At 32.2% G+C, this 70,607-nt stretch overlaps 7 protein-coding genes across 11 annotated transcripts; 2 read left to right on the forward strand and 5 right to left on the reverse strand.

Annotated features, from left to right (window-relative positions):
* Window positions 1-9,092: 9,092 nt before the first annotated feature.
* LOC112799954 (AP2-like ethylene-responsive transcription factor AIL6) lies at window positions 9,093-14,640 on the forward strand. Its single transcript, XM_025841968.3, has 9 exons — window positions 9,093-9,833; window positions 9,947-10,526; window positions 10,807-10,889; window positions 12,461-12,469; window positions 12,607-12,695; window positions 13,271-13,344; window positions 13,436-13,486; window positions 13,614-13,690; window positions 13,822-14,640. The coding sequence occupies exons 1-9, from the start codon at window positions 9,698-9,700 to the stop codon at window positions 14,286-14,288; spliced, it is 1,566 nt and encodes a 521-aa protein (XP_025697753.1). The 5' UTR covers window positions 9,093-9,697; the 3' UTR covers window positions 14,289-14,640.
* Window positions 14,641-16,696: 2,056 nt separating this feature from the next.
* LOC112799955 (receptor-like cytosolic serine/threonine-protein kinase RBK1) lies at window positions 16,697-21,726 on the reverse strand. Its single transcript, XM_025841969.2, has 8 exons — window positions 21,459-21,726; window positions 20,748-21,239; window positions 18,641-18,898; window positions 18,068-18,219; window positions 17,902-17,981; window positions 17,673-17,811; window positions 17,361-17,510; window positions 16,697-17,151 (listed from the first exon to the last, which is right to left on the reverse strand). Exons 2-8 carry the CDS (start codon window positions 21,211-21,213, stop codon window positions 16,993-16,995), a joined length of 1,404 nt encoding a protein of 467 aa, XP_025697754.1. The 5' UTR covers window positions 21,214-21,239; window positions 21,459-21,726; the 3' UTR covers window positions 16,697-16,992.
* A 12,209-nt stretch (window positions 21,727-33,935) lies between these two features.
* Window positions 33,936-39,324, reverse strand: LOC112799956 (7-deoxyloganetic acid glucosyltransferase-like). Its single transcript, XM_025841970.3, has 3 exons — window positions 38,772-39,324; window positions 36,048-36,483; window positions 33,936-34,596 (listed from the first exon to the last, which is right to left on the reverse strand). The coding sequence occupies exons 1-3, from the start codon at window positions 39,262-39,264 to the stop codon at window positions 34,068-34,070; spliced, it is 1,458 nt and encodes a 485-aa protein (XP_025697755.1). The 5' UTR covers window positions 39,265-39,324; the 3' UTR covers window positions 33,936-34,067.
* On the reverse strand, window positions 39,324-43,590 carry LOC112799957 (7-deoxyloganetic acid glucosyltransferase-like). Its single transcript, XM_025841971.2, has 3 exons — window positions 42,840-43,590; window positions 41,185-41,620; window positions 39,324-40,068 (listed from the first exon to the last, which is right to left on the reverse strand). Exons 1-3 carry the CDS (start codon window positions 43,330-43,332, stop codon window positions 39,540-39,542), a joined length of 1,458 nt encoding a protein of 485 aa, XP_025697756.1. The 5' UTR covers window positions 43,333-43,590; the 3' UTR covers window positions 39,324-39,539.
* Window positions 43,591-46,759: 3,169 nt separating this feature from the next.
* LOC112799958 (7-deoxyloganetic acid glucosyltransferase-like) lies at window positions 46,760-53,312 on the reverse strand. The gene is made up of 3 exons (XM_025841973.2): window positions 52,711-53,312; window positions 47,896-48,325; window positions 46,760-47,423 (listed from the first exon to the last, which is right to left on the reverse strand). The coding sequence occupies exons 1-3, from the start codon at window positions 53,201-53,203 to the stop codon at window positions 46,910-46,912; spliced, it is 1,437 nt and encodes a 478-aa protein (XP_025697758.1). The 5' UTR covers window positions 53,204-53,312; the 3' UTR covers window positions 46,760-46,909.
* A 2,012-nt stretch (window positions 53,313-55,324) lies between these two features.
* Window positions 55,325-59,064, forward strand: LOC112799959 (uncharacterized). Of its 2 annotated transcripts, XM_072196176.1 has the most exons (7): window positions 55,325-55,816; window positions 55,909-56,015; window positions 56,328-56,717; window positions 56,823-57,100; window positions 57,427-57,556; window positions 58,053-58,555; window positions 58,649-59,064. In XM_072196176.1, the coding sequence occupies exons 1-7, from the start codon at window positions 55,501-55,503 to the stop codon at window positions 58,776-58,778; spliced, it is 1,854 nt and encodes a 617-aa protein (XP_072052277.1). In that variant the 5' UTR covers window positions 55,325-55,500; the 3' UTR covers window positions 58,779-59,064. The 2 variants fall into 2 exon arrangements, with proteins under 2 accessions (XP_072052277.1, XP_025697760.1); XM_025841975.3 differs by having other exon boundaries at window positions 56,328-57,100.
* Window positions 57,877-65,156, reverse strand: LOC112799961 (uncharacterized). 4 transcript variants are annotated; one of them, XR_011861770.1, is made up of 3 exons: window positions 63,871-65,141; window positions 62,042-63,714; window positions 57,877-58,998 (listed from the first exon to the last, which is right to left on the reverse strand). XR_011861770.1 is itself a non-coding variant. In XM_025841979.3 (2 exons), the coding sequence occupies exons 1-2, from the start codon at window positions 64,983-64,985 to the stop codon at window positions 62,256-62,258; spliced, it is 2,397 nt and encodes a 798-aa protein (XP_025697764.1). In that variant the 5' UTR covers window positions 64,986-65,147; the 3' UTR covers window positions 61,355-62,255. The 4 variants fall into 4 exon arrangements, 2 of the variants coding, with proteins under 2 accessions (XP_025697764.1, XP_025697763.1); XR_011861769.1 differs by having other exon boundaries at window positions 62,042-65,156; XM_025841979.3 differs by lacking the exon at window positions 57,877-58,998 and having other exon boundaries at window positions 61,355-64,233; window positions 64,567-65,147.
* Window positions 65,157-70,607: the final 5,451 nt, after the last annotated feature.

Below are 70,607 nucleotides of genomic sequence, written 5' to 3' on the forward strand. Positions count from 1 at the left end.
TATTAAATTTAAAATATTTTTTGATACTACTAATTTAATAGAAATGTAATTGACAATCAAAAAATTAGTAATTGTATCTTTTCTTCTTAAAATTTTTTTCAATAAAATTATCTCTCTTCTTTAATTTCTATTCTAAAACATTTTTCTTACATTATTACATTTTGCTGGTGTATATATATATATATATATACTCAAAATTAAAATGTATGTATTTGTTAACCTAAACAAAGTTATATGCTCAAAATAAAAAATTATGTATGTTAATCTAAACAAAGTTAATAAAAATTTATACATCTTTTTTTTTTATTACGGTATTACTTTCATTTAGGTTAACATACATAAATTTTGATTTTGAGCATATAACTTTGTTTAGGTTAACAAATACCTACATTTCAATTTTGAGTATATATATATATATATATATATATATATATATATATATATATATATATATATATTCTAACAAAATGTAATAATGTAAGAAAAATGTTTTAGAATAGAAAAGAATAAAATAGATTTTGACAAGAATTAAAGGAGAGAGATATTTTTATTGAAAAAATTTTTAAGAAGAAAAGATACAATTACTAATTTTTTTATTGTCAATTACATTTCTATTAAAATTAGTAGTATCAAAAAATATTTTAAATTTAATACTATCAAGAAAAAATAAAAAAATTATATAAGGACTAATCTGATTAATTTTTAAAATTTTAGGGATGAAAATGACTTACGTCTGAACTTTCAAGGACTATTTTGATTATAAATAACTTTTTTACATGTAAAGTGCCACATGACATGCCATGTGTCACTGATCTGACACGTGTCACTGACCTGACACGTGGCATGCCAGATATCACTGATATGACATGTCAACCAATCATCTTGTGACACGTGGCATTAGCCCTCCACGTCATCATATGCCACGTGGCACTTTACGTGACACGTCATTATCTAACTGACGGAAGAACTAACGTGACCAATCGTGTATCTTTCGGAGACGATTTTGATTATCTTTATCTTTCGAAGACCAAAATGGAGATTAGGGTATCTTTTAGGGACGATTTTGGCTATTTACTCATTGTATAATAATTCTTTTTTCTGAATTTAAAGTGCTTGCATCATTATTTGTTATTTTCTTTTTTTTTTTCAATCTGCCACGCTTCCAAACAATAGCTTGTCACCATTGCTTTAAATACTTTTACTGTTTTACATGTGTATTGACTTGTTTTTTTTTTGGCGTTGCATTTGTTAAATTTTTTCTATCAAAAATTTTATTTTATATATATATATATATATATATATATATATATATATATATATATATATATATATATATCACAAGAATAATGCTAAATAATTTCCTTACTTAGCCAAACAAATTATTCACACAACTTTAAACTTTTGGTCTAATATTATAATGTTTGATCATTATTAAATTATTGTTATTATTTTTTCAAATTCAAACAACTATATATCTTCATATTGTTGGATCAAGCACTATATATAGGTGTTAGAACTCTTTTGTTCAATGACACAATCAATAACACAAACTCACTAGAAGCATTTCATCATTCTCTGCACAACAGATTCACATCTGCATCACTTCTCTTCAATTCATTCAACCTTTTCTTGATTTTTAGTACTTATATTAACATGATATCAGAGTAAAACACCAATTCAAATATAGATACTAAATAATAGATTAAAACTTCTCATACAGCTGTAATGGCAAATGCTCTTCTATTCCTCATCAACAGTTTTGATTTTTTTCACACATGATCAATGCATTATTGTAATATAATCTTAAACAAAATTTATATATTTTTTTAAAATTTTCTATTTATGACTTTAATAAGTGTGTTTTGGTAATTTCCTTTTTTTAAAATAAGGTTTTGTTTTTTTTTTGTGTCTTAAAAACATAAATTAAGCGTATCATAAAAAGAATATTTTAATAATATTTATGACAATTTTTTTTTATGTTTTCAATACATAAAATAATAATTAATATTATAAATATTTTTTTTATGATATACTTAATCTATGTCTTTAGGACACACAATAACAAAATCCTTTAAAATATTTACTAATTAATGCATCATTTAATGAGTTTGTCTATAAATTAAGTGTTAAATTTATTACATAATCTAAGAACACATACATGGGTAAATAATGTACGGGTAAAGTATTTATATCAATAATGTACTTTTTTTGTGTGTCGTATCAATAATAACCAAGAATTGTTTATTATATTATAATCTGTCTATAACTCTATATATTAATACCATATTTCTATTATAGTTTGGGATTAAGAAAGGGCTAAACCCAATGAAAACTTTAATATAAAAGTTAGCGTAAGCCATTAAGCCAAGTTAAACAATCAATCTATCAAATATATGTCAACTTGGCTTAGGTTCAAATTAAATCATATTGAGGAAAATTCAATGGACCTCAATAAATATATTTGAACCTACTATAATGATTACTAACTATTAATATTTAAGTTTTAATGATATATCAACAACATATAACCAAGTATTCTCGAGTAACTAAGAAACGGAAAAATTATGGATTTGGATTCTATTTTATACTCTCTCTCTGTTATTTTTTCAAATTTATATTATTTTTTTTTAACCAACTCTACTACAAAAAATTAATAGTAATATCTGTGTGTAGACAAATTTATTGTAATATCTATATTAATAGGCACAAACAAGTATGTAGACAAATTTATGTTATTATGATCCACAAAAATATTATGTATATACAAAAAATTAATCACTAAATTATATATTATTTTACTTTTTTTTAATAATATATATTAGTATTTAATATTCTAATATATATTTTATACCGATAATTTATTTTTTATGCATACAGAATACAATTGTACGTATTGTATGCAGTTGTAAATAATCTGAAGTCATTTTTTGTTATTTTTAAATGAAATTTTTTGAACGTTTTAATTTACCTTTCTTTAAACTGAAACTTTGAAACAATTGATGAATTGGCTAATATTTGAAGAAAATATAATTATGATTAGAAAAATCAAATTAAAGGGCAAAGTAAGCTTTATAAGTTGGTGGAAACTCATGTGCAGTCAATTTCACGTGAAGTTTATAACTGAAAGTGTTAGATGATTTGACTAAATTTTTATCTAACGACTCTCAACTATCAACTTCACGTAAAGTCGACTACACCTGAATTTTAACTAAAAAAAATAAAAAGATGATTGGATGGTTGAAAGGGTAGGTGCCGGTCTAATAGGAGTAGAAGGCAGAAGATGATGCGTATTCATCGGCACTGCTTTATGCACTCATGTTTCCCGGCCTCATTCAATCCATAATATTTCTCTCAAAAGTACCCAAATCATTTATTTATAAACTAATCTTGGTTTTATGCTATAGCTATAGCCATTAGGGGCTTCATAATTTTGTATCAAATAATAATTTAATTAAATTACTCCTCATGCTTCCAGTTTTCACGGCCATTGGTCTACCACTGTGTACCTTGCACTTTGCCTTTTCATTTCTCCACACAACCTTTGATGTTGCCATTTCTTCGGAGCCACTTCATGTTCTATCTAGCTAGGGAGCAATCCCAAATTTGTCACAAATTATATTTCTATTTGATAAAAACTTAGGTGAAGTCGACTACGTGAAGTTGATATTTGAGAGTCGTTGGATGATTTGAATGATTTGAGTAAATTTTCATCTAACGGCTCTCAGATATCAATTTCACGTGAAGTCGACTTCACCTGAATTTCCACGTTTCTATTTACCTTTGATATCAAGTTGATTATTCAAGTTATGGATTTCGAAAAAAAAATGTATAAAAAATAAAAATAACTCGTAATACATACCAAGTAAATTAAATGAGAAATTCTTAAATATTTTTAGAATATAAATAATATTTATAATTAAAGTAAAAAATTTAATTTTGATACGTTAATAATATATAAATTATATAATTTTTAATTATATTCATTTTATAACTATTTAATTAAATAATACAATACATAATTAAATACTTATGTAAATTTATCCTCTTTATCATGGCCATGCAAAGAAATTAAATCTCGAAAAAACATATACCATAAAAGACAAGAGTATACTTCAGTTTTCTTTTTCTTAAAAGAAAGAGCTCTTTTACCTATGTTTGCTCTCAAATAAGTATTTACTTTTAAAATTTTATTTGACTATATAATATATAAGTATCCATTTAAAAAATCAAGTAACATGGTCACCATACGCAAAAAAAAAAAAAGCAACATTAATGTTTTATTGTAAAAAGTAACCATATTGAGTAAAAATAAAGAAAATAATTGGAACTAGAAGTCGAAAGAGAATAAGTACGAAAATAAAGTATCAATAAAGATTTTGCCCAACTGATTTAAATGATCTCAATTTAAAGCATTTAAAAATAATTTTTAAATTTTATATACATAATAATTAAACAAAAACATTTGCCTTACACACGTGGTAATTTTGACACATATGGCTCTTATTAGAAAAAAAAAATTAAAATTAAAAAAATATATAAATCTTCTTGGTGGTCCACAACCCCCCAAATTAGTTTATCGTCTCATCGGGTAATCCAATGCTGCCTTTGAACTTTGACTACAACAGTTATTAATTATATACTCCATTATTAACCCACTTGATTAATTTTTGTGTTGTCAATATTAAAGTGAGGTGTGTTATATAGTGTTTATAAATTAGGATTAAGTATGATTTTGGTCTTTAAAGTATATATTAAAAAATTTTTTGTTTTAAATTTTTTTATACAAATTTATTCTTAAAATTTAATTTAATTTTAAAATTGCCCTTATTTTAGGGATTAAAATCGTACAGAAATAGCAATGAAAGCGAAAATTTCTTTCTTCTCCCTTTTTCTTTTTTCTTTTTTCCTTTGCAGGAACATAAATATTGTTTTTTTCTTATTTTTTATTTTATAATTTTTTATTATAGATAATTTGGTCTAAAATTTTAATATTTAAATAAAAATGACGATTTTAAAACTTGGTTTTAAATCTTAGAAAAAATTTTGTATACAAAAAAAATTGAAAACGAAAAAAAATTTTCGACCTATATTTTAAAGGCAAAAATCGTATTTAACTCTATAAATTATAGATTTTAATTTTATAAAAAAAAAGTAGGTTTTACGTATTAATTTGTATGTTTAAACAATTTAATTACAAAATTTATAGACACTATAAAATTGCTTTTAAAGTGATTAATTATGCTCTCATGGAGTATCATTATGGTAAATCAGAAGGAAGGATAATTAAGTTTCTGTGGCTTTTAGGTCATATGATATGATGTAGCCTTCTGTTTTGAATGCTTTATTTTCTTAGCTTTCGTAGGTACTAGGTTTAATAGTTTGATCGAATTGGTAGTTAATATCGCATTTGCAATTAATTTGCTTTCTAGTTTTCATCACTAATCCGATCCTTACTAACTATGAAAAACTTATGGTTAATTAACTATATAAATTTTAGCTTTTTATTTATATTTAGAATTTATTTTATAATTTAAAATATCAGATTTAAGATTTAGAATCTAAAATTTAGAGCTTAAAATTATGCTTTAAAATTTAAGAAAGACCGCACTCTTTATTTTTCTGGTAACACATTAGCATTTGCCATCAATTTAGTAGTGTTTGGTTTTTTTTTTTTAAAGATTAATTTGGATTTTGAGTTTTATAACCATTAATTAAGTTTATTTCTCACAGATTTTGTTTTGGCGTAATTAACAAGATGCCGATGTAATTAAACTGTTAGTTTTATAACCATTAGTGTATTAACAGACACTAATACACCTATTAGTTAATTAATTTGTTTATTAAATGTATATAAAAACAATAAAAATAGAATTAGATAAAATGATCACAAACAAAAGTGAATGTTAATGTGCTTCAGAAAAAATAAAGAGTATGTTTTTTGAATTGTAAACTTAAATTTAAGGCTCTAAAATAAAAATTTAAACTCTCTAAATTCTAAATCCTAATCTAGTAAACTCTAAATCTCAAAATTTTACATTTGAATCATTGATATAAAATATGATAAATAAAGAATTAAAATTTATATAATTAATAAAAAATGCAATACTCCTTAATCAACAAAGAGAATTCAAAAATAACTTTAGACAAAAAATTTGCCAACATCTTGTAACGGTGTCAGAACGAAAGATGCAAAAATAACTGAATTGATTCGTAATTATAAAAATAAAAAAATAAAATTAATTAATTAACTTGACAAAAATTCAGATATAAAATATATATTAATTGTTATCCCTCACATTTGCATGATAACCTCAGTTGAATGTAATGATACTTCTCTTTCTCTATGTGATAAGGTACGTGAAGTTTCTTTCAATGAACAGAGACATGCTTTTAAATTATTGCCTACTTTTTTAACCTTAATTTTTAGTTATTTTGGAGGAAAAATGGTAGGAAGGATCGGTGTAAATTATGATTAATAATAATTGTTTGAGGTGCCTATAAATTGTTTCCAAAGCACTAGCTAGACAATTATTTTAGCTAAAAGTGGCAACTTATGAGTTATTTATATTGTTTTTTAAGAGAGTGGTGACTATAAATTGTTTCCAAAGCACTAAGGTAATAATATTGTAATTATTTTTAAAATTTCCAAAATAAAGAAAGTAAAAATCGTGAATCCTATCGACCCAACATTGATAATCTAGGTCCTTTGATAATAGGAGGTAGATTAGTTGATGATGTAGATGTAAGTTCTATGAGTCAAATATTATATCTCTTAAACATAAAAGATTATTATTTTAACTTGGTTGTTCGATCTTTTCGGGAGTAGCAAGCATATAAATTAAAACAATTAAGCTATCATTAACAATATGAATATATTTGGTAGAGGCAGATTACAATGCAATAATATAATACCCTAGAAAAATCAATTTAATTTGTAGATAAAGAAACTTACATATATATAAGTTTAATTACGTTAAAAATTATTTGAGTCTAATTCGATGTATGTACTTTTGGTTTTATATCAAAAAATAAAAAATAAAAATCATTAGTTAGGGATGGTTAGTATAAATTAGACAATTAGAGAAGAGATGATGAGCGTAATAATTTAGAAATATTTTAGGGAAGTGAATATAAGTTATCTAAATTAAAATATTATTAATTAGGTGATTTAAATTAATGTGTTCAAATCATAAGAATCAATCCTATTGAAACTAGAATCTATTAATAAAAAAAAAATTCTATTGAAACTAGGAAGTAGAATTAGAATAGAGCTAGATTTTTATCCTAAATTTCGTGGGACGAATGAGATTTGAGTCTTTTAATTTTTTATTTATTTTATGTTTAATTGTAAAGGACTCAAAACTTTAGAAGATACAAAAGTTATAATCTCTTTTGACCTAACCTAAATTATTGATTTCGCAATATATATTATATATTCTCTTAAAATTTAGAGAATATATATATATATATATATATATATATATATATATATATATATATATATATATATAGCATGCATTCTTTTAGAGATTGATTGATATTATTATAAAAAATATTATATAAAAATATTTTGACAAAAAAAAGTTTTATAAAAATGTATATTACAATTATTTTTTACATTTCAACATATGTATATACAAAAATAAAATAAGTAACCATATGATTTTGTTTCCCATTTTCTTTTAAGTTGCAAATGAGGTCAAAAACTGTAAGTCAATAGGTTAGGGTGTTAATGAGTTGATCTGGTTCATACTTGAATTGAGAAAAAGGAAACCAAAGGCATCAACTCAATCTCATAAATCTAAGTGTAATTTGTTGATCAATTTAATTCAAAATATAAATGGTCTATTATCGCCCCATTTAGTCTATTATCACACCCTCATCCATCAAAACTCCTTTACAAGACAGCATTAAAATGAAGTACCTTGAAATAATATTAAAGGAACGACAAAATTCAGCTACAGTTGACTTCACGTGAAATTGATATTTAAAGACCGTTAAATAAAAATTTAGTCAAATCAGTTAAATTATCTAACAGCTCTCAGTATCAACTTCACATAAAGTTGACTGCACCTAAATTTCAACCTAAAATAATATTAGATTGATTTAGTAACAATTTATGGAAGCAACTTAAAGGGAATCTTAGAACAATAAAAAAAAGCTGTCAAAATAAACTGTGACTCCAAAGTTTACTCAGATTATTAATAAAAATAAATGAGTTAAGTTGGTAAAATTACGATCTATTTAAAAGTGAGTCAATTTGGCTCGATTCGTATAATTCGTGAATTAAATGAATTCGAGTTAAACGGATACGGATTAATTTGTCTAGCAATTTTTTTATAAATTTATAAAATCTTGTTTTATTAATATTTTTAAAATCTTAAATAATTCATTATGAAATATATCAATGTATGTATGATAATTTTTTTTATTTGTAAGGATCTCAAGTAAAAAAATTGCTAAAATTATATATAATTAGTAATTAAAAAAAAAAGAAAAAATAAGACAAACAAATCAACTCGTTTAATTTAACTGATTAACTCAAACAAATCAAATTGAATTAATATTTTTTTAAATAAATTAAAATATAAACCAACTCATTTTTTTAATTTTAACTCGCCATTCATAACGAGTTCACTAGAACTTGCCTGTCAATTCATGTGAGAATTCTACAATTAAATAAGAAGCAATTAAATATGGTGTAGTAATAATAGTGCTCAATTTTTTTCTTATGGCATTCTAAATGGACTTTCTATTCCAATAAACCCATTAATACAAGGAATCAGTGGACTTAAAATTAAAGGAATAAGAACAAAACAAGATAAGTAGTCAAAGGAACAAGTCGATATTAAGAGAGTTAAGACTTAAGAGTTTGAATTTCGCTTTTGCTTTTGCTTTTGTTATTGCCACTCCCTAACTCCTTCCGCGGGAGCTGCATGTAAGACAAGTGTGTGAAACGCAACACCGTTTTTTTTTTTATTTAATTTTCCAATTTTTTTCTCCCGAACGAAAAGCGGGAGGGCATTATGGTAAAAAAAATGATTTTGGAAACTAACCCTAAGAAACAAATTCTTCAATTTTCCGCCAGCCCGGATGTTTCGCGACCCTGCCTTGAGACAATTTTTCTTCACCGCAGAGCCTAAAGTCGTTTCTCTTGGTTTTATTTTTTTCATTTTTGTTCACATTTTCTTACCCCTCTCTCTCTCTCTTTCTCCGCTCTCTATAACTCACTCACCCCAGTCGCTCAGCTTTTGCGCTGAAACTCTTGCTCTTATATAACTCCACTCAACATCACTCCCTTCTCTTCTTTCCCTTTCTCTCTTACACCCTCAGAACTGAAACCGAAGCTTCATTAATGACCTTGCATGCATTCGTTTCTCACTATCTTCTCCTCCTCTTCTCTCCAATCACCTAAACCACACATTATTGTTTCTACTATTTCCTTATTTAAAATACCAATAATAATACGATAGTGTAACCCGCATGGATAAGTAGCTTTCGTCAAAGAAGTAACGCCTACATACCTTCACAGAAGAACATCATTTCCTTCCTTATACTCTGCACCATCTTTTGCTGCTTTCCGGTTCCTAAAATTCTAAATACATTAAAATCTGTATTACTATAACAAAGTCTTGATCTGTGTGTGGCTTTTACTGAGAAGAAAGAAAGAGTAAGTGAGCAAAACAAACACATCGAAATGGCTCGTGCAACTAACTGGCTATCGTTTTCGCTTTCTCCAATGGAAATGCTAAGGACATCCGAGCCACAGTTTCCCCAATACGACGCCGCTTCAGCCACCACCAACTACTTCGTAGATAACTTCTACGCCAACGGTAATTACTAATTACTAATTAACTAATTAATCACGCCATCATATGCAATTAACCATACACTGAAAGCTAAGCTAACACTTCTGTCTTATTAATCTTTTTTTTTTTTGGTGCAGGTTGGGGGAACCAGGGGAAGGAACAGCAACCGCACGGCATGGTGGAGCAGTCGCTATTTATGACGAGCTACGTGGACTCGTCGCAGAACCTCAGTCACGCGCCGTCGCATGCTGCGGCGACGACTGTGGTGCCGAAGCTGGAGGATTTTCTCGGCGATTCGTCGTCGTCGATGATGCGATACTCCGATAGCCAGACGGAGACGCAGGATTCGTCGCTGACGACGCACATGTACGACCACGGCGGCGCGTACTTCGGCGGCGAGCACCAAGATCTGAAGGCCATTACTGGATTTCAAGCTTTCTCCGGCGCTAACTCGGGGTCTGAGGTGGACGACTCAGCCTCCATCGGTAGGGCGCAGCACGGCGGTGGGAACGAGTTCGGAACTCGCTCCGTTGATTCCTCCGGGAACGAGCTGGCGTTCTCCAACGGCGGCGCTGCCGCTACCGCTACCGGAGCTTTGTCACTAGGCGTAGCGCAGAGTTCGGCGGAGAAGGCCGTCGTAGTATCCGATTCCGATAGTTCGAAGAAGATCGTCGATACATTTGGCCAGCGAACTTCAATTTACAGAGGAGTCACTAGGTAGCAACGATTTTCAGTTTCCATAAATTAAATATTTATTTATTTATTTAATATTACTTATCATTTATTATTATTGTTGTTGAAATGGATGGTTATCTCTTTTTCACTCTGAAAGGATCTTTTGGCGTGTTGGGAATATTGGGAATGTGATTAAGTTATTAACCATAGTGTAAATGAGGTCAAGGGGTCATGAATTTCTAGCATTCCATGTTCGATTATTTTTATTCTAATGTCTGTATTTTTGTACTAATAAACTTTGTCATTTGTATTTTGATTTCAGACACCGATGGACTGGTAGATATGAAGCGCATCTATGGGATAACAGCTGTAGAAGAGAGGGTCAGGCCAGAAAAGGGCGTCAAGGTTGCACTCTCTCTCTCTCTCTATATCTGTCATTTTATTTAATTATTTTTTGAGATAATACTAAGAAGAAAATGAATTTGAAAAATTAGAATATATGTATGCAGTAGTGAAATTTTGATAGGGGGATGATACTGTGCACTGAAAAGTGGGTTGCATGCATTGAAGGGTGCATTAATGGTCGAGAGTGTGGTAGGACACCTGGGTTTCTTTCACAACACAGTCTATTTTATGATTGACTGATGTTGTTATTGTTATGTTATGTGTGGGGGGAGTATAGGAAGTATATTTTTACATTTTTATTACATGTACCAATGATAGCTAGCTCCTACACTACACACATAGAGTAGTAGTAGTAGTAATAGTACTTGTGACTTAACTGTGTTGTTTTGCTTCCTTTCATTTCAATTGATTTGATCCAATGTGCCGCCATTTTGCCCCATGTGATTCGGGTGCCTCTGATTTCCCTGTCTCCTTAGACATCGATACATATTTTCAGAGAAGACTAATAATCTAAATCTCGCTCTCATTCTCTCTCCTCTCTCTTTGTGTACCCTTTTCATGGCTAATATCTATCCATCCATCAAGAGTCATAAATCTTGTTGTTCTGTTCTGGGTAGGGAGAGGAGTGGGGACTTTAACTTTTGCTTTTGCTTTCACACTTGGTGTGCCAGTGAAAGCTGGGTTTGACCACATCACCAATCAGCCACCATATTGAAAATTTTGTACTTTCTTTTTTTTTTTTTACTTGCATTGAGATGGTTGTGGTGGTGGAGTGTTCACTATGCTTAGCTAGCTGAAAGGCTTTCTTTCTTGACAGTGGGTCTGGCATATCTCTGATTAATAATGTCCTCTTCTATCTTAATTGGTTCTGAATTGAACTCACGGGATTTCTTAGATCTTGTGTGTACTAGAGACAAATAACAATTAAATAAATATTGTAAATGAGTCACTTTATTGCAAGATAGATATGCGGAGAGAAAAAGGAAGGCCAGAAAGTGATGATGTCTAATTGTCTATAGTCTCTTTCTAATGTGAAATAGGCAATTCGGTGTTCCTTTTTTTCATTCTATGTGGCCGGGATTTCTGATATGTCTTTGAAAATGTGGGCTATGTACCTAGTGGGATTTTTTAAAATTATGCCAAAAGGGAAAAACTACAAGATTATAAACTAATGATTATTGTTAATAGTTTTCAACTTTTTGGTACAATTAAAATTCGTCTCGTCCTTGTACTTAGAAAAGAGGGTGGGGTACATGGATCTCATGCAATGATGTGGAATTGCATAGTCGTTTTGATCCATCAGTATAGCTACCTAAAATGGTGGTGAAAGAGAGAGAGAGAGAGAGAGAGAGAGAAAAGTAAGTAAAAAAAAAAAGGATGCTTGTGCGCATGCATCGTGGCATTTTGGCAAGCATAGGATCTCTTTTTTTGCTTGGTCCTTCTCTTTTTTGCAAGAATAGTAATTTTTTTGCTGATAATTTTGACTATTACATAATCTAATGTTTTGATATTCTTGGCTTATGTCCTTGCATATGAAACGTGACTTGGTGCATCTCTGGCTGCCACTACAGTCTACTTGGGTAAGAAAAGCTTCCTGTAAAAATTCTACTCGTTCAACCTATATTAAGCTTTTGCACAGTTATATATACATTGTTTTAAGATATGGTAGTTTTTTTTCTGAAACTTATTAGTAAATTATTATCATGGTTATCATCAGGTGGATATGACAAAGAAGAAAAGGCCGCGAGAGCTTATGATTTGGCAGCTTTAAAGTATTGGGGTCCCACTGCTACCACCAACTTCCCTGTAAGGGTCACTTCCTTGTGTATTATGCTTTTGATCCTTTCTTAGTTGCTTTGTGTGCATGAAATGATCCTACGTTTATAGCTGAAAGGAACCTTGCTTGTTGAGATGGGACTAAAGGTTTAGCTATTCTATTAAAGTAATAATGTTTAATTCATATTCATTTATCTGAGTACGTATGAGCATATACATATGCTTCGCATGCTCAATCTTTTTGCTAAAGTGGATCTAAGTAATTGGCTGTTGTCAAAGGAATATGCTTTACTTGCATTGGTAAGTAAAAAGTTGAGGCTAAGGTGCCAAGAAAAGTGCATTTAGGATTTTCTGGTCAATTTGTGAAGGTATAACAACAAAAATAATTAAAAATAAAAAGAAAGCAGAGGAGGCTTGGCCAAGGGACTAATTATATATACAAAACTATATAGAAATATTTTATGCAACTATTTTATGTACGTCAGTTCTATGCATGAGTGGAAATAATATATCTTTAATAAATAATAATTCGGGGTTTACTTGGTAACTTGAACTGGCAAGTTGCAGCATTTGCTTATTAATTATTTCTACCTCTTATTCCATAGGTTTCCAATTACCCAAAGGAACTGGAGGAGATGAAACATGTAACAAAGCAAGAATTCATTGCATCACTGAGAAGGTTTGTCTGCTTTGGCCTGTTGAATTTGAAACACTATATTATAACTATACTTATATGTGGGTACTGAAATACGTGACTATCTTTTTTGCAGGAAAAGTAGTGGCTTTTCCAGGGGAGCTTCCATATACAGAGGTGTGACAAGGTATGGAATTTCAAATGACTCAACATCATCTTTCATTTGATATCATTGTAGAGAATAATACATGTACTCATCTTTTCTCCTATACTTTGGTCCTATATCTTATGCTTATTTCCAATTAATCCTGCAGGCATCACCAACAAGGTAGGTGGCAAGCAAGAATTGGTCGTGTTGCCGGAAACAAAGATCTTTACTTGGGAACATTTGGTAAGTATTTAACCTTCATTTTCCATTGTGTTCCTGTGTTAACAAAGATGATTATTCAAATTGCTGAGTTTCATATACTATATGCTGATCTTATGTTATCACTTAATCCTTTTCTTATTTATGGTTGACAGCAACTGAAGAGGAAGCTGCTGAGGCATATGATATAGCAGCTATAAAGTTCCGAGGTGCAAATGCAGTAACCAACTTTGAGATGAGCAGGTACGATGTTGATGCCATAATGAAGAGCTCTCTTCCTGTTGGCGGCGCGGCGAAACGCTTGAAACTCTCCCTAGAATCAGAGCAGAAGTCTGCTATCAACGCCATCACCACCGGCCAGCAGCAACAACCAGTGTGTGCAAACATGAGTGGCAGCAATATCAACTTCTCATCAACCATACATCAGCCAATTGCTTCCATCCCCTGCCGAATCCCATATGATTCCGCGCCAGCTTATTATCACCACAACCTCTTCCACCATTTCCACCCCACTAACGGTGTAGAAACCGCCGTAACTTCTGCCAATGCCGCCGGACTGACTGCACCACCAGTGGCTGCAGCAGCACCTGAGTTCTTCATATGGCCTCCCCAGTCCTATTGAGTATTAATAATGACCTGATCAAACTAGTAGTTATCTTTCGCTAATTTTAATTTTCTGCTAACAAATCAAGAAGCTATAGTCACTGGCCGCACAATTTAGCTGACCCGGTTCAAAATTCCCCATCTATAATTAACCCTTCAGCTGCTAAGTAAACATAGATAAGAGGTTTAATTTTGTGGTAGTCTTAATTAGTTACAGTAGGAAGGTGGGTTATGTAACTAAATTTACTCAAATTTGAGGAATATTTTGAGTTGTGCATTATTATATGGTTTTGCACAAGAATTCCTGTATAATTCTCCTCTTAACATGCAGCGGTACTGCAGTAGTATCAGTTTGATCGTCCTTGTCTAAATTATTACCAACTTTGTTTAGCCTTTTCTCGTCACTGACTATTCGTTTTATACATTTTTAACATTCCGCAAACATTTTCCCCATGAATTCTTAAAATATAGAAACCAAGATTTACTTAATTAATTATCCTGCGATCAAACCTTGCTACTGTACCTCGAGCAATTTTCTTCAGCGAAAAAAAAAAGGTGGTGGTATTTATCGCACTAAAAACTTAACATTAAATTCGCGGTATAAATCTCGACGGCAGTAGGCTAGCTATATTTGACGTTTCTCAACCTATTAAGAGATGTTATAATGGTTTTTTCTTCGTGAAACTGACCCCTATTGTCATATGTGCTAAAAAAGTCATGCTACTAATAATTGATTGGGTGTCATGTTTCACAAGAAACTAGAAAATCAAAATGAATATGAATATAGAGAAATGTTTTTCAAAAGAAAAAATATAGGGTATCAATATGTTATTTGCCAACTTATTGCTAACAATAATTAATTATTATATTTTAAATATATGTATAAAGATATACATTCATAAAGAAAAAATATAGGGTATTAATATGTTATTTGTCAACTTATTGCTAACAATAATTAATTATTATATTTTAAACATATGTATAAAGATATACATTCATAAAAAATATTTTTATTAGACACATCCACAAAGACACTTCCATTAAACACAGTAATAAACAAAAGTTGGCATAAGTTGACAAAAATGCTGTTGGTAATGTAACCGAATTGTTTTCAAAATTGAGCAATTACCTTAAAATATCTCAAAGATGCATGAGTGGATGTTGGAAGCATCACCCTCCAAAATGATTCGTCAATAGTCTCTCTTCCAAGCAAAGTTAATTCTTTCTTTGTTCTCTCACCGCCATGAGGTCCACCCTTTGAGCTCCATTTGGTGTTTGTGCATGTTCCAGTTCAATGAATTCATTGTCTTCACTAGTTCTGAATAAAATAATAAAACTAGTTTAAGCGTGGATAGATCCAGAAGTCACAGCAAGGGGTGCAAAAACTGATGCAATTAATTTATTCATAACGAGACGTATATATGTGAACAAAAGAGTAGTTCGAGTTTAAACTTACAATGTAATATGACACTGCTACACATATATAATGTATACATATTTCTGAAATTTCGGTGGCCCTCTAGATCGTCTCTGGTGCTAAGAATAAATAACTAAATATCATTCACTCAAGAAGTGTAACAGTTTAGTTCTTTTTTCTTTTGTTTTTGGTCAGTGGCGCGGTTCAAAATGGGTCATAATTTAGTTAAAATAAATTTGAGTATGGGCTGGCAAAAAAGCTCAAGGAGTCTGTTTCTTGATAGTCTGCAAAGCTACATGACTTCATGGCCCATGAAGACACACTTTTTTAATAGACCCTGCTGCTTACGTACAATATTGGAAATGTGGCTACTTGTGGGGGGAGTTTTGCGTGATGAATATGCTGTTTTACGGTTGCAGACTTGCAGTGCTATGGATGGGGACTTTGTCATGGCTTACCTATTTCCCAAGAATCATTGGGAAAGAAGTTCATGATAATCAACTAAAAAATATGAATATTGGATATGTCGAATGTTCATTTCACTAGGTGTGCAGATGGTTATTCTAATATTAAGATGTAGGTGGATAATTTGGAGGTGTAATGTATTTTAATTTAATTGATAGTTGTTTATGTTGTTCAAAAAAATTATTAATTACCTAACATAACCTTTTTATTTAACAAGACCTAATATTAACTCTCAATCATGAAGATAAAAAAGAAGAAATGTCAAAGGCAAGTGTTTATTGTAGCGCGACAGGGGATTGCATCTATCTTCAGAGATATTTACATAAGACGGATAATACTTGGTCAATTTTCAACGTTTATCCATGTCAGCACGTTATACTTTTTCTAATTTCTTTTCATTTATTTAATGAGGCCTTAGCTTTGGCTAAGATGGTCCAATTTTTAAATGACATTTCCTCTATGCCTAAATGGTTGTGGACTATGATACATTGACTCTTTCTTTTTATTGCTAGTATTATTCTTCCATAACTACTGAAGGAGAAAGGGAAACACAAGGGGCAATTTGATTGATAGGTGAGATTCATGTAGAGCTTGCACAGCTGAGTCAAAATAGTTACAAACACTCCTGTGCATGAACATAGTGCTCACAAAAGCCGAAACCATGGTTGCTTGGGTTATCTTCTGACTACAATTCCATGCCAAATTACAATCCTACTAAAAGCTTGAAGAAAAACACAAGCTTGTGCATTTTGGATTCAGCTGTACACACTGCTAAAATGGCTATTCCATACATAGCCTTCATTAACATTTATATGCGCAGGTTAAAACAACAAATCAAGCATCACTCATTGATTAACTCCCTATGGCGGTTGAGATCCTTCAAGTAACTAGAGCAAGTATAGTCCTCAAGGTCACATGCCTCTAACAAGAGTGATCTTGTTGCTGGTGAGTTTTGTTTGAGTTCAATAGCTGCTACTTCACCCTTGAGTAAGGGTACAACCTATTGTTATAGCAAGAACACATCATAATTGAGATTTGAAATACTAGTTACTGCTCCAGTTCACTTTTTTCTTTAATTGCCACAAAATGGTACATCTTAGATAACATTGATCCTAGGATGTACCAAAAAGTGACTGCAAGGTATAAAAAAAGAACAGGGGAGTAACTAAATCAGGTGAATGAGGAAATGAGTGCTGATTTTTTTCTTACCTGATTCATGAATGGTCTCTTGGAGGATATCTGGTGGACACACAAGGAAGCTGTTACCATGGCATGCTTCATTTCAATAGGATCATATTCCCCTTCTAATCTGGGGTCTGCTATTTCCGTCACATTCATTGTATCCAGCAGTGGCTTAGCCTGACAAAACAATAGTATATCATTCTTATTTTGTCCTTCTCATAATTAAATAGAATATGTAATCTTTGAGCAAAATTGAGAGTTATAAACATCTTAATCCCTTGGTGTTCGAATTTCAATTAGGATCTTCCACAAGATATAAAAGGGGCTACTAAGACTTACCCAGATCACAAGGCTTTGCCTACTATCTGAATCGACAGCACGACGACCAGTTATGATCTCCAGTAACAAAACCCCAAATGCAAATACATCAGTCTTCTCATCCACAACTCCATGCATGAAGTACTCTGGAGCCAAATACCTACAGCCATTGATGCAACCAAGTGTTTTAGATAATGAAGTTACAATAAGAAAACATGTTAAGAGCTAAACTTGAGGCTGCAATACTAACCCAAATGTGCCTTCTATTGGGAAGACAACGTGGTGAGCCCAATTAGTTGGAAGCCACTTTGCCAATCCAAAATCTGAAATCTGAAGTTTATCACAGAAGCTATTAATGGTTAGAAAAAATACTTAACATGAAAGCCAAGAACTTATTTAGACTACTATGAAAGTACCTCCGCTTCATAATTTTCATTGAGTAGTATGTTAGAGGCTTTGATATCCCTATGAATGATTCTTCTAGGACAATCTTGATGCAGATACTGCAACCCTTCTGCCACTCCAATGGAGACCTTGAACCTTGTCTTCCACTCCAAGCATTCAGAACCTGACATGTTGAACACCTCTTAATTTGCAAGCAACTTTTATCTATTGATGTCACTTTCTGATACATCTTTGGATATCAAAATACAATTGTGGAAAAAAGGTGATAATGGCAAGATAAATGACAATGGATGGATAAACAGAGAAGTGCAAGACCAAGAAATGAGAAGGATGTTGTATTTGGTAAGCACTTCAAAAAAAAAAGGGACAAGAAGACAAAGACAAAACAGAAAAGTTGTATCTTTGTTCTTGTCTCCAATTTTTCAGTAGACAGACAATTGAACAAAATATTGTTTTAAATAAGGACATTTATATGTTTCTGTATTCATCTCTTTCTCCACAGAGTTGTATCCCAGATGTTCTTGATATTTTAGTCTTGAGACGGATATCAAACGAGTTCCAAGTGATGAATGCATCAAACCCACCAAAGAGCAACGAAGAAAGGCTGCCATGTGGAGCATATTCTAGTACAAAGTAGTGACCGCGTTCAATCCCAAACCCAACAAGGCGTGTTGCATTTGGGTGGTTTATGTGTGCAATGATCCCAAGTTCTGTCAAGAAATCACCAGCTCTGTCCCCAGCATCCTTGGCATTCTTCATTAGTCTCTTGACTGCTATAACTTTCCCATCAGGTAGGTGCCCTTTGTACACTTCTGCATGGCCACCTTTACCAACCAGGTTCTCTGTGCAACCAAAAGTTCCAAGAATTAGAACAAAAGAAAAGTCAAGTTATGATGTAAATTGCTATGTAACTGTTTCTGATCTTATTAAGGATTGAGGAATATTCAATTTATTTTTGGTAGATAAGGAAAATATTCAAATAATCAAATATTCAAAAGTCACCAATATTTATTGGATTTAAACTTTGACTTATAAGCATAATAAATTTAAGTTGGATTGATGATATGGGGGCAAAATCTAGTTGAACTCTTTTCAATTCTAATGCTGAAGGATTCTAGGCTCTGAGACTGGCTTCTTATTCAAACCATTTGTCAACGGTTTTTCATTAAAATTATTTCATTAATTGACTAATAGTGGGTATTTTATTAAATACTCCTACATACGAAACATATTGCGAAATTGGGTCAAAAATAAAGGCTACAAATTTGATATACCTATTTGTATTTTAGTGAGGCTGCTTTCATTGCTAGTCTACTATTTTGCTATATGACCATCTTTTCTGCGTAATTTAACTAATTTGTAACAGTAGTGTGAACATTTTTTCAACGTAGGTTGATAGAACAAGACCAGAATAAATAATTATCTGCATAATAATTATAAATTTTATGAATTACGTGGTATGTTTTTAATGTATGATTATGATTATTCCGGATCAATATTTATTTGAAATGGATAAAAGTCATAATCATATGTATTAATTTCTTCAACTACTACCATTCAAAATCAATTCCTAAACGAGAGTATCCCCACACTGCAGGGTGAGTTTGAAAGAAAGAACCTCATATACCAACCCTTTACGTCCCCAATTAATGAACGTTTTGGAAGACATGAGAAGACAAAGTTAGTAGGCCGTGTCACTGACAAAATTATGGCCAATTCATTGATAAAAATCAAAAGAGGAGGGTTCACTCTTCAAAATCTTATAATTGACAACAGATATGTCTCTTTTAAAAGGACACAATGCCCAAGCCCGAAGGCCAACAGTGGGACAATTTATGACTGCTGGTAGCCGAAAGCACCATCAAGGACCACGCCTGTGTTTTGTTACTGTCAGAAACAGCATCCTCCCCAAGCACTTTCCCAAGGGAAAATAAAAATATAAAAATGTTTGCTTTTTCATGTTTTATTTACATGTTAATAACCTATAGCAATGATCAAACTCACAATCGAATCTAATTAATCTAACTATAAAAAGATAGTATTAGATTTAGCTTTTATAAAGAGCAGTGTTAAATGAATCTAAGAGGTGTGAAAGAAGGGACCCATGATCAGTTTTGTGTCCTTGTCTAGCAGAAAAGGGAACCCTATGCTTTTTGGTCAAAAAGTCGTCTACTATTTCTCCCAACTCCCAAGTTTGGCAGTAAGCACCTAATCAACTCCCCAACCTCATGGCGCTGCTGACCCTTTCAACCATAATAACCATATAATTTCTCTCAACCTCCCCAAAATTAGCAAAATTTTAAATATATTTAATTCATTAAAAATGTAAAACTTTTATTAGTAGCAATTAGCATTCTTTTTACTTCTAGCTCCAATTATAACTAATTATTAACCAAATTCTAATAATAATAATAATAATAACAACAACAAATACTTTTGGGGTAAATTTCATATTCCTTGTACCAAAAATGAAAGAAGGCAGAAAGTTTTTGCATATTCTGAAGTCTTAAAGTCTCAAACAAGTGGTAAAATTATTCCCTCCTTTTTATTCATCTACACCAAATTTGCTACTATCAGCAAAATCACTTACAACTTTGCAAGTTGAAACTAGTCATCAAGCATAAATAAAAGTAAAGGAAAATGTAAAACGAAAATAAGCGACGGAAATAGAAAGTAGCAAGTTCTGCTAACCTGGGTTGAAATCGTTAGTTGCAGCTGCGAGTTCCGCGTAATCGAAGTTCCTCCAAGAAGGCTTCGTCGGAATAACACCTATGTCGATGCTATCTTCGGCGCTTCGAATCCGAGCCAGTTTCTTAGCAAAACCCTTCCTCGTGATTTCGTTCCCCGCAGAGAGCAGAGGAATCGTCGTCAATTTCTTAACGCTCTTGAACTTGAAAACGTCGATCATCGTCTTCCACTGCTGCAAGTTGCTCTCCTTCGAATTCGTTTTTCTCAGCGCCGCCGCTGCCACCGCTGGCGGCGGCGGAAGCGGAAGCGGAAGCTTCTCCGGGGAGAAGGAGCTGCTGCTGCTGCTGCTGGTAGTGGTGGAGTCGGATTCTGTTTCAGAAACAGGAGCTTCCATTACACATCTCGGAGATGCGTCGTCGTCGCTAGAAAACTCTCTTCCGTTATCGCTTTTCGAATCCATTCTCTTCATCTTTCTTCTTCTGCGTCCGCTTCTCTCTGCATAAACAACAAAACGCACCGTTTAAAACAGTTACAGAAAACAAGGAGGGAAAAGAAAATACGTATTCATTCATATCTTAAAAAAATAATAATAATAAAATGATATATTTTTGTAAATAAAAATCGAAAATAGTAGTCATGAAGGAAAACAAAAACAGAGTAGGCATTCCTTTTTAAACAGGGGAATGAAATGAAAGCATAACATTTATTATTTACTTTCGTTGAGGGTTTAGTGTTGCATGATTGAGAGAAGAAAGAGAGAGAAGTGAGAGAGGGTTGTTGTTGTTGGGAGGTTAAGAAGAAGCATGCAGAGAAAAGGTGGTTTTTATTAGGAGAAAATCCAAAAAAGATATTTGAAATATTTATATGAAGTAATAATATTGCGTGGCCAAAAGAAGCGGTTTTCATTGGTAATGGAAGTGTTGGATAGTGATGCAATCTATGGCTTTGCATTCAAGCTCGTAATTTTTGGCGCAACTAACGCACAAAAGCAAGCACCTCCCAAGTGGGAATTTAAGTGCTATAAAATAAAATAAAATAAAATAAAATCTATGTATGTATGTACTTAATTTCTTTTTCTTCTTTTGGGGGAATGTTTGACCTAGGTAAAAGATTTGGTCTTTCATATGTTCAATATCAAACTTGCGTATTGTGATATGCTTCATCAAAGTTGATTTATTAGGATCCCATTATATTGTTATTGCTTGCACAAGTCACATATTTGTTACTTCCCTCGTTAAACTTTCGGAAGCTTTTGCCAAACACTTAAACATGGAATATTTAGACAATACACATACACAAACACCCAAAATTTACAAAGAGAGGTAATAATACTAATCACAAATAAAAGACATGTTGCATGAGAAACCCTAGCTTAAGGCAAGTTGTGACATTTTTAAGGTACTTTTAGTTTTTCCATAAAGCAATAAGCATATATTTGGTCATTTCTTTTAGTATTTGGTTAAAAAGCATCTTAAGATTAAGGATGAAATGAAAAGGTTTCATCTTTGAATGCATTATATTGTATAAAAACTTAAAGTTTACTTTTTATTTATATATTTTGTTAAGATTTTCTACTTAATTATATATAGGAGGATAATTAGAATAAAGAATTGTGACTCCTGATCATTACTCAATAATATTTGTCATTTTGGTGAAAATTTTATTTTATTTCACATTGTAATAATATACTATATTTATCAATTATTTTCTACTTTAATTTTATCTTCTACATCACACAATTCAAATTAAAGCACAATAAAATATAAAACATTAACAATGTCAACTCTATATGGCCTTTGTGACAAATCATTTAAAATTAGTTTAGTGGAGAATTCAATAATGGAAGTATTTAATGAAATAAAGAGCTTTTAATTAAAGAGATTAAGAGACTGTAATATTTAGTCATCAAAACAAAGAAATTGGAATATTTTATTTTAGAGAAAATGACAAATAGGTCTTTAATATTTTAATCCGTGGATATTTATGTTTTTGAAGATTAAAAATACATTTAAGTTCCTATTTTTTTCAAAACTTGGACATATAATCCCTCATATTCATTTGGGTCTCTCAAATTCAATGAAAAAATCAAATGTGATACGTTGTATTGATCTGGTTGATATTGTTGCACACGTAAAGTTTTTAAAATGGAACAAATCAGACCCATAGATCGATGTGTTCCGATTTTAAAAAAATAAAAAATTTAAATATATTTTTAAATTTTTAAAGACTTAAATGTCCACACATTAAAAAGTCATGGATTAATTTGTCTTTTTTATTTTATTTATTTACTATTATTATTATTATTATTATTATTATTATTATTATTATTATTATTGGTAACAGTTTAGTGGACTGTTATTATTTCTTTATTTAGTTATAATATAATGATTTATCACGGATAGATGGGCAATCTGTTTCATTTCATTTGTACATATTCTTTCATTGAAACATCGTCAATACATAGCTTAGTATATACATATTCCTCGTTTATTATCAGGTAACAGATACGGCACGTTTTAATTAAAGGAGACATGCATATATATATCAAAGTACAGAATACAGAATTGTGTTCACTTAAACAAAGACTTGTATTAATTAAATCAGCAATGCTAGGAAATAATGCACAATTAATATAACAAGTTTTTCAATTATTATCTGTATATGCTTATTCGCTTCCCGTCCAGTCATTTAAAATTTGTGTTCCTTTCCCTTACTTGTCTCCTTTGGTTTATATTTATATCGACTATATTAGATATACACTAAGATAAACAATTATAATTAATTATTAACAAAAATTATAATTAAAGAATAAAAAAGTTATGTTTTTTAAAAAATATATTTTAAGATTTAATCTTAGTTCTTTTTTAATTTTCGAATCTATAAAGATCTTTCAATTTAATAATGAGTTGATTTTTAGAATCTTGGTCAATTTTATCTCTATGTCTTTTTAAATATTATAATTTTTGTAAATTAATAGGAGGCAATGTAGCACAAGGCGGTGTGTGACATTTACTAATAAAAAATATTAGTCAAAAGTAATAATAATTTGTCTTATTTAATATTTATTAATTATTACGATAATAAATATTAAATAAAATAATTTTTGATTATTTTTTTTGTCTTTCTAGCATTAGCATTACTGAAATAATAACAACTAATAAGTATATATACCGTAATTGAGACTGATTGTCCTTTCCAATGTTTATTGTGCAGTTGGTGTATTGTTGGGTATTGGCTAACACCATCATGGTACATGGGTAGTTGAAGGGACCTCCATCATGTGCATGTTAAATAATATACTATCTATTTAACAATTTTATTAACAAATTAAATAATACCTTACAAGCATTTCTTAAAAATTAAATAAAATTTTTGGTACACTTAAGAAGTTTATTAACAAAAAGTAAAAAGTTAAAATTAGGATACTTGTTATAACAAAACTCACAAGCTTTTTTTTTTTTTTTGATATAAGAACTCACTAGCTTTTTATTATAGAATATGGACATGTTGGATCAATTTTTTTTTAGCTCGTAGTAAAAAATTCGACCTTTTTAAAAAGTACAGAATCTTAATGTGAAGTGATTAAATTTAATTTTTTTGATATTGTCATTAAAGACCAAAATCAATCACAAAAAACAGATTAACTCATAAACACAAAACCAAATCATTTCTCAGATGTAATACAATTGAGTCAGTTTCCATTTTTCGAAAATAATTTCCATGCATATGGTTTGTTCATTTGGATTTATTGCACAATACAATGGACTTTGCATTGTTTTGTATGTTTTGTTATTATTGCTGAAGCGAAATGGCATTTGTTGCATAGATTTAAGGTTATAATTAACTATTATCAACATCGAAGATATATTTGGTTTCATATAAACATGAGGTGAAAATTTTATAAAGAAAAAGTATTGAGAGACAATAAAAATAATTAACAATGTAAATAATAGAACAACAACAACAATAATCACAAAGTTTTGTTCTACTAGGTGGGGTCGGCTACATGAATTAAACGATGCTATTGTGTTCTGTTATGTATCATGTCTACAGAGAGACCGTTTACATGTAGATCTCGTTTGACCATTTCATGGATGATCTTTTTAGGTTTTTCTCTGCCTTTCGCCTCTTATCTATCTTCCATCTCATCCACCCTCCTGACTGGGTGTTCTATCGGTCTTCTTCTCACATGTTCAAATTACCTGAGACGCGATTCAACCATATTTTCCACAATGGGTGCTACTCCAACTCTCTCCCTTAAATCTTCGTTCCTTATTTTATCCAATCGCGTATGACCACTCATCCATCTCAACATCTTCATCTCTGCCACACTCAGCTTATGTTCATGCTCCCCTTTGACTGTTCAACACTCTGTACCATAAAATATAGCCGGTCTTATAGCGATGCGATAGAATTTATCTTTAAGTTTTAAAGGCACTTTTTTGTCGCATATAAAACCAGATGCACTCCGCCATTTTGACCAACCTGCTTGGATCTTATGATTTACATCCTGTTCAATCTCTCCATTATCCTATATGATGCACCCAAGATACTTAAAACTTTTAACTTTTCGTAGGATGTTTTCTCCAATCTTCACCTCTATAATAGGGTTTTCCCTTCTAAGACGACTAAACTTACATTCCATATATTACGTCTTACTACGGCTTATGCGCAGACCATACACTTCTAGAACTTCTCTCCATAAGTCCAATTTCTTATTTAGGTATTCCTTTGACTCTTCCATAAGGACGATATCATCGACAAAAAGCATGCACCATGGCACAGGCTCTTGGATGTGCTCTGTGAGTACTTCCAAGACTAATGTGAAAATATATGGACTTAAGGATGATCCTTGGTGTAATCCTAGACCAATAGAAAATTCCTCTGTCACACCACCTTGAGTCTTCACACTAGTTGTGACCCCTCATACATGTCTTTAATTGCACGAATATATGCGATCCTTACTCTCCTCTTTTCTAAAACCTTCCATAAGACCTCCCTTGGCACCCTATCATACGCTTTTTCCAAATCAATAAACACCATATGTAGATCCCTTTTTATTATTACGATACATTTTCATCATCCTTCTTAATAGGTATATCGCTTCAGTGGTAGATCTGCCTGACATAAATCCAAATTGATTCTCTGTTACTTGTGTCTCTTTTCTCAACCTCCGTTCTATCATCCTTTCCCATAACTTCATGGTAAAACTCATGAGCTTGATCCTTCTATAGTTTTTGCAACTTTGTATATCCCCCTTATTCTTGTAGATAGGTACCAAGGTGCTCTTTCTCCACTCATCAGACATCTTCTTTGACCTTAAAATCTTATTAAAAATATTGGTTAACCAGTTGATGCATTTTTCTCCAAGGCCCTTCCAAACATCAATCGAGATATTATCAGGTCCTATTGCCCTACCATTTTTCATCTGCTTTATAGCCTCTTTTACCTCGAAATTTCGAATCCTTCGATTGTAGTCAAAATTTTTATCTTCTTCCCTTGAGCATAACCGACCGAGCCTCGAAAGAGTCTTCTATCCCTTATTAAATAACTCGTAGAAATAGCTCTTCCACCTTTCATTAATCTTCTCCTCTTGAGCCAACACCTCTCCATCATTATCCTTTATGCACTTAACCTGATCCAAATCTCTCGTTTTTCTTTCACGGCTCTTTACGATTCTATATATACCTTTTCTCCTTCTTTCGTGCCCAAAGACTGGTGGAGACCCTCATATGCTCTTATTATTGCTTCACTTACAACCACTTTTGTCTCTTTTTTAGCCGCCTTATATTTTTTCCAGTTATATGCGTTGCGGCATAAAGACCACTCTTTAAAGCACTCCCTTTTTATCTTTATCTTTTCATGTGCACTCGCATTCCACCACCAGGACTCCTTATATCTTGGTCATATTCCTTTAGATTCACCAAAGCTTTATTTTGCTGTTCTTCTAATAACTTCTGCCATCTCCCTTCATATCTCTTCCGCGCCTCTATTCCCATCCCACTTTGCCTCTTCTTCTACCCATCTTAGGAAGCTTATTTATTCCTCACCTTTCATTCGCCACCACCTTATCCTTGGGTTCTTCGTATGATGTCTTTTCCTCAATTTTTCTCAACGCGAAAATTCATGGCGAGCACCCTATGTTGTGTTGTCAAACTCTCTCTCGGGATAATTTTACAATTAATGCAAAATTTTTGGTCGACTCTCCTCAACAATAAGAAGTTGATTTGAGAGCTTGTCATGCCACTCCTATAAGTTATAAGATGTTCGTCTCTCTTTTTAAAACATGTATTTACGATGAAAAGATCAAAGGTTGAAAAAAAGTCCAAAATAGTTTTACCCTCGGCATTGATCACTCCGAAACCATGGCCTCCGTGAATACTCCCATACTCAGTCACTTCTCTCCCAATATGGCCATTTAAATCTCCTCCTAAAAAAATCTTATCTCCCAAAGCTATGTCTTGAACCAAACTCTCTAAATCCTCCCAAAATCTTATCTTGTGTTGTTCGTCCGAACCAACTTGTGGTGCATAGGCGCTAATCACATGAAAAACACCTCCCTCCACCACAAGTTTGATAGAGATGATCCGATCTATCACCCTCTTGACATCCACTACGTCCTTCTTCCACTACTTATCTACAATAGTTCCAACCCCATTCCTATTCTTCACATTTCCTGTATACCAAAGTTTGAAACCAGAAGTATCCAATTCTCTAGCTTTCTCACCAACCCATTTAGTTTCTTGTAGGCACATAATGTTAATCTTCCTCTTTGTCATGGTGTTCACCACCTCCATGGACTTTCCTGTTAAAGTGCCTATGTTCCATGTCCCAAATCTCAACCTTCTGTCGCTCCGACCTTTACTTTTTACTTTGTAAACTAGCTTATTTACCCTCGCCTGTTCACGAAAAAGCGAGAACCCTTTCTCATTTAACACTACATCCGGGCACTGATGCAGTGGCTCTTGCTCATTTGACAGCGTAATAGTGTATTTGATTCATGTCATGGGGATTCGACTAATTTTTTATGTTGGTTGTCGAAGACCTAACATAACCATCCTTCTTTATCCGGGCTTGGGACCGGCTATGTACCGCAAGTGTAACATAGGCGGAGTTAATGTAAATAATAGAATAAAAGAGAAAATTAAAATTAATTAATTTAATTAATTTTTAATTATTTCAGATTTTGAATTTTTAAAAAATAAGAATTTATAAATAGTACTGTTACACCTAGTATTACGTTAATCTTTCTTTTCTATAGTATAGTATATTTTTACTTTATTTGACTAATTTTAAAATTCATTATTAACATTGTTTATAAAAATCATTGCTTACCTAGCAAAACTGTTTTATAAATGGGCATTTTATGTAAATTTGTGTATTATAATATTTTTATTTGAACCTATTAATATATTTTATTTTAGATGAACAACGTAAATATTGAACAACGGTATAAAATAAGAATGATTTAAATCAGATTAATAATTAATTAAATTTATTTAAATTTAATTATTTGAATAATTAGAATTAGTTAGTAATATGTTATAAAACACACTGCGACTCCTTTTTTCTAACTGCACTGTGATCATACGCAATTCCCACCATCGGAGAGAGCGCCAATCCAAGGTGTTCGACGAAATCGCAATTGCCGCGAAGTATGCCTTTCTTTTCGAGAATACTGCTGCCCTCGCACCCTGTGCAGTCGCCAGTCGCAAGCATGCATTTTTCATGAACCCATGCTCCCGCCATCACTGTGATTCATGACACCATAATCACTGTCACAGTTGCTGGCTCGTGACCATTGGGGGCGGCACTGTTGCTGCTAACTCAAGCTCATTATCCATTTTTGGTGTTGAAGGTGTGCTATTGGGACCGTTGATGGAGTCATCAATGGGTGAACGAGTTTTTAATTCCCCATCGTCCTACATCAGTGATAATTCCAATCAATTAGATGGCAACAGTATTGTGAATTTGAGCGTTGATGAGGGTTAACGTGATGACAAAGTATGTAGTGGAAGTTTTATACGCATGCAGATGTTTATTTTTCATGCAAATGAGATGTTTGTTATTAATACAAAGCGACTCACCTGCACTCAGGGTTGGTGACAGCGGGAGACGGCGGTGCTGGGAAGCTTTCTCGCCGGGGAGAGGGGCTGCATGTTGGGGTAGGTGAAGAATGGCTGGCTGCGGTGAAAAAGGAGTTTAAGTTAAAAGAGGTGTAATTAGGTCAAAGTAATATTAAATAAAAATGGTGAGTTTAAGGTGAAAGTAAAATTGAATGGTTAATAGACTTGAAATACATTCTATTATTTATATTGTTTGCATTTTTTATTGTTCATCTAACGAGATTTTCATATAATAAATATTTAACTTTAAGGATAATAAAAACTAAATAAAATTAATTAAGATTGCAAGAGAATGACGTATGTTTATGTTCTTTCTATGTATTTATTCTTTATTTCTTTAGTTTATCTAAAATATAATTCTAATAAATATGAAATTATAAATCATAATAATATAAATGCAATTAAGTCAATTAAATGAATTTAATTTTGATTTAGAATAATTTAAGTATATTTAATTATGTAATATTATTACATTAATAAAAATACTATATTATATTTTTATTGTGTGAATAATTATTAAAAAATATATATAATTTAATAATTATATAAAATATTTTACATAGTATACTGTAAGTATATCAAAATTAAACTCTAATTAAATTAGACATAAGATATTTATGTTTGGGGCAAAAAGTAGTGTATAATATTTGTAGTAACCTGGCCTGTTTGGTTTAACGATTTTAAGTTTACGGCGTTTTGTCCAAATCCGTTGACATTGCGGTTCCCTCCTTGAATATGTTGCACCCGCAAACCCCGCGCTAAAAAACAAAATTCTGAATGTTCAAGTTTTGTACCAAAACACAGCATTGGGAAAAAAGATAATTAGGATAGTTATACAGTTATACTAACTTTACTAGGGACCAAAGATATACTAATGAAATCTCGACAATATCATAACATATATATCCACTTTCAACTGTGTTGTCACAATGTTACGTTAGTTATCCCCCAATCTCAAAGCTAGTACTATTAACATATTACATATATCTTACAAGGTCATTGTCAAACGCAAGAAAGAGCTTTTTTAAGAGGGAATTTAACCACCTACATTGTTATTAATTAAGTTGGTGAACTAAACCCGTTAATGTGTTCTTTCAATTAAGTAATTTTTTAACATGGATTTAATTAATAAAAAATTATTAAACCCCACCATCACCAACCTCACAAATCATCTTCATCATCGTATGTCACACTTGAAATAGGAAAGTGGCCATAACTGAATTCCATTGACGTATTTTAAAGTACATGAATCAATTAATTTAAAAACTGTGCAACTTCAAACTGAACCAACAAAGATATCTAATTGTTCCCTCTAAATCTCCAATATAGCTATAATTTTTATGCGCAAGGTTATGGCTTTAGTTTGACCGGTTTTGGTTATAAAAAATCCAAGGTGGGGCACCAACTTAAAAGAGAGTGAGAAGAATATACACAATATCTTTTAGGGGATGATACCAATGTGGGTTAGTTATGCATGCCACTTCTCAAAAGGATTATTTGCAATGGGTTTGTTGTAGGGTGAGCACGGGTAGCGGGTATTCGATTACATGTTCGAATCCGAACCGAATAATTAAATTGGTTCTGAAATCAACGGGTAATCGGGTTCAATCCGAATTAAATCAATGACTTTTGTTAGTGATTGATTTGGGTATTGATTTTGAGTGTGCGAAATCCAAACTAACCCGTAAACCCGAATGTTTATTGTATGTTTATTGTACTTTGAATTTTAAATATAAAATTTTGATTTTTTTCAAATATTTAATTATTCGAACCGAATCAATTCGTTTTTAATCGGTTTGGTTTGGTTCGGATATATGCACAAAAGAATACAAATCTAAATCAAACCAAACTAATTACATTTTGATCGGTTCGATTCTAATTTCATCTTAAATCCGAACCAAATCAATTCGTACTCACCCTATGTTATTCTGTACGTCTCTATCTTATAATAAGGTAGTTTAGGTAGCGTTTGGTGGAGAGATAGAGACTGAAAGACTGAGACTGAGAGACAAAGACTAAGAGACAGAAATAGAAATAAATATCTGCAGTATTCTGTTTGGTGTAAAGTAGGAGACAAAAATTAAAATAAGAATGAAACTCTAATTTAATTTGTACAAAAAGTAAAACTGAAATTAATTAATTGAAATGAGAGTATTTTAGGTATAAAATGTTATTAAAGTTTCAGTCTCTGTTTTTAAGAATTTCAGTCTCTTGTGTCCTCACTTTTTGGAGATACTGAAATACTGAAATTTTAGGGACGAAGACAGAAATTTTAGTTCCAGTCTCTGAGTCAACAAACATGATACTGAGTCTCAATCTCTCAGTCTCTATTCCAGTATCTCAAAACAAACGCTACCTTAGGAACTTTAGCATTCACGTATTAGTGATTTTGAGATACCAAATTAGGGGTAGAATAGGAAACTGCATCATCAACCCAAAAACGAAAGCTTGTCCTAATCTTACTACTTTTCACAATTTTTTACAAGGCTAGTATTAGGGATATAATAAAATCAATAATTAATATAAAATACATATTAAAATTGAGTTAAACAATATGTATATTTAATACATCATTCATTTATAACTGATTTTAGTGGTTGATTTTAATATAAAAATAACATTTTTATTTACGTATATACCAACATGCGACGGCTTTAGACAAGCTAATTACTAACTAGCAAACCTCCACAACTTGTTTAAGTTTAGTTACACTCACTTAGCTTCTCCATTGACATTACATAAATTATACTTAGCACCCATTCTAGTTTTCATATTTACATAAACTTTTTAATGGCTTAGTTTTATAATTACATACAAACTTAGCGTTCGAATGTGCAAAAAAAAAATAAAAAATTATATGTATATTAAAAATCAACTATTATATATTTATGTATATTTATAAATATAACATTATAGTTTTTAATTAAATAATTAGTCAATAAAATAATTAAATTTATCATATATACAAGAATATTCAAATTTGTAATAAGTAACTAATCAATTTTTTACAATAGCATAATAAAAAAATTATAAATTACTAAATACATCAATACATGCAGTATGATTATTTATATAAGCATACATGAAGTTAATCTCATTGATAACAAAATCTAGAATTATCAAGTGTAATATCGTCCAAACTTTAGTGGAAGATTAGTATATATTATTTATAAATTGAATATTTAACGGGAAAATTTGATTTATTCTCCCTCACCCCATCCAAAAAAATAAATAAATAAATAAATACATATTTTTTTCCTCAAAGTGAACGATATGCTATGTTAATAATGACTAATGACCAATAGGTATCGGATTTTAGTGATCAATTAAAGTAATATTTATGTTTGTTAAGATCTCTTCTTATATTTATCAAAGGTGGACGCCACATATAAAAAGGGAAAGAAAAGCTTTACCTGGTTTTATGCAAGGACAACGATGGACAATCTAATAAAAAAATATGGATTTGGAATTTAGTTTATCGATTTCTTTGGTCAAATTGGCCGGTCTAATAATCCGATTTTAACAACTATGATAAAAAGTACATTCAAAATTTCAAATATTCATAAGATCTTTAGAATTTAAATTCCTACACATAATAAATTTATCTTTCCAATCCTTACCCATTAGAAAAGTTATTGTTCAATTTTGTTACAACTACAAAAGATTTTGGTTAAAAAAAAATTAAGGAATCATTAATCAAAATCAAGTAAATCATAAATCAACCCAACATTATCCTAAATTACATTTATGAATTTAGATATGTTTCGGCATTAAAATCCATTTCTTAATTATTTAATATAAATAATGAATTTAAAAGATTAAGTAATCCAATTTTTAACAAATAATACCATAGTCATCCATGCATGTCTGAGTCATTGAGTTAGTTATTAATAATATTCGGTTTGGTCTATAGATTTACTTTAACTCAAACACAATATTTAGACTTTCTATATTTGATCTATAATATCATATATTATTAGCAAATTGTATTATTAGCTAGTTGCATGCTAGGTCCATGTCTAAATATCCCAAATTTTCAATTGTATTGTACCTTGTGTTGAATGCCTTCTTTTAGGAAAATATCAAGTATTATAAACCTTTTCTTCTGTTATGCACGGTTCATGAATAGGATGACAAGCCAATTTGTTAACGCTAGGTTTTCCTCAAGTTTCTCCTTTGTCTTTTTTTTTTTTGGGTAAATTTTGTTGTGTATTTTTCATTTGCTTATGTTTTTGGGTCAGAATGTCAGACAACGAGAAAGGGCTAGACCCATATGAAAGAATCTCACGAGAACAAAAGAGACTTCGTTCTTCTTAAATTTCATTTGGGCTATTTCAACAGTAGGGCTGATTATTAATTGAAAAAACCTTGTTTTTAAATTGCGAGGAAGATAATACCAAAAATGAAAGTATAAGGAGTCAATAGAATATTTGTATAATGTGTACAACGGAAGTTTAAAGAGTATTAAAGATATAATCATTAGTGTTACTTTTTTTATTAGTTGAAGCTTTTGGGATAAGTGATATCATAACATGGTATTAAAGTTCTAAATTCGAAAGGTCAAGAGTTCGATTCTTGATGAACTCCAAAATCAAATCAGTTTAAGTTGTTAGGATGAGTGATTTCATCGCTTGAATCCAAAATACAATGCAATCAGACAATAGAGTACGTGTCCAAAAAATAATTGACAAATAGAGTATTAGACACACAATTTATGACCAATAGATAATAAAAGAAATCCATGACTAAAAGAGATAATAATAATGAGACCTTAATCTAATGGTTATCATATGTGTCTTGCAACAATTGTATCTGGATTCGAGTGTGAATGTCTTGTGAATCATATTATAGACATGTTAGATAGGCACCATACCAAAATATCATCTTTAACGTTTTTTTTTTTCTTTTTAGTTTTATTTGTGTCATAAGCAATTTAAAAACAACTCAATATATATTTGAATTAACAATTTACAAATTTAAAAGTCTAAATGCAAATATATATTTAATTAATTAGGCCATTGGATAGAACTTTTTTAATTACTTTGCAAAATAAAAGGAATAAATATACAAGTAATCTTTTTATAGATTTCTCTTATTAATTAAGGAGGATGTCATAGTTCTTCACTTCTTGATGCAAATTATTCCACAAAGATAAGTAGACGTAGATAACAAGCAAATAATAATAATAATAAAAAAGTTAACTAGTCCCAGTGCAAAGACATTCTTGGCTGATCAATTCTATGAACTCGATCAAACGATCCAAGTTGTCGTAAGAAGAACCTCCTTCACTCACATATTTTCGAGCCAAAATCGCCAATTTCTCTGCCGATTGAAGAAACTCCTCCTTCCTATTAAGCATAACATCATTGACCATGTTCTCCACAACGTTCCTATCACAAACATCTTTCATGTCCAACCCAACCTTCCAAGAGTCACTTACCAACCTGCTATTCACCTGTTGATCCGCAAAGTATGGCCAGCAAACCATAGGCACACCAGCCACCACACTCTCTATGGTCGAGTTCCACCCGCAATGCGTCATGAACGCACCAACGCTCTTGTGTGCAAGAACCTCCACTTGCGGCACCCACCCAACCATTAACCCTCTTTCTTTGGTTCCCTCCACCAACTCTGCCGGTACACTCTCATCTTTGCCTTCCCCGCCGGCTATTATGTCTGACCGCACCACCCATAAAAATCGCATCTTACTGTTAACCAAACCGTACCTAAATGAAAAAATATGTACCAAGAGTTTAATTACATAATAATTAGGAAAAGATAGAAATTTATGTGCAGCCAACTTCACGTAAAATTGATAGTTCAAAGCCGTTAGATGGTTTGACTGATTTAACTAAATTTTTATCTAATAGCTCTCATCTATCAATTTTACGTGAAGTCGACTCCACGTGAATTTCTACCTTAAGAAAAGTATATATTAATAAGTCATAGATCATTAATATATTAGTAACAAATAAGTCTCTAAAAATTTATATTTGAGATAGATTAATCTTTATAATTAGATACCAATAAAATCTAAAATGTAAATATTGAAGAATTTATTTGTTATTTTCCTCTAAATTAAATTTTGAATACGAATAAGAATATGAGTTTTAACATAGCAACTAATATGTATGAATACGAAGTCATGAATATCTATCATTTATATTTGATATTCATAAAATAATTTTATGACAAAAAAATATGATTATTTTAATAGTTGATTTTTAGTATTAATATGAATAATTTTAAAAATATAGTTAGTCGTGTATTTATAAAATTTAATAAAGATAACATAATTTGATATTAGTATATCATAATTTAGTCAAATATTCAACTATCATTGTAAAAGTAAGTGTATGTGATTTTTTTTAAAGGAGAAGCCACTTAGATAAAGATAGTAAAAATATATTTTTTTAAAGATATTTTTTAATAATTAAAATTTAACACATATAACTGATTAAATTATGTTAATTTTATTAAAATTAAACTGGACAAATTAGTTTAAGCAAAAAACTAATAAATTAAATTTTAAATTAGTCTAAATAAATATTTTTTTATACAAAACAATCTATTAAGAAAAATAACTAAAATATTCTTTTATATATATATATATTAATTTTAAAAATTTTCAATTCTAATAGTATGATGGCAAAAAAAAGTTAGAATTTAGGGTTTTAAAATTAATATATATATAATAAAAATATTTTAGTTATCTTTTATAATAAAGGTATTATAGTCATTTTCTATAAAAATAATATTAATTTAGATCGGTTCAAAATTTGATTCACCATTTTTTTGGTCAAATTAATTTGTCTAACCTAATTTTACAAAAAATGACACAGTTTAATCGATTATATATGTTAAATTTTAATTATTAAAAAATATTTAAAAATATATTTTAAATATCTTTATCTAAGTTACTCAATTTTTTGAAAGAAGAGTGCTAGAGACTAGCAACTTTTGTGTTTGTAACCATCAATTGGCCATCAATAATGTTTTTTATGATGTAAGATTACATCCAATTATGAGAGATTACTCACTTCTCTTTTGATGATTAAGTGCTGGTCACAAAACACAAAAGTTACTACCCCTAAACTTTTCCTCTTCGAATTAATCCAAGATTAAATAAGCTACACAATTGTATAGCAACATTATACGAGAGACGTGCAAATTGTACCAAAACTCCAAGAGACTCTCCCTTGTCATGGTAGTGATGCTACCAAAGCTCACGTATATCACCGATCTCAATGGCTGAGAATCGAGCCACGCCATGCAACTCGTGTCCTCTTCCCGCATGCTGTTGTTTGACGTCTTTGTATTGGTGGCTGTTGGTGCTCTGCATGCACGGTGTAGATGGAGAGGGCCGACGGTGAAGATGGTAGGGAAGCGGAGGCGTAGGTGGAACAGCGCAGGGGATTCAAGATCATCAAAGGTGTTGAATATGACGGCGCGTGCACGGAGCGTTTGGTGGGTCTCGGAGACAATGGTTTCAAGAGGAATGATCGGTTCGCCCTTGGCACGGTTTGGACGACAGAAACTTGGGAGGTCGCGACATCGGAGCAAGTTTTCCATTCCTGGTATGGTGCTTATGATGCGGTCCATGTCTTCTTCCCCTTCATGGACTTAGTCATGAGATCATTTTGCACATGGTAATGGAGAACTTAGAACTATATGTCATATAGCACAAAAAGATGAATGCGCCATTCTTATAACTTTTAACTTCACATTCTTTTTTCAACTGTATAATAATACAGTAAAGAGTAATTTAATATTCTTTCAAATAGGTCCTCAAAATTTATGCCATCAAATAGATTTGTCTCTAAAAAAATTAAGAGAAAATCGTCTATAAAATCAACAATTTTATTAAAATTTAACTAGCACTTAGTTATTTAAAAAAAAATAAAATATCATTTTACTATTAAAAACATTAATAATAATTAATTAATCACTACAAATTACAAAATTTTTTAGTCCTTGACACTCCTCAAAAATTAATGAAAACTTTTATGTTAATCTTTTCTATTATAAATCATAAATTTCAGCATCATTTGATCTAGACTAACGGAGATATTTTACATAAGAGTAGTGTTAGAGAGTCAATGGCCTAAACGTACAATGTGTACAATGGGTTAAATCTTTGATTTATGAATAAAATGAACATCACCTATATTATCCAGAATAACCATCCGAATATCAAGGATAATAAACATCTCATGTTATAATAAAAAGCTAATTTTGGGTTCACCAAGATTCGAACTCTTGACCTTCCAGATCTAGAACTCTAATATCATATCCTGAAATCACTCATCCCAAAAACATAACCTGATAGGACAATGTAACACTAATAATTATATCTCTAATACATTTTAAACTTTCATTGTACACATTGTACGCTTAGGTCATTGACTCTCTATACTTTCTCTTTACATAAAGATTAACAATCTAAGGTGTCTAATTAAGTGATAGGTATCAGTTATAGAACAAAATAATGACATTTTAAGTGAAGCCAAAACGTCGTCCTTTTCCAAAGGACATTCATTTCCAAAGGAGCTTCCAAAAATAGGAAACGTCGCTCTTCTATCCCAACTTTTACACACAGATGTAGAGGTTAAAAAGGTTTAATTATTCTGTTAGTTTTTATAGTTTTATGAAATTTTTAATTAGGTCTTTATATATATTTTTTTAATTAGATCCCTGCATCAATTTTTTTTCAATTAAATCCTTTTTAACAGTAATTGATTTAATTATATAGGGATTCAATTAAAAAAAGAAAAAATTGGTGCAGAAATCCAATAAAAGAAAAAAAGTATAGGGACCAAATTATAAATAAAATTTAGTGCAAGAACTCAATTAAAAAAAAAGTATAAAAACCTAATTAAAAATTTTACAAAATTATAGGATCAACCGAATAATTAAACCGGTTAAAAACAATACCCTAATTTTAACAGCAACATCCTCCTTTAGACCCACATTTTAAAACAAATAGTCACATAACATTTCTCAAACGGCAAAATATTGTATGTTTTTAAACATTGAACAGAAATATAGGATATAATTCATTCAGGACATGAGATCCATAATCGGACCACTACTAGTTCACAACTTCACATTAATATTCAGGTAAAACTCCAAATAATTTTCATAACTTTTTCGAGTGTCTATTTAAAAATCTCATTTTTGTTTGTTAGTTTGTTAATTCCTAAGCTTAAAAAAGGGACAAAATTTGTGAGTTTTCGTGGCCAAGTATCAACGTCCCCTGTTAGGCTAAGAAGCAATCCAAAATATCTAATAACGGTACGAAAAGTAGTGGTAGCAGCGTAGATAAGATAGTACAGAAATAATGTGGACACCGTAAATCTTTCATCTTTTAATCAGATTGGAAAATATGATAATTTTTTATTTAAAAAGCCCTAAAAAAACATTTTAAGAAGAAAAAAAATATTTTAGTTATTAAAACAGACTATATTAAAATGTATAATGATTCATGAAATATATATTGATTAGTATGTATGGATAATGAAAATATTACACTACCAGCGGCGGTAAGCTATAAATTTTTTATTTATTTATTATGTTATATAAAAATAATTAATAAAATGCATGGTACTATAACATTCAAAAGTTTAAACTGCTAATAATCTAAATTAAATATACTAGCAAATAGATATTTAAAATTAACATATTTTCACCGGATATTATTCATGGTATATGTAATATCGTCACCATATATGAAATTATGAATGATGAAGGTGGAACTCAAATGCAGTTGACTTTATGTGAAGTTGATATTTGAGAGCCGTTAGATGATTTGACTAAATTTTCATCTAACGGTTCTCAAATATCAAGTGAAGTCGACTTCAACTGAATTTTCACCATGCCTAAATGGGTACGGCGTACTTACCTGTAATGGGGAGTTCATTGGAATGAAAGAGGTATGGAATCCAGAAATAAGTCCAGAAAGAAGAAGCACCGATGGTCCGAAAATGAATACTTGCTACTCCAACTTCTTCAGCCATATCATTCGCCAACTTCCCGAAAAACCCATCAGCCACCAAACAAGTCACCTTCTCTTTTACCAAAATGTCCCTTAGAAGAGGCTTACCATGCACCTTCACCGAATGAAGCGGCTCCATAGCTTGCTCCCCTGACCGAGGGTGCTCCTCCGGTAGACCATCAGGGATGCTCTTAAACCGAAGCGTAGGGTAGCGAGCTGCAAGGGATTCTATGTGGGCGAAGCGCGTGAGGCGGTTGTGGATGTGTTCTGTGTTGAGGAAAGTGACGTGGAGGTTGCGGACTGCAAGAAGCTGAGCAAGGTTTAGCATGGAGTTTACGTGTCCCTGTGCTGGACACGGGAAAATCAGAACATGAACTGAACATGTTTGCTGTTGTTTCATTTTCTGTGTGGTTGTTAGTATCAATTATTTTTCAGCTTTTGAAAATTGATTAAAGAGTATGATATAATAAAAACATTTTATTATAATATATGTATATTTGTCCCAGTATTAAAAATTTTTAGATTCGTCAATGCACACGTGGTTCACGTTTCTATATAGTTATTCTTAACCCATATAATTCTATCAAGTAGAGGTAGATAGCAAACAAAAAATTATTTGCTTATTGGAATTTGGAACATCCACATCCCATAAATTGCAATTGGCCATTGCTAATGCTAACTAGTCTCAGTGGGAAGATGCTCTTGGCTGATCAATTCTATGAAGTCAATCAAACGGTCCAAGTTGTCGTAAGAAGAACCTCCTTCACTCACACTTTTTTTAGCCAAAACTGCCAATTTCTCTGCCGATTGAAGAAACTCCTCCTTCCTATTGACCATTACATCTTTCACCATGTTCTCCACCACCTTCCTATCACAAACATCTTTCATGTCCAACCCAATCTTCCAGGATTCACCCACCAACCTGCTATTCACTTGTTGGTCCGCAAAGTATGGCCAGCAAATCATAGGCACACCAGCCACCACACTCTCTATGGTCGAGTTCCACCCGCAATGCGTCATGAATGCACCAACGCTTTTGTGTGAAAGAACTTCCACTTGTGGGACCCACCCAACCATTAACCCTCTTTCTTTGGTTCCCTCCACCAGCTCTGCCGGTACACTCTCATCTTTTCCTTCCCCGGCGGCTATCATGTCTGACCGCACCACCCACAAAAATAGCATCTTACTGTTAACCAAACCGTACCTAAATGAAAATATATGTACCAAGAGTTTAATTAGAGGTGAAATATTCGACTTCACGTGAAGTTGATAGTCGAGAATTGTTAGATGAAAATTTAGTCAAATCAATAAAATTATCTAACCACTCTCAGTTATAAATTTTATGTAAAGTCGACTGTACCTGAGTCTTCACTTTAATTAGATAATAATTACGATTTTGCTAAGTAGACAGTGACTTTTGTGAACAATATGAATAATAAACTCTAGAATTTGACTTAATAAAGTAAAAAAATACTCCACTCATAAATTACTTCATAAACTCTAATAATAACCATCTACACATTTAGTAAATTAAACATCCAGCTATTGTTTACATTGTTTAATATTCTTATTATTTTTCTATACTTTTCCTAATAATTAATATAATAATAGATGATAGATCATAATATATATTTTTTGATATGTACTTGAATTTCAAATATGAATATGTTTATTAAATATAGAAACTTCGTGATATATGGATACCAAATATTAGCTATAAATCAAAACATTTATAGAAATTAAATGAATACTCACATTAAGATGTATGTCTTTTATGTCTTTATGTGAAATTTTTTTTAAGAAATTGATATTTATTATATTAAATAATTTAGTAAAAATTATAAAAAAAATTAATAAAATATATTAAATTATCTAACGGTTTACATAAACATATTTTGATATGATTAGTCACTTAGAGATTATATTTGGTATTCACAAAAGAAAGAAAAAAATCATTTTAAAAATATAATTAGTCACATATTTATAAATTAAAATTAATAAAAATAACTCAATTTTATATTAATAAGCAATTTTATGTAAAATTAATAATTAAAAATTATTAAACAATAATTTAATTAAATCTATCAAATTATTTAACGTTAACTCCATATATTATGTATACATAAAAAAATTAAGCTAAAAACCAGTGCAGTCGACTTCAAGTAAAGTTGATAGTTAAAAGTCGTTAAATAAAAATTTAGTTATATCAGTCAAATCATCTAACGACTCTCTCAACTATTAACTTCACGTAAAGTCGACTGCACCGGAGTTTCTACCAAAAATCAATCACTAAAATAAAGTATTTGTGAAATGTAAATACCAAAACTCCAAGAGACTCTCCCGCGTGACGGTGGTGACGCTACCAAAGCTGACGTATACGACTGATCTGAATGGCTGAGAATCGAGCCACGCCATGCAACTCATGTCCTCTTGCCAGATGCTGTTGTTTGACGTCATTGTATTGGCGGCGGTTGGTGCTCTGGATTCACGGTGTTGATGGAGAGGGCCGACTGTGAAGATGGTAGGGAAACGGCGGCGTAGGTGGGACAACACAGGGGCTTCAAGATCATCAAAGGTGTTGAATATGACCCCGCGTGCACGGAGCGTTTGGTGGGTCTCAGAGACGATGGTTTCGAGAGGAATGAACGGTTCACCCTTGGCCCGGTTTGGACGACAGAAACTTGGGAGGTCTCGACATCGAAGTAAGTTTTCCATTCCTGGTATGGTGCTTATGATGCGGTCCATGTCCTCTTCCCCTTCAAGGATTTTGGACATAACATACCACATGCTATTAGTCATCACATCCTTTTTTGGATCGGAGGTCCATGTTTAATTTCTTTTATTCCTAACTTTAAGGGACTAATTGGTCTTATTATTTGTAAATTTAAAATTCAACATATTATTAATATATGAACAAGTATAAACATTAAGGTGACTACTGCAAAAAGAAAGTTTGAAACTAATACAGATTTATTATAAAAACAAAAAAAAAACAAAACTGAAAGGACAAAATTTGTGAGTTTTTTTATATCAGGGATAAGGCGAAAAGTGAAGTAAGAGCAATCCAAAAACATCCAATAATTGTATGAAAAGTGGTAGTAGCGTAGATAAGATAGTACAGAGATAACGTGCACAACCACCCCGACGTATATATTTCATCTTTTACTCAAATTCAAAAATAAGATAATTTTTTGTTTTGAAAAAAGTCTTGAAAAATATTTTAAGCAGAAAAATTAAAAAAGAGATCTAGTTATTAAGACAGATTTTATTGAAATGTAGCATAAATAAACCCTTCTGATTATATTGAAATGTGTATTATTATTGTCACATTATGGATCAGAAACTATTACATTATCAGTGCTAAACTATAACTTTTTTTATTTATTATGTTATATAAAAAATAAGGTAAAGTAATTAATAAAAATGCATGTTATAACCTTCAAATTTTACACGGCTAATAATAATGTGGTAGACACTAGAGTGAAAATTTTATAAGGGAAAGTACGAGGAGCCAATGAAATATTTATATAATGTGTACAATGGAGGTTTATGGAGTATTAGAGATATAATTATTAGTGTTACATTTTTTCATCAGTTGAAGCTTTTGGGATGAGTGGTATCATGATATGGTATTAAAGTGTTAGATCCAAAAGGTCAAGAGTTTGATGTCTTCCTAGCGGAATCCATTTTATAATTGTATTCATGTGAAAATATTTTCTTTTGACTTTTAGATGATAGATTGTACGGTTAGATTTTGATATTTATAAAAATATTATTTTTATTTAAAGTGCAGCTAAATAAATAAATTATACTTTTAAATAAAATATCTTTAAAAAATATTTTTACAATCTTCATTTGAGTATTTGCCATAATCTAAATTAATAAATCTACATTTTCGGTGGTGTACTATCGTAATCATGTATGATACAGTAAGAAACAAGATAAGGATTAAGGAATATGAGGCACATAGCATACCTGTAACAGGGAGTTCATTGGAATCAAAGAGGTACGGAATCCAGAAATAAGTCCAGAAGCAAGAAGCTCCTATGGTCCGAAAATGAATAATTGGTACTCCAATTTCTTCAGCCAAATCATTCGCCAACTTTCCGAAAAAGCCATCAGCCACCAAACAAGTCACCTTTTCTTTTACCAAAATGTCTCTCAAAAGAGGCTTACCGTGCACCTTCACCGAATGAAGCGGCTCCACGGATCGCTCCCCTGAGCGAGGGTGCTCCTCCGGTAGACCATCAGGGATGGTCTTAAACCGGAGTGTATGGTAACGAGCCGGGAGGGATTCTATGTCGGCAAAGCGCGTGAGGCGGTTGTGGATGTGTTCGGTGTTTAGGAAAGTGACGTGGAGGTTGCGGAGTGCAAGGAGCTGAGCGAGGTTTAGCATGGAGTTGACGTGGCCCTGTGCTGGACATGGGAAGATCAGAACATGAGCTGAAGATGTTTGCGGCGGTTTCATTTTTCGCGTGCTCGTTGAGATTACAACTCCTGGGGGAAGCCTAATTTCCTATATAATGGAAGCTAAGACAAGGTTTGGAAGGGAATGGCAGCATGGTACCATATATAATCATATAATATATATAGATTCTTATGGGCAAAAATAATGTCTGATTATGTGCAAGCGGTATTCTTTGATTTTTACACGCAACTCCGTCAACTAACGGAGCTTTTAACATAAAAAAAAAAAAAAGTATAGAGGAACGACAATTAAATCTCCATTTTGATCACTTAGATTCACATAATTATCTATTTTAGTTTCGAAAATTTAAAATTATATATATTGGACTTCTACATTTAAGTCCGATACTAATATGGTCTTTCGACTCTTTTCAGTGATGACCAAACAAATAAATGCTGAGATGACATCCTCCCTACTACGTTGGATGATGAGTAAATGACATCATATCATTTACCCTAAATGCTCAAATAAGTCAGAAATGAAGAATAGTGGAGGTAGAGAAGAAGAATACTTTATTTTGGGTCTCCATAGTTTCTTCTCCCTTTCATATACAAAGCGACAATATTTCTGACTTGTTTGGATGTCAAGGGTAAACGGCGTCGTTTACTCATCATCCAGCGTAGTAGGGAAGGTGTCATATCAGCACTCCGTTTGCCTAATCATCCCCGAAAAGAGTTGAGGGACCACATTGGTGCCCGGACTTGAATATGGAAGACCAGTATAGATAATTTTAAATTTCAGAAACTAAAATGAGTAATCGCGTGAATCTCATGGACTAAAATAGGAATTTAGTCGAGGAATGACATATGTATTCAACAACTCAAACAATAGATTAAAAAAATATGAAATTAATTTTAAAATTCAAAAATTTATTTATTTAAATATTATCATATTTTAAAATTTAAAGATTTAAAATTAACACCTCTAAACACATTTACGTTATCTATGGTTCCTCCCATTTCACCGTAACAGCAACTTTGACCTCTACCACACAGTCTCTACGGTGCCTGTTGGTCCACATCCACGTTTCATTGTCGCCGCCGATGAGAATTTTGATGCGAGATGTTTGTCCATTTGAGAGTACCACTGTCCCGCGATACCTGTGCAGCAGTTTTGCAATCCCGTGCTCCCACTGCCGCTGCTGTTCACGACCCTAGTGCCTCTGGTGCAGCTATTGTCTCGTGATCACTGAAGGCGGTGCTGCTACTGCTATATCAAGCACCTATCCTGTGGAGTTATTATTTTTGGTGTTGAAGGCTAGTGAATAGGACTAGATATGGAGTCATCAATTGGCGAAGGATGTTCATTTTATTATGTATGGAAATGGTTTTTTGATTCTAAAGTGGATATTTATTTGGGTATACAATTGGTATTTTACTTGATTTGCTTGATTCTGTATGTACATGCTCCACATGATATTCATTTTACTATGTAGGCAGATGGTTATTTTCACTAAGATGTAGATGTATATTTGAGTCATACTATTTGGATGAACGAAACAAAATGGCATGCGATTAAAGTGGCGAAAACACAATGCAGCGGTGTAAAAGTAAGGACAGAAGTGCAGCATTAGAATAATGGCGGAACAAGACTTCTGACTCAGCGACGGTACGACGTCACTTCATGGGCTTCGAAATGAGCAGAGCAACAGTGCGTGAAGGATGGAGATAAGACGCGACGGCGCGTCGTTGACAAGGAGGTAGTAGTGTAGTGCGTCGGAGTAACGACAGAATAATGATTTTCCTCACAAAATTAGTGATGGCGAGCGAGGAAGGCGCTGGGGATCTTCAATGCAAGCGACAATGGCTGCGTGCTAGAATAGGGGTAGTGAGATAGCTACAATGAAAAAAACAATTTAGATTAGGAGTTGGTAAAATTAAATAAAAGAGATAGTAAAATATGAAGGTAAAATTAAATATTTAATGGACCTGAAATACAACTCATTTTTTATACTATTCACATTTTTTGTTGTACCTAACGGAACACTTAACATAAAATAATTACAAAATCATTTTTATTTAAATTATATATTTTTTATTTTTTCATGAAATATTTTTATTATATATTTTTTCACTTGGCCAACTATTTCTAATAAATTGAAATGATAAGTATTGTTTTGGTCTTTAATCTTGAGGGTCAGAATCAAAATCGTCTCTAATGTAATTTTTTATTTAGAATCGTCCTTAACGTTTAATTTCATATTAAAATTGTTCTTTTTAATAAAATTTTTTTATTTTATTACTAAATTACTCATATTAATAAAAAAATTATAAAATAAAAGAAAGAAAGAAAACGACGTGAGGGGACAAGGGAGAAGGGAAAAGGACGCGAGGGAGGGAGAGAAGGAAAAGGGAAAAGGGAGAGGGGGAAGGGGGAGAAGGGAAAGGGGGGACGGCGCTAGCGAGGCTTGGAGCCGTCGTCGCCGTCGCCAGCCAGGTAGAGAGCTTTTGCTTCTGCATCGCCGCTACTTTCCGTCGCGTTCTCACCGTTCTTCCTCCCTGTTTTTGCTTCAGCCTTTGTTTCTGCTTCTGTTTCTGCTACTTGTTTCAACTTCTGCTTCTTACTTCGACTTCTGCTCTTTGCTTTGGCTTCTACTTTCTGCTTCTGTTTGAGTTTCTGTTTCTGCTTTTTCTGCTTCTGTGACTGCTTTTAATTCTGATTTTGATTTGTTGTTTTTTAATATTATTGTTGTTGTGTGTTGATTTGGTTGTTGAATTTGTGTTGATTACATTGATGTTGTTATTCTTGGTGGTGGAGGTAAAGGTGCTGGTTATTTTTGTCCAGAAAAAGTTAAAAGGATAATTTTAATACAAAATAAAACGTTAAAGACGATTTTAAATAAAAAATTACATTAAAGACGATTTCAATTCTGATCCTCAACATTAGGGACCAAATCAATATATATCTCTAAATTAAACTATTTATTGATTTTATAAAATGACCCTTCAATTTTTTAATTTTGTATATTTAAAAATTCTGTCGGTGAACTATTTTAGTTGTAGAAATGTATGTATTTCAGATTTTTTGTATTTGAAAATTGTGACTAAAATAAAATTATTAAAGCTAGGCGTTCAAGTATCTTTCATACTAAGCTTTTAATTAAGTTTTTTTTTTTCATTCGTCGTATGCGAGACACTGAGATTTTTTTTCCGTCTACCTCTTTTGTTTTTTATTGACTATTGTCATCGCCTTCTCTTACATAATTCTTTTTCTTAATGTGAGTATGTCATTTTTTTTTATAAAAGTATTTATGCAAAAAAAAATGACATACTCACATTTTTTTTGTTAAACTTATGCTAACTTAATTGAACTTATTACAAAAACGCTTTTACATCCAATATCACCTGTATAAAAATATGAAGTCGGGTCTTGTGGTGAAAATAAGAAAATTTGTACTTCCTAAAAAGGAATATCAAATTTAGGACTGTTTTGCTAGGAAAGATTAAGAGCAATTTTACTAGGAGGTAAAAAGATAATTGAGTTTTATGGGAAGTAGCGGTGAATCACCATAAAGGATTAATAAGCAAAAATTATTTGCTTGGGACATTCACGTCCTAGAAATTGCAACTGGTCCAGTTCAAAGACGTTCTTGGCTGATCGATTCTATAAACTCAATCAAACGGTCCAAGTTGTCGTAAGAAGAACCACTTTCACTCACACTCTTTCGAGCCAAAATCGCCAATTTCTCTGCCGATTGAAGAAACTCCTCCTTCCTATTAAGCATAACATCATTGACCATGTTCTCCACAACGTTCCTATCACAAACATCTTTCATGTCCAACCCAACCTTCCAAGAGTCACTTACCAACCTGCTATTCACCTGTTGATCCGCAAAGTATGGCCAGCAAACCATAGGCACACCAGCCACCACACTCTCTATGGTCGAGTTCCACCCGCAATGCGTCATGAACGCACCAACGCTCTTGTGTGCAAGAACCTCCACTTGCGGCACCCACCCAACCATTAACCCCCTTTCTTTGGTTCCCTCCACCAACTCTGCTGGTACTCTGTCCTCTTTTCCTTCACCGGCCGCTATCATATCTGATCGCACCGCCCATAAAAATCGTCTCTTGCTGTTCACCAAACCATACCTAAATGCAAAAAAAAAAAAAAGAATACTAGGATGTCAGTACTTTTTATTAATATTTAACCAACATCTTATTTTTATACCATTAAAATTTAAGATTTAAAGTATTAGTTGAATAATAGACAAAAATAATAAATTTTATTAGTATATAATATTGTTATTAGTAAAAAATATGTGATAAGAGTTTAGTTAGATAATAATTAACAAACCACTATAATACATGATATATAGATCATAAAATAATTTGTATGTAAATTGAATTTTACATATGAATATAAGTATTAAATATAGCCAAAAAAAAGAAAAAGTCGCACGTTTATTTTATAAAAAAAGTTTTATATTACATATTTTAGTAGTTCATTTTAGCATTGATGAGATAGTTTTGAAAAACTAATTAGTCAGACGATATTTAATAAATCTAATAATGGTAAGACAGTTTGATAGTAATATGTATGAGAGCAAAAATAAAATTGTACCAAAACTCCATGAGACTCTCCTTCGTCATGGTAGTTAAGCTACCAAAGCTGACGTATATGACTGATCTGAATGGCTGAGAATCGAGCCACTCCATGCAACTCATGTCCTCTTCCCACATGCTGTTGTTTGACGTCGTTATGGAGGTTGGTGCTCTGGATTCACGGTGCTGATGGAGAGGTCCGACGGTGAAGATGGTAGGGAAGTGGCGGCGTATGTGAGACAACGCAGGGGCTTCAAGATCATCAAAGGTGTTCAATATGACGGCGCTTGCACGGAGCGACTGTTGGGTCTCGGAGACAACGGTTTCGAAATGAACATGGGGTTTCCCTGTGTCACGGTTTGGACGAAAGAAACTTGGGAGGTCTCGACATCGGAGCAAGTTTTCCATTCCTGGTATGCTAGTTATGACGCAGTCCATGTCTTCTTCCCCTTCAAGGATTTTCAACATATATAACACCATGTATTAGTCACGACTCATGAAAATGAGATGATTTAATTTCTTTTATAATCAACTTCAATTAATTTCTTTTTAGATTAAAATAATTCTTTTTACTCGCACTTATTAAATTTTATTTCAATTGTCATGATTTTTAACAAAATTATTATTATTATTAATATTCAATATTATTTTGAACTATTAATACTAAGAACCGGATTTAATAAATTTTAAGAAATAAATTTAATAGTAAAAAATATATATTATAAAAGGAACTCTAAATCTTCATTGCTGGTTATAATACCCGATAACTTTATAAGTTTAATATGGTTATATTATAATCATCATTCCTCTCTTAAAAAAATATTACAATATTGATTATATATACACTTAAAATTTTGTATGAAGAGAATATATATTACAACAAAGCATCAAATCATTTATGAGAATAGAACTCATTTCCCTAAACCAACTAAACATAAAAGTAATTCATAGTCATAGAATAATATAAAAGAATTCATAACATTATAATCTCATAATATATTTACTATTCTTAATTTTTTTAGTATTTCACAATCAATGTTAATTTGAGTATCAATATCTTTATAGATACATCCTCTTCATAAAAAATGTCAAACTCAAAACATATATTAAAAATTTATAGAATAAAATAATAATAACATCGTGTTTTCATATTACGTTTTATAATTTTATTCAAATGATTTCTAAATTCAAAAAAGTGGATCTCCAATACTTTAAGATATCAATATTATAATACTTTGAATGCTTATCCCAGTCACTCTTATAGACTATTTTATCGAGTGAGATTAAAAGGTTCGAGCAAGTATTATAACATCGAGTCATTTTTTTACTATGAGAAATTTTCGTGGATTCTATTCATGCTATTTTCTGATGAGCTGGATCCTCTGTAGATAGAAGCAAGTTCAAAGCATACTTAATGACACTAGATAAACAAGAAAGAAATAACACTAGCTAAACTTTCAGAGAGAAAAGAGAGACTTAAATCATTTTGTGAGATATGAAAAGTGGATATATTACAATGTTTCTTGAGATCTAATTATAACTGGGGTGAGCTCCTCCTTTTATAAAGGTCTCTATATGACAACAATATCTTACAGAATTTAAACAAGCCTATCATACAATACCAGCTGTTATTTGCTTGTCTGGCTAAATGATAAGTATATTTGAAGATGGATTCGTAATATGGGGTTTCAAGTGGTGAATATGTTGAGGGAAATAAGACAGGTGAATATGATGGATATGGTTTAGGATACATGGATAATGGGTCTATAGCTAATGCCTGAGGTACAGCGATTTTGTCTTTGTCCATCTCAATTTGACGAAGTTGGGCCTTGACTTGAACCAGTTCTCTATTTTTCTTGTGGAAATCTGGGCCAAAGTACCTATTATCGATATGAGTTCTTGGTCAAGTTGAAAAGCTTGTGTAGAGAGTCGGTTCTTGAGTTCAATAACTTGTTCTACCACAGATTCTAATTGTGCTGAAAGACCTTCAATTTTTTTTTACAAGAACATCAAGAGTGTGGTCTATTCGGAGTAAAACTTTATTTTTGCTGACTGCATTATCCATGTGCCAATTGAGGACTTCTTCTTGAGGAGTTGTAGTTTGATGTCCATGTGGAGTAATTCCCTAAGAAATTGCGTAAGGTCTTCTAGTAATTTTCTTTTCATCAGTCTGGGTCACCAAAGATAAAAATTCTTCTTCATAAGGTCTGAAAGTTGCAATGCATGGGATTGTTTTGGCTTACCGATAAGAATAATCTGTAGAACCCTTTTGGAATAGCCTTTTTTTTAGCTTTGGTGCCATATCTGCATCATCAGGGAGCTCAAGTCTCTTATATGAGCAAGAGGTTTGCTGTGATCTTTTCTTCTTTTTCTTGTTCCTCCGTCGCTTACCATAATCTTCATCATCAGTATCACTTCATTGGTTAGGACAATCACAGTCAGAATCACACATGAAGGAATCAACATTCCAGATAAAGTGGCCATTTATATGAGAAACATAAACAGGTTTTCTATTTTCATAGAAGTGCACAGGTGTGTTATTTTGATCATGAGTTGTTTGCATCTGAACAGGAAAGATCATATTAATCCTTCTAAAGGATGGTCCTCGCATAGAAGTTTTCCTAATTACTCTTGGTTTCTGAAAAATAATAGTCACTGTTCCATCACTATTGTGGGTAATAGTTGGAGATGCTGTAATATGAATATCAACCTGTTCCTTTGAAAAAGCTTTCTTATAATCAGTGATCCATTCCAAAGGAGTAATAGAAGAAAGTTCTTCAGTAGTGATCATCCTTGGAATGTTCACGATCACTGGTCCTCTGGCATTATCTGTGAACATAAATAATGCTTTTCCTGTAGTGTTTGGAAGATTGAGATCGAGAGCATGGTCTTAAACTCTGTAGAGGACTTCGTGGTGTAAGGTGGCTTGTTCAGCATTAGAGCCTTGGATTACCTCGACTAGTTGTATTTGGATTTTTAATCTTTGAGATATCGTTGGGTCTGAAGCCTCGTGGTAAAATTAGGAGCTATAGTAAGGATGTCACTTCCATTTGAGAGTATAGTAACTAAAGCCCCAATCAAGGCATGTTATTATTTCTTAAAGGTGGAATTCAAAAGAGCAACTTTAGCTATTACTGGAAGGGATCTTCTTCCATGAAGGATTAGGATAAGCCTAACTGCTCCTAGATATAAATATGTGTAGCTTTGGTTTTGATAATTTTAGATGAGTTCTTGTGAAATTCTAGGGTTATATATTGTTCAGCAATAGTGGCTTTTAAATCACATTGTTGTAGATGAGAAGACTGGATAACTTCTTTTAGTGGAGAAGAAGGGTTCCTAGTTATAAGATGGCGGATGGAGGTGAGGATTGATTTAATTTCTTTTGTCTTTGATAGAAGGAATACGGACTAATGAGTGGGTATTCAGTAGCTGAAGTTCTGGAATCTTATCGGGATGAATTCTACCAATTGATCAATTTTATTGGCAAGAGTTTTCTTTAGACTAGGGAGTAAACGATCTATAGTTAAAGAAGTAGAATGATGCATGGACTTTGAAGAATTTAGAGATGATGAAGAGTTCATATTTAACAATTTTTCTTACTTGCTTTCACTAATAATACATTCTTTTTTCTCTTATAACCTGAGGTTCTGATACCACAAAGAGTGAATTTTTAGTACTTCAAAAATTTTAAATATTCTTTTATTTTTATATGTAATTTTAGATATTATATAATCATATATGTCAATAATGTCACAAAAGATATAATTTTTAATTAAAAATAATACAGTGAAAAACAGTTAAATAAATAATATATATAGAAAAAAATATTTATAACTACAATTTTGCTATATTATCAATAGCATTTTTGCCAACTCTTATTTATAATTATGTTTAATAAAAATATCTTTGTAAATGTGCTAATAAAAATATTTTTTTATAACTGTATTTAATAAAAATATCTTTATAAATATATTTTTTGAATGTGTCTTTTTATATATATATTTAAAATATAATAATTAATTATTATTAATAATAAATTGACAGATAATATGTTGATGCTACATGTTTCGTTACGACTATAAATATCAAAAGACATAGATTGATAGGTCATGTAATGGATTTAGAATGTGTGGTGAAGGTTTTTTTTTTCTTTTTTGGTTGTAGGCGTCCCTATTTAGTGTTTACCAGGTCGGAAAGTGAAATAAGGCCGCAATTCAAAAACATCCAACAATGGTATACGAATTACGAAAAGTCGCAGTAGCTTAGAGAAGACAAACAGAAAGTCAAATACTGTGTGTACAACGTAAATGAATAAATATCTTATTTTTTAATCAATAATGGTACGAAAAGTCTTAGTTGCTTAGACAACATAACCTTTTTGATTCTGTAATCACCATTAAACAATTTTTTTTTTATTTTTTTATTATGTTATGTAAAAAAGATAGATATTCGAAAAATATTTTTCATTGTAACGTTTGTTTTGCAATAGTAAAACAGAGATTGAGAGACTGAGATATAGTATTATGTTTGTTGGTTCAGAGACTGGTACTAAAATTTTTATTTCTATTTCCAAAATTTTAATATTTCAGTGCTTCCAAAATGTAGGGACATAGTGACTGATATTTTTAGAAACAGAAACTGAAACTTTAATAATATTTTATACCTAAAATACTAATACTAAAACTTATTTTAATCTGTGTCTCTTAGTCTTTGTCTCTCGGTCTCGGTCTTTCAGTATGTCTCTACACAAAACGCTACCTAATAATCTATCTAACAAAACTGAGGAATAAGAAACAAGACGAGGAATATGCGTGACATTAATGGGTAGGCGTACCTGTAACAGGGAGTTCGTTTGACTGAAAGAGGTATGGAGCCCAGAAATAAGTCCAGAAAGAAGAAGCACCGATGGTCCGAAAATGAATACTTGCTACTCCAACTTCTTCAGCCATATCATTCGCCAACTTCGCGAAAAGTCCATCAGCTACCAAGCAAGTCACCTTCTCTTTCACCAAAATGTCTCTCAGAAGAGGCTTTCCATGCACCTTCAGCGACAGAAGCGGCTCCGCAGCTCGCTCCCCTGACCGAGGGTGCTCCTCCGGTAGACCGTCAGGAATGGTCTTAAACCGGAGCGTAGGGTAGCGAGCCAGGAGGGATTCTATGTCGGCGAAGCGCGTGAGGCGGTTGTGGGTGTGTTCTGTGTTGAGGAAAGTGACGTGGAGGTGGCGGAGTGCAAGGAGCTGAGCAAGGTTTAGCATGGAGTTGACGTGGCCCTGTGCTGGACATGGGAAGATCAGAACATGAGCTGAAGATGTTTGCGGCGGTTTCATTTCTTGTGTGGCTGAGATGACTTTTTTTTTTCAGCTTTGGAAAGGACAACTACTAGAGGAAGTTTAATTTCCCAGCTATGACCGAAGCTAACCCGGTTGGAAGGGAATGAGACTATATGTCCATATATAATGATTTCCTTTTCTTTGGGTCATGATGCATGCCTACACGCAATGAATAATGATAGATTCCTTTTTTTTTTTTGGTCAGGTCAATGATAGATTCTTTTATATATATAATATATTAATATTACGTTAGTTGGTCCAAAAATGCTTTGGACTTTGAATGGTCCAACAAAATTTTAGTTGAAAAAATATTAAAACAACTGTACATGTGCATGGCAGCCGAGGCCTGGGTTAGATGGCCACTTTGTGTGCCTCCCATATAGAACTACACCGGGTTCAAGTTTTCATGGAGGAATATAGAACCATTTATGTGTACTTCTATGTAGTGTGTGTGAGTGAGTTGTGTGAATGTGTAATGCCTAAAATTGGGAATTGCCCAATCCACTTGACCAAAAAAAACTGTACATGTGCATCTTTATTTAAGAAGAAACAAGAAAAAAAAAGTATGTAACTATGTATGCATATTGTGTACGTTATTTTTGTTAAATTTAGATTAATTTAATTATCACCGACCAAAAAAAAAAGATTAATTTAATTATAAAAGACACTTTTATGTATAGCAATACTAAAGTCAACAAATTATTGACCTAATCAACCAGGTAAATAAGATATGTTTTCTTAGAAAATTTACAAGTTAAATATTAAAATAGTTTTTGAAATTGGCGTCATACACTAAAATTATTTCTAAGATTGATAAAAATACATTATATTATTCTTTGACCCATTTTTTATTAACGACCTAATAACGTGATTTGATGACGTGGGTTGTTAGTGATACATGTCACTCCATGATTTGGCCATGTGTAATAGTATAATGATGTGTTGAACAGTGACACATGGCATGCTGATGTGGATGATTATGCCATGTGTCACAATACTATTTGGCTACGTGTCTGTTTGTGCCACGTGTCATCCATTATGTCATCATTGTAGATGCACCAAATTAGTCTCTCACTTTGCATTAAGTGACTCATTTTAATCCCTAAAATTGAATGTCGTGCACTAAACTAGTCTCTTTACTAATTTTTTTCTTATTTTTTTAAAAATTTAAAATTTTTAATATCTTGGATGCACTCATTTTAATTCTATTTTTCACACATATTTAAATACAAGTGCTTTTATAAAAAATTTTAAGATTTTAGTTTTAATTATATAATTTTTTCTATAATAATTTAACATTGGTAAATTTTGTAATACATAAATATGCTATTTTAAATAAAGAATGATATGATTGATTAGAAACATTTTTCATAAAAAAAAGTGTTTTTAACAAGAAATCAAGAATTAAAATACGCAATTTTTCGGTTCTTATAAAATACACGTTAGTTTGGTACACAATATCTAATTTTAGGGATTAAAATGAATTACTTAACGCAAAGTGAATGATTAATTTGGTTCATCTATAATGTTGACATAATGGATGAATATTGTTGTGATATGTGGTCAAATAGCACTGTGACACGTGACATAACCATCTACGCCAGCATACCATGTGTCACTGATCAACACATTATCATATTATTACACGTGGTTAAATCATGGAGTGACACGTGTTACTAACAGCTCACGTCATCACGTAGTTAATAGAAAATAGGTAAGGAACTAACGTGGTATATTTTTGTTAATCTCAAAAGATGTAATTAGTGCAATTAAATCCTTAAAGATAATTTTAGTGCAGGACACCAATCTCAAAACCATTTTGGAGTTTAACTTAAAAATCTACTTATTCTCTTATAATATAGGATTTATGTTGAATTATTATATTTGGTCTGGACATATTTTAAATACAATAATTATTTGATACACGTAATTTTATATTTAATTATATTTTAATAAAAATTATAAAATATATTGTTAATATATTTAAATATATACGATTATATGTTGGAGTATTAAATATTAAATTGATTTATACAGTTAAAATAAATTTAGAAATAATTAATATAAAAAAATGTTTAAAAACAATTTAATTAAGTTAAAATATTTAAATATTAAAATTTGTCTAAATTATATTATATATAACAAAAAATTAAAATTAGTATTCGCCATGCGGTGGCCGATGGTGTGAGTGTACATGATACTTGATAGGTCTGGAGGGGAAGTGTGGTTGGTGGCGCAAGTTGGCAGTTTAATTTTTAAAACAAGAAGTAGCGGTGGAGGCGCGTGGGTTAGTGATGGCGCTTCTTGGGGAGGACGGCCGGGGTTACGAGCTGGCGCGGAAGCTGGAACGCTGCGGTGTGTGGCGGAGCTGGCTTGGCGACGCTGCCTACGCCACGTTCTCACCGTTCCTGTCTTCCCCTTCGGCCTGGGACTCATTCATGTCTTCTCCCTCCTCCGATTCTTCCAAATCTAGGGCTCACCTCTTTCTCCAAATGAGGGTCCGGGCTCTCCTCTTCGACAAGGCTTCTGCTTCTATCTTCTCCGCTTCCCCCAATTCAGCATATTCTTCTTCTTCTTCTTCGCTCACGCTACACAACCTCAATCCTTTTTGTTAGTTTCCCTTTCATTCTTCTTCCTCGTCTTCTGAAAATTCCGAATTTTTTTAAGTTTATATTATTTTATTATTTTTTTTGGAGGGGCAGATTTGCAGCTGCACGCTGATGATGTTTACTTCACCCTTGAGAATGCTGCTTCTTCTTCTTCTTCTTCCCAAGATGGGGTTCAAACCGCTACTATTTCTTCCTCAAAGGTATTTTCGTGTCATTTTGATCTGTGTTATTTTTGCTTCTCCAATGAGGTCCGTTTGTATGAATTGCATTGGAAAGTAGATTAGAGGTAGTGGAAGATCAATAGAAGACTATAGATGAGATAGTAAGATGAACTTAGTTTTGAGTGGCTTGCCTAAGTTACCATTTAGTTAATGATTCCATGATTTTGGAAGGATATTTTAGTAAATAGCTGATTTTGTGAAGGGAATGTTTAAAACAAAACAATAATTTTCCCCCACTTTGGTTCTTAGAATTTCTTATGTGTTAATCAACATGAGTGACTGGTGATGCAGAACCAATCCAAATCAGGTTCTGGAGCTGGAACTAGATATGTTGACTCTGATATGGATGGCATGTCCCAGAGATACAGGAATGATGAGCTGCCTGAAACTTGGTATAATCAGATGATTGAAAAGTATAAGTCCAACAAGAAATTGGTTTTGGGAGACAGAGAATTGCCCAAGCGTTCACCTACAGAGATGGCTTCCTATGTTACATACATTACTAATCTTAAGAAAAGGCAGCTGCCCTTCAAGGAAGATCATAATTCAGTTAATGAGCAACCAAATAATGGTAATTTAGTTAATGATGATTCAGAAGGTTTTCTAGAAATAATGTATGCTTGGAACTGTGTGCCTGAGAGTGCACTTACACCAACTGACAGAGTTGAGTATAACCCAAAGGTTAAGTTATTTGGAGTTCTTGATACCTTACCTCCTGTTTCCACAAGGAGTCCTGTTATGATTGAGAGACTTGGTATTAGGCCTGAGTATCTTAACATGGATCAGGGAGGAGGCTTGTACCGTGGGAAATCTGGACCTGAGGGAAACCCTAAAGTTGTTGGCCTTGAACAAGCAACAAAATTGTCTCAAAAGGTAGTGGCACGTGCATTGGAAAGTGTGGGATTTGAGGCTGCCATGGAATGCCCAATTGCACTCTTTGCTGAAGCACTAGGCGCTCACATTCATAAATTTGGAGAACACCTGAAATTACTTACTGATAGTTATCGGAAACAGTGTTCAGCCATTGAACTTCTAAAGATGCTTCTCAAAATAGAGGGCTTTAGGTGAGTTTAAAACTCTTCTATGTTTATTTTCAGAAATTAAATTTATGTCTGTTAAATTTTGCCTTGCCAGATTAGCCTTCTTTTGTACTGTTCTACCTCATCTCACTTTGATGATGGTGTGTGTTATCCTGTATCATTTTCATCTTGAGAGAATATGGTAAAAAGCAAATTAGTTTTTTGGTTATTATTCTTTCAGCAAGCATGTTTGATGCACATTTTGTTGGCAATATTTGTACTATTGTCCTGATCTATGTTTTTTTTCTTTTAAATTATTGCATCATAAACATAGCATGCTCCCATCTTAACATGCTCCTTGCTGTTCCCAGTAATTTTGCATCATTACTGGACGCTGTTAAGGATGGTTCTAGGAATATTGTACAACAAAATCATCAAGTTCATGGGATTCAGTCACAAACGCAGCCACAGCAGCAGAGTTCTATTCGAATACCTCAGCAAGTACTTATATCTACTCCCTTGTGTTTTGTTATATTCTTGTGTATTTTATGTGATTGGCAAGTGATCAACATGAACAGTAGTATAGCAATAGAGGAACTAAATATTATTTAGGAACATTTATAGTCTTAAACTTAAATTGGAGATGTATCTGGATCTTCTTCAAAATGGAATAATCCTATGCTCTATGTTTAATTCACAAAGAATCAGCCACTTTATTGCTTCCATGGGAAACTGATTCCTTAGCGAGGTGCACAAGTTATTTAGATAGAATGTGTTCATGCAACTTGTCATGATTATGCCATTTGTGTGGCTTAAGGAGGTTTATTTGAGACTACAATTCACATTCCATATCCACCTCGTTCACTGTTTTTTTTTTCTTCTTAGGGTTTTCGTTCAATTTAGACCATCTCTGTGTTACAATTCCTTGGTTGGTTAAATAAAATCTTTCCATTCGGGTAATAGCTATATGAATGAGAATGTTAATATGCATGTGCAGGTACCAAGGCAGATGCATCAACAAGTACAGCAGTTTATTCATTCACAGAATCTGGCTTTTCAGCAGCACCAACAGCAGCAGCAACAACAGCAGATGCAGCAACAGCAGCAGATGCAGCAACAGCAGCTGCTGCAACAACAACAACAACAGCAACAACAACAACAGCAGCAGCAGCAGCAGCAGCAACAACAGCAGCAACTGCTGCTGCAACAGCAACAGCAACAACAGCAGCAACAGCAGTTACAACAACAAATCAGAAGACGGGCAATGTCTACACCTCGCCCTGCTATGGATATAGATAAGGAAAGACCATTGGTTCAAGTCAAGCTTGAGAATCCACCAGATTTACCGATTGATAATAATGCCTTCAATCCGACCAATTCCAGACATCCTCAAATGCAGTTAAGGCAGCAGCAGATGCCTGCGATGTCGAGTTTCCACTCTCAACCTGGTGGTCAGTTCAGGCAAATGGGTTCCCTACAGATGCCCCCAATACAGTCACAGTAAGTTACTTTGAATAGTTGGGTGGATGCTACTATTGGATTGAATTTATGATATCCTTGTTAAGACTTTGTTGATTTATGTTTCGCAACTAGGAACACGGGCATGGTTAGAGCACCACCTGTCAAAGTGGAGGGCTTCTCAGAATTGATGGGCGGAGGTGGAGATTCTTCATCAAAGCATGATTCAGATGAAAGCAGACTGACTTCTCCTAGTGGTAAATAGCTACTCTAGTATTTTTGACAACCAGCGTGTGCATCAATGGTTTCTTTTGAAGTTGAGTGGTCTATGACAGTTTTCATGGCCATTTTGTATTTTTCCCTTTACTTTGTATAGTAGCCCGTATAATAGCGTAAACATAGAGTGCATCATAGCAAGTGTAGCTTGTTGGATCAAATATCTGCTGAGCTGGTTGACCCTTGGCGTTCAATGTTCTAGGGATGTTCTGTAATAGATTACAAATGGATCAAATTTTGTTGGTATATATGTATGTTTAGAATGTTTGTGATAATTTATGATAACAATGTATCTTGGTAGGACTGTAGGAGAAGCTTTTGTATCATTTTTATGCTACATTTGGGAGATGCAGAAGGGTAAAAGGGGAAGTAAGGGTAAGGAAATGGATGAAAAGGTTTTTTTTTTTTTTTAAATGTTTATGTCCAAGTAAAAGAAATTAAGACGGAAATAACTTTAAAAAAGAAAAAAGAAAAAGAAATTGTATTTAGTCTGTCTTATTTAAAAGTGCATTGTATGTATGTGATTAGCTTAAATGTTTTTTTAATCCACAAAAAAGTTTAAATATGTTTAGTCTTTGTGAAAAGAACGAAAAAAAATAGGGACTAAAACCGTTTTAAAATTTTAGAGAAACTATAATTAACATGAAACATAATTATGGAGACTAAAAATATTTAAAACAATTTAATTTTATGTTTTTAATAAAGGAAGAAGAATTCCTTCCCTTATCGGAAATTAGTTTTTAGCAAACATACCGAAGTGTGCGTTTTGTTTTTATTTTTCTGGGATGAATAGAAACAATCGAATGAATCGATGACACCCGCAAAATAAAAAAGGCTTTAAACAAGATACTACTGATGTAAGTAATATGCTGCAATAAAACACAGTAAGCAGGTGGATGATCTAAAAAGGAATTCGCCCTTATTTAAGCGGATCACTAAATTAATCACTATACTTACCCAATTTGGTTAACAATACATTTCACCTAACGGTGGTAATCATGTACTACAGGAACCTTAACCCTTAAGGTACAACAAAAAATCCGAGTATTCTTTCCTGTTACTCTGTTAAGGACGGTGGATAAAGCCATAATAAAGGGATGATAGCTAACTAGCCAAGGCCCCAAAAGAAAAAAAAAATACCGGACGACAGTTTAGGAGACTTAAAAATTAGACAACTATTAAAATTGTGGTTAATTTTTTTTTATTATTCATAAAGAAGTTTATAGCCTTGAAACTTTTACAAAGACCTACATATTTTTTTTATAGAATTTAATTTTGATACATTGTTAGTATAAAAATTTTAGACATATATCTAATTACATAAAAAAAGAACTATCTTTTATATTGATAGTATAAATAATTATTTGAAAAAATGAATGTAATTATATAACTATAAAAAATATTTTATACTATCTATGCATAAAAATTAAATTCTTTGTTTATATGTTATTTTTATTGAATATATGAAAAGTCCCGACATGTATTTTTGTATGTGACCGTAAATATTAAACAATTTTTTAATGAAGGATGTATTAAATCATTATATAACAATTAATATCAACTGGGACACAAGATTTACACGACTATACATATAATTGTTGGCATCAAAATTTTAATCTAAGTGGATCTAATTTTAAAAATATTTCAACTTAAAACAATAGAAAAACCATTTATTGCATCGAATTAAAATGGTAGTGTTCTATATAACACAAGCCAATATTAATATAAAGGCTTAAGTTAGATAATTTTCTGATCTTCTAGAAATGATATATTACCTAAAACAAAGCTTGAATTTGCCAAAATCCAAAATGGCATCAGCTACGCAGTTTCAATTACCTTTCCCTATTATGAACAAAAAAAGCCCATCCCAATAGTAAGGAAAGAAAATCTAAATAGAACTTCCGCTACTGTTGACCTTGAATATTTTTATCATCTTTCATCTTAAACTCAATTATGTTGATGAAGCTGTTAATGAATCTGTGAATTTCTGAACAGTGCAATCATGAATATTAACTTATTAAGGGACAAAAGGTGGTTGATTAAGAAAGGAGAAGCTTTCAGTCATGAAGTTACTTATTTACGATGATGAGTCTCTAATAGATTGCACCAAATCAGTGAAAAATTAAGCTAGGTTTCTATAGTGAACTCTGAAATTAGCTTATCCGTTATCACAGTATTAATCAGATGGGACATGAAAAAGTTCAATTTTGTGCTGAAACCAGCTTATCAACCAATGAGAGTTTCTCCCTCTCTATTCTCCATTATATAATTAAAACAATGCTACATAACCAATAAATATTATCATTTTTAGCCCGTACTTGACCAGCAATAATATACACTCGTTTTTACAAATGTTTTGAACACAAAAAACATATATTTACCAGTGTTTTTCACACGCACCCACATTTTTCAGAGTTTACACACATAAATTAGTAAAATTTATTTGTTAGAGGTAATTTTGTGTTTGTGCTAGCCAAATGAAAGTAAAAAATACTAAAAATTGCTAGTGACTAAGAGTTTCTCATACAATTATTAGCTTATATATACTAAAGAAAAATCTAATAGTAGTACCCAAAATCTATTTATTATGAATTTCTTTTTACATTTATATATTTGTACATCCACAAGCGACCAATTTTTATAGCCGACATAAGTGTATGCTGCATGAATAGATAGATTTAATGACAAAAGTTTCCTCATTTACTTCCAAAAAATGATTAATCCCTGGATAACTAACATGAATTTCATATTTACCAAGAGAAATGAGGTGAAATGAATTATTAAATGGTAAAGTAGTATTTTGGTTCCCAACACTTGGACAAAGTCCTAATTTCGTCCCTAACATTTGAAATTTTCTATTTTTATCCCAAACATCTTATTTCGTTCTATTTTATTCTTCTGGTTAAAATTATTTTTTTTCCCAAAAATACCTATTTTCTAGATAAGAGTAACAATCATAATTGCAGTGATTGTAGTAGTAGTTGTAGTGATTTAGAAGTGAAATTGGTAGAAGAATAAGAGAAATAAAAAGATAATAATAACAGAAGGACAATTGTATTTTTGGAAGAAAATGTTTTAGTTTTAATCAGAGGACTAAAATAGGACAAAAATAAAATATTTGGGGAAAAAAATAAGACGTTAATGTTAGGGATAAAATTAGGACTTGGCTCAAACGTCATTGACTAAAACAATACTTTACCCATTGTTAAATAAAGGGAAGCCATATAAGCAAGAATTTATATAGGAACTTGCCTCTTGACCCATTGCTGATGCTCTCAGCCAGTGTGATTGTCAGTTATGATGGGTTTTGACTGTGAACAGTTACCACATTTGTGCACCAAAGCCATTCACAGCTCACTTCTGATATTACAAAGGTTCAGGTTATATCTATATCATTCTGGCCAGTCTTCAACTAGAAGTTCAGCAGGAAGCCACGAACCCAAATCTTCAATCATGCATTACAGAATTACTCTTCATTTTGTTCCAGCGTTGACATAGAGTATGTCGCGGGATGTAAGCGGCATCCATTCTTCAGCATGATGTTCAGCAATTTAGAGCTTTGATCAACAGATCCCCTCTTGATTAAGCCATCAATTAGAACTTTCCAAGCCACTTCATCATTGTAATACCCACAGCGTATCAAACTAGTAAAAACTGCCTCAGCCTTATCACTGTTTCCTTGTTCAACAAGCCCACAAATGAGAAGCTTACAAGATTGCAGATGTGCTAAATGGCTACTCTCCATCATAGAATCTAACAATCTCACTGCTTCCTCATACTTTCCCAACTTGCAGTAACCACTTAGAAGTGAGTTATGAATATTCTCGGAGGGAGAGATTCCTCTTTCCGTCATATGATTTAACAATCTAAAGGCTAAATCAAAGCTTTCTACTTTGCAGAGTCCTTTGATAAGCTTGCTGTATGTGCTTACATTGGGTACACAACCATATTGAACCATTTTCTCAAAGAGTACATTTATAATTTCAAAATCGACTATTTTCCACAAATCTGCATTATCATTTGAGATATTGATTGAACTTAAATCAACTCCCACAACATTCTTGCCTTCCTTCTTATGTTTATCATTTAGTAGATACTTCATTAGGATGGAATAGGTTTGACGAGAAGGCTCACAACCATCAGCAAACATGCGCTTGAGAACATCAAAGGCACTGTCTAGTTGTCCCATACATCCGTATGCATTAATTAATAAATCATAGACAAAGGAGTCTAGCAATATGCCTTCCGTTTTAATCTTGACCACCATATCCTCAGCATCCTGTAATCTTCCTTGACTGCAAAGTGACTTAATGAATGCAGTGTACGTGACCACATTAGGTTGACATCCAGAAGAGATCATTTGGTCAAGAGTTCTATTAGCTCGATCAAAGTTTCCTTCCTTCAGCATTTCCTCAATTAGCATTGTATAGGTGTAAACAGTGGGCTTTGTGTCATGGTTTACCATTTCTTCCACCAATGACAATGCATCTTGCATTTTTCCATCCTTCCGCAACCCATCTATCAATGCATTGAAAGTGATTGAATTGGGCAAGCATTCCTCAGCAAGCATATCTTTGAACAACAAATGGGCATCTTCAATTTTACCAGCTTTGCAGTACCCATCAATCAAGACTGTATATATATGTTCATTTGCTTCAATATGTTTTTCCCTCATGGACTCAAAAACCTGATGAGCTGCTTCAACTCTACCCATTCTACAGAGACAGTCTATATACGCACTCAAAGTCCGATGATCAGGGCTTAAGCCATCCTTGACCATCAAGTGAATCAACCGACTGGCACTATCCACTATACCGGCTTTACACAGCCCATAAATTAATGTGTTATATGTAATGAGGTTAGGTGACAGCTTAGTCGCAACCATTTTATTAAGTAGTCCCATTGCCCTGTCCATGCTTTTGCTCCTGCAATATCCACAAATCAGTTCATTAAACGTCCGAGCATTTGGACGAACTTTATTTGACTCCATAAGACGCAGAATACCCATTGCTTCCTCCATCATTCCCCATAGACAATACCCAGCAATCAAGGCATTGTAAGGCACAACAGTGGGCACCAACCTTTTCTCGAGCATTTCATTCAATCTTGTCATCGCCTCATCCATTCTGCCTCCCTTACAGAAGTAGTCAATCAACACAGTGTAGGTATAAACATTTGGCTCGCAACCTCTGTTTACCATCTCCTCAAATAGATGCAGCGCTTCCGGTTCCTTACCAGACTCAAATAAAGCACCAATGAGCACAGTATAAGTCCGAACTGTGGGAACGCAATGCTCCTCCTTCATTTGTGAGAACAACATGAGAGCTTCATCAAGTCGCCCAGCTTCACAAAGACCGTGTATCATAGTAGTATACGAGACCTCATCCCTCCGGCACCCCATATTCGGCATAAACCTAAACACCCTATAAGCCTTCTCCACGTCTCTATTTTCACAGTAACCCAATATCAATGAAGTATATGTAAATGAATCAGGAACAAAGCCACCTCTTAACAGCCTAGAAAACCATATTTCCCCCAAAATCATGTTCCCCAATTTGCAATACGCATTCAGCATAGTATTGAATGTAATCAAATTAGGCAAAACCTCGTCATTGTCGAAAATCATTTCACTACACAAACCATTCATTTCATCGATCATAGCGAAACGCGACAAGCACATAAGGAGCCTATTATAGGAAGTAACAGAGAGCCTAAACCCTGAATTCCCATCACCAGTTGCATAATTGTGTAATTGGCGAAGAGAGTTGAGGACGAACCTTGCGTCGTGTGGCGAAGAGCAGGTCTTGATCATGGAGTTGCGGACATTCTCGGCGGCTTGGAGGTGGCGGTTACGGACGAGGATGAGAAGGAGAGCATGGTAGGAATGGAGAGTGGGGATGAAAGCGCGGTTGTTTTTGAGGATCCATCGAAAGAAGTTGAGGGCGGTGAGTGGATGGAGGTCGAGGGAGAAGAGGGAGGAGAGAGTGGATGAGGTGAGGTGACGGATTAGGGTTTTAAGAGAAGGGTGTTTTCGCCATTTTGGGTTGGAGAGGATGGTGAAGAGCTTGGAAGGGAGATCCGAGTGGTGGTGATCGGGGTAGGGTTGTTGGGGAAGAGGAGCGGCTGAAGAGAATGGTTTAAGGTGGTGGCGGTGGCGGTGGAGGGGAGTGAGGAAAAGGAGCGTGGGCTTTCTCATTTACAAGCCATGAAAGCGAAGACAGAGAGGCTTTCAGGCTTGCGTGCTTTGTTGGGGTGGGTGGAGTCATGAGAGTTATAAGTAACGTGGTTCATGCTTGCCCATGGCCTGGCGGCGCGTAGCAAGTGATGGTAATTCATCCACCTCATTTCCCGCTGTCCTTCGGCCAGCTGCGGTAATAAGCAAATATTTATAAGTTTTATTTTCGGTGAAAACCAGTTCTAGTCAGGGAACTTGATAACGGAAAAGTATTTGATAAAAATTTAATCAAATTATTTAACGGTTATCAAATATTAACTTACGTGAAATTAACTGAATTTAAATTTATTTTTTAGTAAATATAAATAAGCTTACGATGATTTATATTTTGAATATATTAGATTTTTTATAAAAAAATATTAATATAATTTTTTAAAATAATAAATAAAAGAATATTAGAGGACTAATAATTTTAGTATTTTATAATCATCAATTGACTATTAATAATATTTTTAATAATGTAAAATTATATTTAATGGTAAAAAATTACTCATTTTTATTTTAATGATTAAGTGCTGGACAAAAAATACAAAAATTACTGGTCTCTTAAATTTTTTTAATAGATATATATCAATAAAAAAAATTTTCCAATAAAAATTCACCAAATACTTTCTTCCACTCTTTCTAATTGTCTGTTATCCCATCTTTATTAATCATTTCATTACTTCTATGTTAAAAAATTTTTTATCGACCATCAAACAACCATGGACTTAGTTATTGATGGCTCCTACCACCGTGATGTGTGGCTCAAAATGCGGACCACCAAACTCCGATTGAAGTCCTGCCATGAGATTCCCCAACATTGCCGTCACGTTAAGCGGTTGAATTGTCCACACCAAATACACTTGCGTCCCCATCATTCACTTAAATCAAATCCAAAAATGTTAGTAGATGAAGATCACAACTCTTTTGGATTCAGTCTCTCTTGGACAAGAAGCGGATGGTGGTGATTTTTGCAGTATTAGTTTGGAGAAAATGAAAAAAGACCGTTAGAAAAAAAAATTGTAACACGTTCTTCGTACACGTAAAATAGAGGAATATGTAACTTTCTTATAACGAAATTCTTATGTTTTTTAAAATTTAAAATTATTAAAAATTAATTAAATAAATTATTAAATTATTATAATTTTAATTTTATTTCTATTGTATACATTATACACGGGTTAATGTTTAAATTCGTCTCTGAAATATCACGTGATTTTTATTTTTATTTTCGAATGATTTTTTTAATCAAATTAGTCCCAGAAAAATAAACTGTTAGTCAAATTAGTCCTTCCGTCAATTGGATGATGACGTATCACGTTAAGTGCCACGTGGCATGATGATGTCACACGCCACGTGGCAGGTCAGTAACACGTAGCACGCTACGTAACAGGTCAGTGACACATCACTTGACCTATAAAAAATTTTTCTATTAGTCAAAATAGTCCTTGAAAGTACATATGTAAGTCATTTTCATCCCTCAAATTTTAAAAATTAATCAAATTGGTCCTTATATAATTTTTTTATTTTTTCTTCATAAAATTATCTTTCTCTTTTAATTCTTCTCAAAATCTCTCTTATTCTTTTCTATTCTAAAACCTTTTTTGTTATATTACTACATTTTACTGGAATATATATATATACTCAAAATTGAAATGTATGTATTTATTAACCTAAATAAAGTTATATGCTCAAAATCAAAATTTATGTATGTTAACCTAAACAAAGTTATACCACTATTTTTTTCTACTACATCTTTTTTTTTCCATTTCGGTATTACTTATATATAGGAGGTAATGGTAGTGATACTTAGAGTCAAAATTTAAGAAGATTCACAAATTTTGCTTCAATTCCAAACTTTACAAAATATTAAAAATTTGTTGGTTAATTATTATTATTATAAATGAATTGCTTCTTAAGCGTAATACGTGCAAACATCATAATAAATTTTTGTGAGTTTCATATGTTTGAAATAGATTATATAATTTTTCTTTTAATTTCACAAATCAATGAGATAAAATAAAATAGAAAACATTATACCTATGCATAACACACCGCATTAGTACATTATATAAATAGATATGCTTCGTATTAAAATAAAATTCCTTTTGTTTTAAATGAAATATTTAAAAAATTATATTAGAATATTAATATTAAAAAGTGATTCCATAAACCAGTTTTTTAATTATTAAGTTTTACTATATAAATTAAATAATAATAAAAATTATAATTTTAAAAAATTTAAAAGATTTAAAATTTAAAATAATTACTATATTATTTAGTAAAATTTAAAATATTAAAATTTTAAATATATAATCAACAATAATTTGATAAACTCATTTAAATAAAAGAATTCACATAAAAAATTACAATTTCAAAATGTAAAATTTTAAACTACAAATGACAAAATAACTTTATAAAAATTTAATTATTTTAACTTTATAAAAATTTAATTATTTTTATTATTTTATGTAAAGAGAATTTTGTTTATTAAGGTTTAAAAAATAATATTACAATTAGTAGTATAAAAAATATTATAAATTTAATATTATAAAAAAAATTATTTAAGAACTAATTTGACTAATTTTTAAAATTTGAGAGATGAAAATGACTTACGTCTGGACTTTCAAGGACTATTTTGACTAATAAAAAACTTTTTTACATGTCAAGTGACACGTGGCATTCACTGACCTGTCACGTGGCGTGCCACGTGTTACTGACCTGCCACGTGGTGTGTCACATCATCATGCCACGTGGCACTTAACGTGACATGTCATCATCCAATTGACGGAATGATTAATTTGACTAACAGTCTGGGACTAATTTGATTAAAAAAATCATTCGGGGACGAAAATGAAGATCGCGTGATCTTTTAGGGACAAATTTGAACATTAACCCCATTATACACTAAATTTATTGTCTCTCTATATTTTTTCATATATATATTATTTTTAAATTAATTTTTATGATTAGAATAAAATATCTTAATTTAAATTAACTTATTTATATTTATTAATCTAAAATTTTTTTTGTTATTTTTGTTAAGATTAATTTATCTAAAATATAAATTTTTATGAGTTTATTTGTAATTTGCCATTTTACTCTTTATCTTTTATAAAAATAACGTAATATAATAAATTAATCTGTTTAAGTTTAATGTATTCACGGAATAAAAATTTGTTAAGGCATATTTTATTCATCATGTATCTTCATATGGCCTCTATCATGCCATGTATTTCCTTTCTCATCCTTGATTTCAACATGATCATTTGTATATATGCTCCATCTTAGTTCATTAATTCATTGCAGCGGCTCTAAATCATGTACTCATGTGCTTCATAAATGAAACATTTTATCAATGGAGATATAAAAGACAATCAACATAATTATTAAAAAATATAATATAAAATTTATAGTTATTGATAAATCTCATTGTTAATATATAATATTCTCTTAAGAATATTTGTTAAACAAAATATAAACTAAAGAAAATTTTATAGAATACAGTTTTTTATGCATTTACTATAATTAGAAATTTCTAAATGTCTTTTTTATAAAAGAATTTTATTTTTGTATTTTTAAATAAATAAAAAATTTAAAAACTAATAGATTTATTATTTCAATATTTTTAATTATCAATTTAATTTTTTAGTCTAACAAATATTACTAACTAATTTTTTGCCAATTTCTCCATATTTATTTGTTTTGTGCATTGAGAGATTGGCGTGCTTCATTTTCAAACAAGTTGACAAGAGTATTTGAGATGGTGTGACTGTTTCTAAAGGGGGACCTAGAGTTACTCACTTGATGTTTGCAGATGACCTCTTTCTTTTTTGTAAAGTGAAAAAAAGTCAAGTTCAGAATATTGTACACACCTTGGAGTTGTTTTGTAAAGCTTCAGTTATGAAAGTTAACATTGAAAAATCTAAAACTATTTGTTCTAAAAATATCTCTAATAGAAGGAAGAAAATATTGTCTGGTGTTTCTCATATTCCTTTTACTAGTGACCTAGGCAAATACTTGGGGGTGAACCTTAATCATCCTCGAACTGCTAGATCTATTTTTTCGGACTCTTTAGAGAAGATCAAGAATATGCTGGCTAGTTGGAAAGATCGGCTCCTTAACAGAGCAGGCAGGCTTTGCTTAATTAAAGCTGTTGCTTCTTCTCTTCCTATTTATCATATGCAAGTGACTCTTTTTCCTACTTCGATTTGTCAAAAGATTGATTCTGTGCTTAGACAATTCTTATGGAAGGAAAAAGTGGGAGAGCGTTGCTTAAATTTGGTCAAGTGGAGCAAAGTTGTCACTCCAAGAAAATATGGAGGCTTGGGAATTAGAGATACCCAATGTGTAAATTTTTCTTTATTCGGAAAGCATATTTGGCAATTATTGCATAATAAATATAAGCTTTGGGTAAGAATTATGTTGGCAAAATATTTATCTAGAAGTTCTTGCTTTTCACCCAATTTTTCTAATAATGTTTCAGGCACTTGGCGAGCGATTTATAAGACAATAGAAAAGCTTCGTGATGGTTTTGATTGGTGTACAGGCAGGATGTCTCAATCCTTTTGATATCATGCTTGGCGACCATGTGGAACGCTAGCTCCTTTGGTTCCTTTTGTGCACATTTCTGATTCTCACTTGAAGTTAGAAGATGTCTGGCACCATGGGCATTGGCGGTGGGATATTCTTTGCACCATGATTCCGGAAGAAGTTAAACTTGATTTGATGCTCTTTGATCCTATCAAGCAGGCATGAGATAAAACAGGTTGGTTTTGGACAAACTCAAATGTTCTCACCTACTCGACTAAAAGCGGGTATGAATGGTTATTGAAAAAGAAATTTGGCTAGAATGATAATGAAAATTGGCTTTGGCTTTGGCGCTTGAGAATACCGGAGAAGATAAAGTGTCTGCTCTGGCTTTGCCTCAACAACGTAGTTTTCACAGCTAGTTACCGATTTCAAAGAGGTCTTTCTATTTCTGATTTTTGTCAGAGATGTTATCTTGCTCTAGAGGATATTAACCACTGCTTTAGGACTTGCCAAAAAGCTCGTCAGATTTGGATTAACTTAAATTTGGGAATGACCGCTGAGGACTCTAGTTTGGATTTTGTGTCTTGGATTCGTTCTAATCTCAACAAAAATGAGTTTCTCTTTGCAGCGGCCTTTTGGTGGATTTGGAGTGATAGGAACAATGACATCTTCCACCAAGATGATCCATGGAGTAAGGAGAAAATTGTTCACTTAGTTAAACATGCTGCTCGAGATTTCTCTAATGTTGTTATCAACCAAAAACATATTATTCCTTTTTCTTTGAAATATAACTGGGAACCACCTCCAATGAATGTCTGTAAAGTGAACTGCGATGCAAGCGTTTTTGAAAATGAGCAATTTACTGGCTTTGGATGTATTATTAGAGACAGCATAAGAATTTGGATAAAAGGTTGTTCTGCCAGTATACCTCTTTCTAGTGTTCTCTGTTGTGAGCTTCATGCTATCTGGAGAGGGCTTGTTATGGCTTGGGATTGCGAGTGTAAAGAGGTCATATGTGAAACTGATAATCTTAATGCGTTTCTTCTTGTTTCGCGAGGCACAACCAGC

This window comes from Arachis hypogaea, chromosome 5 (assembly GCF_003086295.3).
Source record: "Arachis hypogaea cultivar Tifrunner chromosome 5, arahy.Tifrunner.gnm2.J5K5, whole genome shotgun sequence".
NCBI classification, from domain to species: Eukaryota; Viridiplantae; Streptophyta; class Magnoliopsida; order Fabales; family Fabaceae; genus Arachis; species Arachis hypogaea.

Excerpts from the sequence above, each read along its gene's own strand:
- LOC112799954 (XM_025841968.3), top strand. The coding sequence starts at position 9,698 with ATGGCTCGTGCAACTAACTGGCTATCGTTTTCGCTTTCTCCAATGGAA. Across the intron at positions 9,834-9,946 it reads AGATAACTTCTACGCCAACG|GTTGGGGGAACCAGGGGAAG; the intron begins GTAATTACTAAT and ends TTTTTGGTGCAG. Across the intron at positions 13,691-13,821 it reads TCTTTACTTGGGAACATTTG|CAACTGAAGAGGAAGCTGCT; the intron begins GTAAGTATTTAA and ends TATGGTTGACAG.
- LOC112799955 (XM_025841969.2), bottom strand. The coding sequence starts at position 21,213 with ATGAAGAGAATGGATTCGAAAAGCGATAACGGAAGAGAGTTTTCTAGC. Across the intron at positions 18,220-18,640 it reads CCTTTCTTCGTTGCTCTTTG|GTTCTGAATGCTTGGAGTGG; the intron begins GTGGGTTTGATG and ends TCAACATGTCAG. Across the intron at positions 17,812-17,901 it reads CCAATAGAAGGCACATTTGG|GTATTTGGCTCCAGAGTACT; the intron begins GTTAGTATTGCA and ends CAATGGCTGTAG.
- LOC112799956 (XM_025841970.3), bottom strand. The coding sequence starts at position 39,264 with ATGAAACAACAGCAAACATGTTCAGTTCATGTTCTGATTTTCCCGTGT. Across the intron at positions 36,484-38,771 it reads CAATGAACTCCCCATTACAG|GGGAAGAAGACATGGACCGC; the intron begins GTAAGTACGCCG and ends AAGTCCATGAAG. Across the intron at positions 34,597-36,047 it reads GAGAGTCTCTTGGAGTTTTG|GTACGGTTTGGTTAACAGTA; the intron begins GTACAATTTGCA and ends TTTTTCATTTAG.
- LOC112799957 (XM_025841971.2), bottom strand. The coding sequence starts at position 43,332 with ATGAAACCGCCGCAAACATCTTCAGCTCATGTTCTGATCTTCCCATGT. Across the intron at positions 41,621-42,839 it reads CAATGAACTCCCTGTTACAG|GGGAAGAGGACATGGACCGC; the intron begins GTATGCTATGTG and ends AAATCCTTGAAG. Across the intron at positions 40,069-41,184 it reads GAGAGTCTCTTGGAGTTTTG|GTACGGTTTGGTTAACAGTA; the intron begins GTATTTACATTT and ends ATTTTCATTTAG.
- LOC112799958 (XM_025841973.2), bottom strand. The coding sequence starts at position 53,203 with ATGAAACCGCCGCAAACATCTTCAGCTCATGTTCTGATCTTCCCATGT. Across the intron at positions 48,326-52,710 it reads AAACGAACTCCCTGTTACAG|GGGAAGAAGACATGGACTGC; the intron begins GTACGCCTACCC and ends AAATCCTTGAAG. Across the intron at positions 47,424-47,895 it reads GAGAGTCTCATGGAGTTTTG|GTATGGTTTGGTGAACAGCA; the intron begins GTACAATTTTAT and ends TTTTGCATTTAG.
- LOC112799959 (XM_025841975.3), top strand. The coding sequence starts at position 55,501 with ATGGCGCTTCTTGGGGAGGACGGCCGGGGTTACGAGCTGGCGCGGAAG. Across the intron at positions 55,817-55,908 it reads ACACAACCTCAATCCTTTTT|ATTTGCAGCTGCACGCTGAT; the intron begins GTTAGTTTCCCT and ends TTGGAGGGGCAG. Across the intron at positions 57,557-58,052 it reads CTATTCGAATACCTCAGCAA|GTACCAAGGCAGATGCATCA; the intron begins GTACTTATATCT and ends ATGCATGTGCAG.
- LOC112799961 (XM_025841978.3), bottom strand. The coding sequence starts at position 64,985 with ATGAGAAAGCCCACGCTCCTTTTCCTCACTCCCCTCCACCGCCACCGC. Across the intron at positions 63,715-63,870 it reads AATGAAATGCTCGAGAAAAG|GAGCAAAAGCATGGACAGGG; the intron begins GTTGGTGCCCAC and ends TGGATATTGCAG.